The sequence below is a fragment of the Camelus dromedarius genome, chromosome 9, assembly GCF_036321535.1.
Source record: "Camelus dromedarius isolate mCamDro1 chromosome 9, mCamDro1.pat, whole genome shotgun sequence".
NCBI classification, from domain to species: Eukaryota; Metazoa; Chordata; class Mammalia; order Artiodactyla; family Camelidae; genus Camelus; species Camelus dromedarius.
Window position 1 is genome coordinate 48,890,851 of NC_087444.1, and position 61,745 is coordinate 48,952,595.

Genomic DNA, 61,745 nt, shown 5'->3' on the forward strand with positions numbered 1-61,745 from the left:
AGTTGACCTACCTTGACCTACTCCCCAGAGGTGCTCAGTAAGAGGGAGAGCTGCCCTGCACTGCTTCACTCCAGAGTCGCCCTTAAATCCTCTCCCAGGGCATGGTCTTCTTTTAACCACCAGACATCTTCTGGGCAACTACCACGCCAGGTACGGTGCTAAGCACTTGTACCCAAGATCTCTTTTCAGTTAATTCTGACATTCCTGCCCATTTTATAGAATTCACCCAAAGTTGGTACCCAACCCAAAGTCTGTATCAAACTCCAGAGTCTCCTGAATCCAAGACTAGTGCTCATTCCAGGACCCCAAGTTTTTTTGTTTTGTTTTGTTTTTTCTCAACAGGAGGAGCCAGGGAAGAATCCATGGGTTGTTGGCTGGTCTACTGCATTCTGTTGTATAGATGTGCCAATCTTGTTCTCTCAGCCTTGCTGCTGTCATCATCATCATCTTCTTCATCATCATCTCATCAACGGGATGGTCATCTTCATTGCTATCATGTTATGAGCAGCCAGGGACTGTGCTAAGCACGGGATCTATTTCACCCTTTAGTCAGGATTGTGGCTAAAAGCAAGGACCCTGGAATGGGGCTCCTGGGTCCCATGCTGGCTCTGCTTTTCGCCAGCTTGGTGAGGGTGGCATTGGGCTTATTCTCTTGCCTGGTATTGCACAGAAAGTAAATGGCAATCTGGAGGAAACCTAGGTCTGTCAGGCTACAAAACTCATGTTGTCCTGCCTCCCAGAGGCTAGTTATAGCCTTCATACAGAGCCCTTGAGAAAAGAATTCTAACATCCTCGGGGGAACACAGGGTTCTGTTATTCTGCAGACCCACGGATGACATTGAATGCCCTTGAAAAGTGCAAAGTTGTACTGGGAGCACATCTGGCCTCTGTAGGCGATGAGGAAGAAATTAGACATATGGACCCTTTGGGATTGCAGGTGGACCTGGGAAATCAGAGGCCAGGTTTCCTGGCCATGCAGAGCATTCCTGCCTGGAAGTCAGATGACTCTGGGAAGGTTCCCAGAAGCCCAGTTTGAGACAGGGATCTGAATGTATGAGATCTATTGAGGGAGGGCTTAGAGATGGGGAAAGAAGCAGGAGAGAGAAAGGAAAGCCACTCAGCAAGGCTGTGGTCTAGAGGCAGGTCTAAGCGTGGCCAGTGGAGGTAGGGATGCTGCATGGTGAACTGTCCCTTAAGGCTCTCTCCCCTGAGAGGGTCAGCTGTTTACGAGCCATGGGCTGCTCGGGGAAGGGTGGGCATAACTCTCCAGGGAAGGTGGCAGCTCTGAGCCATTGGCAGCCAACACTCTCAGTAGCTGGAGACAGGGTCTCCTGACCTGGAATGGACTCTAGACCAGGCCCTGGCATGAACCCCCCCACACACACAGAGCTGAGACGGGTATGACTGAAGCACTCTCTGTGCCAGCACGCCAGTACTTTCCTCACTGACGATAGCATTGCCCGCTTACGATGATAACAAAATGGAGACCACTCTTAGCTGGCGGTGGTTTTTAAATTCTCTGCAGTCAGTGCACCCCCTGGTTGCACCTACCCCATCCTTGGTACACTGCTGCACACCAGGGCTTCCCGAGCAGAGGGGAAGCCAGGGGGCCCTTTGCAGAAATGACCAGGGAGTGTCCTATGATGCTGCATGTGGTTCAGGACTCTGATTTTACCATCACCCCAAAAGCTGCTCCCCTGGGGACCCACCAGGGTGGTTTGAGGTCTTGTCCTTGAAGGAGGTGTCCACCATCCTCATCTCCAACCTCCCCTTCAGTAAGAGAACAGAATTTCTATCCACAGGAAGAATAATTCAAGTCACAGCCAACCTGACCGTGCTTCACTCTTACTTATGAGAGCCATGAAATCAAACAGCTTCATCTCTGACCTCTAAGGAACGGGACATGAGAGAGCAGCTTTCTGATGTTGGCATTCAGCAAGTTCAAAAGCAATGTCCACGTGGCTCAGGGATGATCTGGAGCAGAAGACACAAACAAACTGGAAAGGTACGTTCTTAATGACATCACCCTGGGATGGACGATCTCTTCCTCTCAGGAAGGAAAATTCTACACTTGATCTTAGCCAAAAGGCCGAGAAGCAATCAGGAAGGAAAATTCTGGCATCCCCGTGGTGTCGCTGCCCCTGCGGACAGATCTCCGAACAACTCAGTGCCAAGTCAGACTGGGGCTGCATTGATTAAAAACAGGGTTCTTAGGAGGAGAGAAGGATGAGGGCTGCCTTCTGTGCCAAGGAGACCCGATTCAACACAGACTAACTCTGAGATGAAAGGATACCAGAAATTTGCTCCTGTGTGGCAGACGGAGTTCAGAGTCTGGACAGAGCAGGAATCAGATGAAGGAAGGAAGAAACAGTATGTTTGAAAGGCCGGTGGAGCTTTACAGAAACATAGTTTATGAAAAGGCGTTAAGAATCTTCCTTTAAACAAAAGCTTTATCTGTAGCAAATGACTGGTCTCCTTTTCACTGTCCAGAAAAAATTGCAATCTGAAAGGAAAAGCATCTAATATTTTACTTTATCTTCCTCCGCCTCCCACCAACATTGACACAAAAGACATCCTCATCACACAAGCTCCGTAATTCTACTTGGATTTGGACCCTCTTATCATGCAAGCTCACCTAGGGTTCCAAAAATGAAGGTCTGGAAGAGAAAACTGCATCGTTTCTTACGAAAATGGCTTTCTAATTTTTTTTAATCAACCAGCACAACTCATGTCCTAATGTTGGTGTGTTATTTCCTGAAATTGTATATAATGGGTTTAGAAAAGTTAAAAAAAAAAAAAAAAGAGTTTTGAAGTCTGCTAAATGCCCACCATCTCCATAACCACTCAAATCAGCCTATTTTTTGTAATTCCTTTAAATTAAATATCTTTGATAATAAATGCAAATTAGGGAACAATAAATTATAACTTCTAGGCTGACCAACAACTAATTATATATATTATAATTAACTCCGGTTTCCAACACAAGGTATTTATCTTAATAATCAGCCCATAGACATTAGCATATCTTAAAGGGATTTGTAAAACAGGCTGTACCATTTGAAGAGCCATCTGAACTTCCTCCCCTGGTCTATGAAAGGGTACAGAATCAAAAGAGATGGAATTACTTTAAAAAGAAGTTTGGGCTAAATATAAGTTGAGAATCTCAGATTAGAGGCATAAAACCCTGACTTACAAATATTTCTCCTAAATACACCCTCTGACCATCACTAAAGAGCCTTCAGGTTCTAAAAATCTACAATTTTCACAAAGCTGTTCAAAAGATCTTCAACCCTGCTAGGCTCCCGTGAGTGCATCCTTCAGAATTTGGGGTTGAGGTTTGAACTTTACTGAGAGAGAAGGTCTGATTTTTCAGGCAGCCTCAAGCCATTTTCTATGAAAGTCAACAAGAAGAAGCCACTTCTGGTGGTGGAAGGACAGATACTGCTGATTTCAGCCCTATTCCCGCTCTTCCATTCATTTTAGAAGCTTAATTACTTCTCTGGCCCACAGCCGGCTGAGCTCTTGGAATTTATCAACAAGGCCAGGAGGGCCTGCACCGGCTTTCTGAGGCCCAGTTATCAGCCGGCTTTTTGTAAGGTTCAAAGTTTTGCATCCTCGATTTGTTATGGAGTTCAGGGGTGTAGTCTAAATGCATAGGAGAACAGCCCCTCGGAGCTCCCCCTCCCTGCCAGTGTGGCATGCGTTCCTTAGAGACGATGCAAACCTCTTCTTAGGGCTTTTTCTCTGGCGCTCAGGAGACTCTGGCGTGAGCAGTTAAGCCTTTTGATACAGCTGGTAATCCCAGCTCTGGTCATTATCACTGCATTTTCCAACTGTCCCTGGGTAATTGTCCAAGGGACTTAGACAAGTCAGACCCGCCAAAGGCACCACGAAGGTCAAACCACAATAGAGCCTGCCCTGATTTTATCCGGGAGATGGATGCGCAAATCACCTTGATTTCGATTTGGCACCGGGGTTATAAAACGCTTGCAATCACCGATAACACATAAGCTCAGGCCCAAGCGTGGGACACTGTATTTTACACCCTCTCTGGAGTTTCCCCTCCTGCAACCATAAATCAGCCCGCAAAGCAAGGCGTCTGGTCCATGCTAATAAAGAGACAACGGCCGGAAACCCAGGCTGTGTGGGCATGGAGACAGTTTGGGGACTTGGGAAGGGCTCGGAATCTTTAGTTTGTGTCAGCTTCAAGGGGGACAGAGCACAGCAGGGTCATTCGGGGAAGCCACACAGGAGACAAGGATCAGCCGGCGAGAAACGCACGCCCGTGTCCCTGTGTGTGCGCAAACCTAGATCACTCAGCACCCGAATAGAGATTCAAAACCTTGACGGTGAGAGGAAGAAATCCAAAGTAGAAAGCAAAGTCCTTCTAATGCACACATTTACTACGTGTGGAAAAGAGAGTGTGATGGGGTGAGAAAGGGAGAAAAAGAAGCAATCTAACCCAAACAGGAAACTGGCTACAGTGTACTCCCTGCCGTGTCTTTCCCGCCTCCCTCCGCAAGGGGCTTACATCAAATTCATTTATAGGTATTTTTTTTTTAAAGACAGCAAGGCCTTTAAATGCTTAAAGACTCACAGCAGCGGTCAGCATCATTTATATACCATTTCATAAAGTATCCCAAGTGAGAGACTTTTTGGGTTTTGGGATGTTGAACTACGTATCAGAAAAAGGAAGAAGCAGCTGGTACCTTTAAGGCTTATTGTCCCCTCAGCATGGTGGCCTCTGGCCCCCAGTTCTGTTTGTGGAAACTGCTCGGCTCCCCCAACCTTCTGTCCCTCCCTAATCTTCCCCCACAAACCACGTGTGGGAGTCCAAGCCAGTGGGCATCTGGCCTTGCTCCACAGGGGCAGCAGGGATTTGGGGGAGCGGGGGGAGTGGGGGGATGTGGGAAGCGGGGAGGGGATGTAGGGGGACAAGGTCTAACGTGCTGGGGTGGGAGCTACCCAGGAAGAAAAGACAAAATCTAGGTGGGAAAAAAATGTAGGGAGAAGTAATGACTTGCATTGTCTTTTCTGAACATTCTCATTCTTCCAGAGCTTCGAGACTTCTCCACGCATCCACAGCAAGTAAGAAAACATCCAATTAAAACGATTCCTCTGCTTGGGGTGACACCCATCGCCTTTTCTCCCCTGAGAAAACAAAAACCAACTGAATTTGCAGAAAATTTTACTCTACTTCATGCAACTAAAATTTTCTGCAGTTTAAAGAATATCTGCTTCAAATCCTTCATATTTTTTTCCTTTTTCAGTTTTATTAGGTAGAATTATTACAGCTTGATGCAAATATACATCATATGGGATGTAAATACATATATATAACATATTGCACTTTTTTTTTTAGTTTGCATATGTATACTGATCATTATTTCTAAGAACAGATTAGAGCTTTAGCTTTTTAAACTTACATAGTTATCAAAGGAATAAAGCCAACCACAAAATTAGAATCCACAGAATGCGGTAATCCAATCATAAAGGACAGTCAAATGTGCTCACACATATTCAAGAAATCAGTTATCTAAGTTATAAATAATTACTTCATTTGTGTCCTTATTTTTTTATTTTTATTTTTTTTTAGATTCCACATATCAAATCCTTCATATATTTTAAGGTTTTGGGTTTTTTTTTTTTTTTTTTTTTTGTAGTTCTGAGTGTCTTTGAAGAGTGAGCATGATTTGGGTTTGAAGGTGAAGAAACAAGAAACTGATCCCTGGTTGTAAGTAACCTTACATTTAAGTAACCCACAGAGCAGTGTTTACCAAGCAGGAACCCTGTTTCTTAACAGATTATCATTCTGTTTCCCTTTTTCTTTTCATCGGAGTGGAAAACACAACACACACACACAAACACACACACACACACACACACACACACACCCCGCTTCTTTTTTTAAACTATCCTTTCTCTGTGATATCTTATCGAGGTAAGAGAATAAGTTACCAAAGGAAAAATTGCATTGGGTTTCGAATGAGGAAGAATCCTACAAATTCTCCAAGTCCAGAGTCTTGAAGATAATTTATGTTTCTGGTATCTGGCTCATTGTATCCAAATTAAACTCTCCAACAGTGGTACATAGTTTAAACGGACACAAAACAAAACAAAAAGATAAGAATAAAAGGAAGCTCCCTGCTGCACTTTGCCCGAGGTCACCGTGTCAATTTGAAACAACAGAAAGAAAAGAAAGAAACAAAGTAGATATCACAGCCTCCCTCCCCAAAGGCAGAGGCTGTGCTCAGTGATTAGAGCAAGAAACCCGCACCCCTTGGCTGTGCAGGTGCCTGTCTCTCTCCTGCACGCGTTAGAGGTTTGGGTACATCTGCCCATCTGTGTGTAAAACGGGCCATGCCAAACCCCAAACGCAGGCTCATCTCTCATTGACCCGGCCAAGTGGGTGCACACAAACCAGACAGACCTTTCTGGATGTTGCCCCCTAGATTGAAAAGACAGAATTCGGAGAAGCCCGGCCTCCTGGGAGCTTGGCCAGCTGCGTGAGTCCCCAGCCAAAGGCCAGGAGGCTGACCTGCTCCTAAAAAGAGCCCCTGAGAGCTGGAGAAGTGGGTGTGTGCATCCTTTGAGGTGGTGGGTGGTGGGAAGGAGGCAGGGGGTGTAGGGGCCTATCTTGGAGACCCCTAATGCAGGGTGGGGGTTACTGTGTGTCCTTTGTTTTCTCTTCATGTCTCTGAGAGCTCAGGGGACTTCATCTCACCTCATCTGGTTACTGCTCTAGGCAGCCATGAGGCCTGTGGCGTTACCCTGTCCGGGCCTCAGTTTCTACACCGGGAAAGGCGATAATGACCCTGGGCTTCACAGTACAATGCTGAGGGCCGGCCTGGGTATCCGATGAGCCCGGCCACCCGTGAGCTCTGAGAGGGAGGTGAGGCCTCCGGCCAGCACCTCTCCCCGCAGATGAGGGAAGAACTAGTTCCTGTTGGTGCCATTGGGATTAGGAGACTGAGATAATATGCATAAAGGACTTAGGCCGGTGCCAGGCACACCATAAGCCCAAAGTAAAACAAGTGTGTTTGCCTGTGTGTTTGTTTGAAAAAATATATATTATCCTTAAAAAAGGAGGAGGAGAGGGACTCAGCCTATTTGAGTATCACAAAAGCATTCCTCCTAAGAGAGTTTCCCTAATACACCCAGGAGACACGTCCACCCCAAAGGACCTCAGCGCTGCCACTTGTGTGCTTGTAAAGGTTACCAGATCAAAGGGGACCTAGGAAACACACAGACTGAGTCATCCTTTGTGGGGGCTGAGGCCTTGAAGTGTTGGGGATCAGAAAAGGCAACCTTTCATGAAGGCTTTAAAAGATATCAGGTAAGTGAGAATATAGCAGAGCCCCCAGCAGCCACCGGGGTACACCAGGCTCAGCATCAACTCCTGCTGCCAGCATCACACATCGATTCCAAAAACGTCGGAACCAAAACTGCACTGAGCGGTGGGCCCAGGAGGCAGCGGTGAATTCGGGGACGATGAAGACCCTGGTGATGTCGAAGTAGTGTTTCTAACCCCGTACAGTGCAATCCACAGTGTCGTCTTATCTCAGCCGAACCAAATGAATAGATTTGATCTTGTAAGTGGACATTGGAAAAGTTCACCTTTGCATCAAAGAGTTAATCCGGTATTCTTTATGGATATTATATTTAGGCTCTTATATTCTTTTGTTGTTGTTGTTATAGTATTTACTTATTATTTATCATTTATTTATTTTTATTGAAGTACAGTCAGTTCACAAAGTGTTGTCAATTCCTGGCGTACAGCATGTTTCAGTCATACATACACGTACATGTATTCCTTTCCATATTCTTTTTCATTAGAGGCTACTATAAGGTACTGCATATAGCTCCCTGTGCTCTACAGTAGAAACTTGTTATAAGAATAAAAATCTATTTTATATGTAGTAGTAAGTATCTGCCAATCTCGAGCTCCCAATTTATTTAGGCTCTTACATTCTTTTTTTCAAACTGATGGGTAGTTGATTTCCCATGTTGTGGTAGTTTCAGATGCACAGCAAAGCTGCACATATATGCGCGTATTCATTTTCAGATTCTTTCCCATTATAGGTTATTACAAGATATTGAACATAGTGCCCTGTGCTACACAGGATTTGTTGTGTGGGCTCTTATGGTCTTACTAGTGATTCCAAGTTCTGAGGGGGAGGGTATAGCTCAAGGGGTAGAGCACCTGCTTAGCATGCGCAAGGTCCTGGGTTCAACCCCCAGTACCTCCATTAAAAAAAAAATAAATAAACCTAATTACCTCTCCCACTGCTGAAAGTAATAAAATAATACAGTAATAAACAAAGTCCTGATGTAGGAGAGGATGTGGAGGATTGCAAGAGCCGAGTACTGTGTAAGACAGGTGGAAGCCCTGGCTCTTGCCCCTGCTGCCAGGTCCGCCGGCAAGGACTGGACCGGGTGGGGGGGGGGCGTGCACACCACACACCCCACGCACACCCCTGGTTCTCTCTCCGAGCGCTTGCCTCCCCCAGGGCACACTTTTTCCACATCTGTCAGGATGTGCATGTGTGTCTTGCTCTCGCCGTCTCCTCTGCCGGCCCCTCCTCCGTCTCTTTCTGATGGCAGGACTCCACACCTCCCACAGACATCGTTCTTGATAATTATAGTTTATCGATTCTCCTGCTGCCCCCGGCGCCGTGTTCGTCATCTCAGGTGAAACACCGTCGCGTCATCCATCACAGCCTGCCTTTCTCCGGAGGCAAAGGGCTGCGGGTTCCAATCCGGAGAGAGAGCTGCTACCTTGGGTGGAGGCCAGGGAACCTCTCAGAGGTAGACCCCTGACCCCTCCCCAGCTCTTAGCCCCCCCACCCCACCCCCACTCAGGCTCTGGGGTCTTAGTCAGGAGGGCAGTTGAAATCATCACAGAGGCAAACCCGCATTGACGGGTACCACATGCCAGGCAAAGTGTAAGTGCTATTCGCAGGGACAACAGTCTGCACATCCTCCCAGATTCCTCCTACTCACCCCTACAAAGGAGGCTCAGAGAGGTGCAGGGCTCGCCTGAAGCCACACAGCTGCGAAGTGTCCCAGCTTAGGGATCTGCACCCGAGCCTGCACACACAGATTCCCAGCTGTCCCCTGAAAGAAAGGCAGACCAGTGATGTCGGGGAGGCAGATGGTGTGAGCTGAAGGAAAAATGCCCCAAGATGCTGGTAAAAAAAAAAAAGTGCCCCCTGAGACTCCCGTGACTGGCAGATGCCCCGCCTATTGCCACCCAGAAAGAGAGGGTTCCCAGCCAGCCCAAGCCGGTGCCCCAGCTGCTGTCGGAGACGACCTGGCTCCCAGGCTGTTTACTTCTCAGCCATAAACAGGAAGGCCATAAAAGGGGCCCCTTTGGGTCAGCCACTCAGGGGTTTCTCTCTCCTCCTCCTCTTCCTTTTCCTCCTCCCGCAGTACGTGTCCCCAGGCAGAGGGGGTGTTTCCTCCAGAGTCCTGCTACCTCCCAAGTGCTTTGTCCCTTTGCCTTAAAGTGTCTGTCTCCCCTGGGCTGGACATTCCAACTGTGAAAGTCACTCCTTGGAGAACAGGGGTAATCCCCGCGCCACCCCAGAGATCCCCAGGACATGTGGCCAACAGTGACAGCAACACTCTGACCTCCCCCCAGTCTCCACTGCCCCACCTACTTGCTGAAACTAATGGATAAGTAGAAATGACCCATTTCCTGAAAAGAGAAAACTGCAATTCTCAAAGAAACCTGGAAAGAAAGAGGCCAGGCTATTGAGAGGTGAGGAGAGAAGCCACGAAATAAAAATTAGCTTGCAAGTTTCAAAGAATGTTCTCTGCCACATTCTTTCCCAAGAGATTCGGGGGTGGGGGAGGATTCCATGGCCAAGCAGGGTCCCATGTTGCCCTCTTTTTTTTTTTTAAGTACAGTCAATTTACAATGTTGTGTTAGTTTCTGATGTACAGCATAGTGATTCAGTTATACATATATGCATTCTTTTTTATATTCTTTTTCATTATAGGCTATTAAAAGATATTAGACATAGTTCCCTGTGCTGTACAGTAGGACCTTGTTGTCTGCCTGTTTTATATATAGTAAGTGTGTATCTACAAATGTCAGACTCCTGGTTTATCCCTCCCTACTCCCTTTACCCCCTGGTAACCATAAACTTGTTCTCTGTGTCTGTGAGTCTGTCTCTGTTTTGTAAATAAGTTCACTTGTGTCCTTTTATTTTGCCTTCCTGGAGATGCTCAGTGCTCATGGCCTATTAAAGTTCTGAGAAGTCCCGCAAAGGGCCTTATTGCATTGTGTAAGTCAGTTTTCCAAATGTTTTTTGTCCACAAGGTTCTATTTCCACAGATGTCCCATTTATTCTTACAGCATCTCACGTTCCCCTCTGTGCTTTGGGAACCTGTGGGTTAATGCACGAGCTCAGATGTTCTGGACCCACACTAGTTTCATCTGACCATGACTTTGCCTGTCAGAGCCTTAGTGTTGAGAGTCACGTGGACCTGACCTTCTTAACTACTCATTGTTTTACTCCCCGAGAACGTGCTGAGTCCACAGACAAACAGCGGAAGAAGAGACGGGCAGATGGAAATACCTTGGCCTCATCAGGGATTTCTGAAGGACCTTTAGGTCCAAGTAGATCTCCGGTTTCCAGGAAGCCCCTTCTCTCTTTGGCTCAATGACACTCAGCCACATCCTGCTCAATCCCACAGGCTCACAGTCACAGTCTATGCATCGCACAGAACCATGAGTGTTTCCTCGAGGGGTATTTGGGTGTGAGGATGGTGGCTTCATAGAAAAATCTGAATAACCGTAACAAACACTTTCTATGTGATTGAGTCCTTGAAAATGTATGCGACTCTCTTTACTTCCAGGAGAAACCCCCAACCCGGGTCATCTTACTGCATGAGACCTCTCCTCTCTGGACACTGGACAGATGCCTGCAACCCCGTGTGCCCAGTCCTACCAGCACCTCGAAGCCTTTTCCTCATCTCTTCCCACCCACCCCGTTGTCTGTCCATCTCTGTCCAGGTTTTAACCCTGACTCTGTCACTTAGGCAAACCTCTTCCTGACCTGAATTTTCTGTTGCTTCTTGTCTTTTGTTTTGTTATTTTAACGAGAAATTGGATGCTATATGGTCCCAACCAGTGAACCAAATCAAGCTCACTGATGTCATGGCCTAGCCACGTTCAAAAAAGGAAAATAACTTCAATCAGTTGCCTAAGTATAATCATTGGGATTTCACATGAAAACTCTAGATTTATGGCCTCTCCTTTAAAAACTCGGAAGACCTGGCAATGATTGGCTCACATTCCTCTTTTACAACCATCAGCTGGATCTGAGTAGCAGCTTCTGGGTTCGTGGGACAAATATCTCCAGTTTAGGAAAGACCCCACCCTTCCCTGGTGTCACTGGGAAACTGAGACACTGACCCCAGCTCCACCACTGATTAGCTGTGTGACCTTGAGCAAGTGACTAAGCCTTTCTATGCTTCGATTTGTCATCTGGAAAATGGGAGCAATAATAGCCTATATACATCAGTTAGGTTAAGCGAGGTTTGCTCTGGTTAAAAAAATATATATATCCAAACAGATATACACTACTATGTATAAAATAAATAAACAAGAACTTATTGTATAGCACAGGGAACTCTATTCAATATCTTGTAATAACCTATGATGGAAAAGAATCTGAATCACTTTGCTGTACATCTGAAACTAACACAACTTTGTAAATCAACTATACTTCAATTAAAAAAAAAACCTCAAAAATCTTCAAGATTTAACATACCAAGAGCTTATTTCCCACTCGCACTCTGTGTTTACTGCGGGTTGACATGGGGCAGGAGGCAGAGAGGGGCTGCTCTGATCACTGTAATGACTCACAGTCCCAGGGCAAAGGAGGATCCGTGTGAGCACACACCCACATCATCCGTCCACGGACGTGAAAGTCAAGATCGCGGAGGAAAGCCAGGACTCACACACCGATTATCAAAACTTCCTCCTGGAAGTGACGTGCATGAAGTTTATCCACATCCCACTGGCCAATACAAGTCACGTGGCCTGGCTAATGTCACAGGGCAGGAACGTGTAACCCTAACCTGTGCCCTGGAGGAAAAGGGAACCCCACGCAGGTTTACCATAAGGCTTCTTCCTTGGGCGCCTTCCAGGACCCTGCCCCTCATTTTATATCAGTAACTCTGTATTCCTTTTCTTTAAAAGGACCCCCAGATCGCACAAGCTTCAGACCCTACAAAACCTGGACCCACCTCTGGCCAGAAACATTTGTTAAGAACTCTGCTGGCTCCTCCCCCACCCCCGCCCCGACCTCATGGCCTTGCTGTTCCAATGAAGTGAGTGAACCAGGGACACTTTCAAGACAGTGTCCAGCCCTGGGTCTGCACTCCATCAGGATCGGACTCTATTATTACTAGAACAAAAGTAAACACTTACACAGTTCTGACTCATGCTGGACACAAAACAAACACACACATACACTAAATTTTCTTGGTAAGGAGCTCTGGTTCATCAGGAAGTGATCATTAAACAACATGGAAAATTGCCACAATAAAATAGCTAAGTATTGTGTTGTGAGTTTGAGTGTGTGTGTGTGTGTGTGTGTGTGTGTGTTTGTGTTGGGGGATTCTTGGATGGAAAGTCAAGGCACCTGTGACCTTGAAGGAGTTTTATCCCTTTCCTGGACCTCGGTCTCCCCTTGTGTCCACAGGACATGGTGCCAGATGACTTGTCTGCTCCGTGATGCTAAGTCACGGGCCCATTTCAGGGGTGTGGGCAGCACAGGTGGGACTACTACTTGTGGCAGAGAAAGCAGATTGCTTCTGCAGGCAATCCCACCTCTGCAAACCATCCATCTGGGAGGTCAGCCTGCAGACACTGCTCCTCTCCATATTATAGGCCTGTGTGTCTTGCCCTTAGTCATCCAAATAAAGCATCCCGCCATCCACTTCCGGTGGCCTCTGGGCACCCTGCCCCCACACGTTGTCACTGGCTCACAGCTGTGAGTCCGTTTTCCAACAAGGTTTTCTGGTCAGCGACAAGGGATGAAAGCAAAGACTTCTCTGATGAAGCAAACTCTTCGCCTGACATGTTCTTGAATTTTCTTTCTTCAGTCCCCCTTTGCAAGTTCCCAGTGGCATTGTCTCCCAATGCTCACGTTTTTTCCTATTTGAAGGAAGGAGGAAGCAAAGGAAACTCCCCTACCCTAAGTCACAAATAACAACCCCCTTCAAGTTGCCTTGCCTGCACTTACTGGCTGAGTGCCCTGGGCAAGTTCTTCAATCTCCCTGAGTCTATTTCCTCACCTGTAAATGTGAACACACCTGCCCTGCCGGCATCTGAGCATCACTGGTAGGACTTAATTAGATGGAAGTGTTTCATTACATGTAAAACATCTTATAAATGTAATGTGGTTGGGAGGAGTGGATCACCATTAATTCTGCTCTGATTTCTCTGAGTTATTTGTTTTTTATTGCTGTATAACGAATGAATTACCACATATTTAGCGGCTTAAAAACAACACTCATTTATTATGTCACAGTTTTGTGGAACAGAAGTTGGGGTGGGCTTACTGGGGTTCTCTACGCAGAATTTCACGAGGCCAAAATTTCGTAAGGTGGACTCTTTCCTGGTAGCTCTGGAAGAATCTGCTGTCAGCGTCACTGAGGTTGTCGGCATAATCTTGTTCCTTGTAGCTGCAGGTCTAATGTCCTCCCATCTCTGCTGGCTCTCAGCAGGCGTTGGGGGTGGTCACCCCGGCTTCTCCAGGCCACTCACGTTCCTTCCTATATGGCCTGTTCACCTTCAAAGACAGTGAGGGGACTTCAGGTCCTTCTCACTGTTTTAATCAAGGGCTCCACTGATAGGGTCAGACTCACCCAGACAATCTCCCCGTCATAAGGTCAATGTACCTGCACTTTCCTTCCATCTACACAATTCCTTCACAACAGTACCTGCATTAGGATTGATCAGATAACCAGAAGAAGAGAATCTTGGAAAGGGATGAACATTGTTAGAATTCCGCCTGCCACACAGGGATTCTTATGAGGAAGGTGAGGAAGTGAAGAAAGGAAAGCCCAGCCAAATGATCTGGGGAAATGCTGGGTTGAGCAGAGTGAAAGTAATTTTGTTGGCTAGGTTTTCACTTCTGGACGTATCAGAGCCATCGACAGACTATGTGACTCTTTGAGTTGTATAATTTCCCAATTATATTGGGCTATGGTGCCCTTTCCTGCTATTGTTATTCCTCTTCACCAAGTTTGGGAAAGAATTATCCAGTTTTTAAAATGAATTTTAGCTCTTTGGATAACAAGGACCCAGGATGCTATATGGGGAATTCCCTGTATCTCTATACCTCAATTTTTGGAGACTTGTGACCTCATACTTCCGAGTTGACTCATTACTGTTAGGTATCCTTCAAGGCACAGTCTGGGATGCCCAGTTATCAAAAGGAGTTAATTCTTTGTGGTCATCCAAGAGGCCTCTGCACTCCTTCCTCCACAGGTGAGGTCCATGGTGTTGTGCCAATGAGGCCACCCCAAGAAGGCTGCAGTTTCCATAACCCAATCCTCTGCCGCAGAACTCAGTTTGCTTTCAGTTAAATCTGAAAGGCCAGAGGACCATACCTACAAAAGCCAGAGGGAAGGGACGGTGAGCATCACTGAAACTGGGCCTCTGTTCATTGCCCTTGTGGTCTGGGCTTCCCTTGACCATGCCCTGAAGCAGAGAGGAATTCCATCTTGGAAGGTACAGACCTCTAGTGAGCACCCCCATCATCCCCTCCCTGGTCCAGGCTAGTACCTCTTTCTGCGGCTGTCTCAGGGCTGCAGCTCAGGCTGGATCTCTGGGCACTCCACAGCTTAACCCTGTCCATTCAGGTTAGGAGCTTTGGTGCAAATTTCACACGATCTCCCCGACATCGATCTCAAAGTATTTATTTTTTTATTTATTTTCAATCCATTTATCTGTGACTCTATGCTTGATGTCAGCTTGTGGTTTGTTTTCCCTGTAAGGGTCCCCCAGCCATCTTTTGGGGAAATAGCAGTAAGTTTCGGGACCTCTAATAAACTGTAACTTCAGATGGAAGGTTGCTCTTGCTGGAGGCGAGCGATTAAACATTTTAATAGCGCAGCAAACTTATCAACAGACTCACAAAAAAGAAAAGGAAGCGATTTTATTCTCTTAGCGTGTTTCAGAGTATTTTACTACTGAGGTCAAATGTCTGTCAAAGATTTCTGAAGCCCAGATTTGACTTTGAACAACCTCAAAAGATTTCTGTAACGCACACTGCATCGTGCCCTATAAACGGCCCAGGATTTTGCCTGAACATGTCTGACTATCCAGTTCAATATCACCATGGCTCCTAAAAGGTTTTTAATATAGATATTAAATATATCCATATCATCACTTCAGTGAGCGCATGAGCTGTGCTTTTTCCTCTGGGGTCTTCCGAGCTATTTGCTGCTGACATACACTATTAAAAATAAACCTACCCCGAGGAACTAGTCATTTTACACAGTATTAGGACTAATGTTATCATTTAAGTAGCTCCAGAGATTTGCCAAGTACAGAGGCCCCAGATAACGATGGAAACATGATCGTGTGAGATAATCTTCTGTGCGGAAATGACTTTCATCATCTGTAGTATGTCGTTTAAAAGATGCTTATTTAAGACTTATACTATTGAACGAATATTGATGCCTTCAACAAGAATAAAAAACATCAATGCCACAGTTAGATAAAGGATCAGAATCACTTCCGGGGCTTGGGACTGGACCGGGTCTGAAATACCCCCAGCATCCGTGTAGTGATTAGGGAAGAAGGGTGGAAAGGGAGGAAAGAGATCCACCTCAGTTTCTCTCCCCAGCCTTGTGGGAACACACAGACACTGGCAAGTACAAGTTTAAGAACTCTGCACCATAACCTTATAAAGAAGGTATGGTTTTTATCCCCCTTTTAGAGATGAGGCAAACTGAGGTTCAGTCAGTTTTCTTAAACTGAAGTTCAAACAAGGTTTGAACCACTTCTAAGATATGGCAAGGCCAAGATTTGAATGGTTCTGACACCAAAGTCCACCTGCCCTATACAAGTATTGTTCTCAACATTTGTAGAGGGACAAGGACTCTGACAGCCATCTCTTCGCTGCCCATAGGGCAGAGACATAAATTTAGAATGTGATTCAACATTGATTCATCCATTGATTCAGACAACCAACGACTATTTCTCGAGCATCTACAATGCACTAGGCACCGTGCTAGGCACAAGGCATCCAGAAATGAAAATGGCCTAGGTCCCAACCCCAAGACAAAAGTCGGAGGTCCACATGCAGAATCTTGTAACTGGGTAGAGGTTGGATGCCCACCGTGAATGTCTGCACAGCTTGGTAAAAGTCAGTGCCCATGTCGTCTGCCTGCACTGCTCTGAGTAATTTCAACAGGCTGGATGGGAGCCAGGTCCTCTTCAACCCATCTTCAACCCATGACTTCAGGCTTGGAGCTCCCAAGAGATGCATTACTCTATATACATAACTAGCTTCTGTTGTTGGCTGTTAGACACCATGACATCTATTCACTGCCTCTTCGATCCTCTAATAGCCCAGGAAAGTAGGCAAATATTAGTCCATTTTAAATATGAGAAAACTGAGGCTCAGAGACGTGAAGTGATTTATCCAAGAGCACACAGATGGATGGATATGGTGGAGTGAGGACCTGGGCCTGACCGTTGACACTCTTCCCCCTCCCACAAACCCATTACAAAGGACATTACCCGAGAGCTTGAAGCTTGCCAGGTCCTTTCAAGTAGTTACTGATATGAAACCCATTTTAGGGTGAGGGGCCTGAGGCACAGAGAGGTACGTCACTTGCCCAGGTTCACCCCACCAGGAAGAAGCAGACACACAACGTAAACCCAGGCCTTCTGACTCCTGACACCAAACTTCCAGGCTCCCCTCACAGGGTGGTTCCCCTTGAAAAAGGCAATCAGGTCTTAGTCATGATTTGCCAGGTCCTCTTTGGTCAGGATGCTCCTACTCTGGGAAACAGAACCCTTACTAAAGGCAAAACATCAGAGAGGAAGTCTCTTCTGGTCCCTCTTTTCCTCACTTGCTCCCAGATGCTAAGAATCCTGCAGCCTCGCCAGGTCTGGGGCTACTGAAAGAACTTTTTTTCAGAAAAGTGTGGGGATCTATTTTGACATGAAGAAGAACAATACTTTCCATGAGCGGTTCAGCGTAGGGGAGAAAAGGCGTTGCAGAGAGGGCACCAGCGCTGGTTCTGGGGAAGGCGTGGACTAGTGATGGGGTCGGTCCCTGGTTAAGCTGCACGGCTGGTCTGATGGGATTTGGCAAATGCCAGCCCCACCCCACCCCCATCTCCCCTGCTAGTCATTTTTACCTGCTGCATTTGCATATACATATGATATCTGTTATCCTAATTATATCTATTTCCCCAGGTACAGACAGACATACCCCGGAGTTGGGGTGCCCATTAGCAGATCATATGGGCCTCTGCAGCTGTGTTTTGATTAGCAGAAAAGGCTCTTTGGCATCGGAGAACTGAAATCACCTCTTAGGGCGTGACAAGCACAGCCGAGCGTCTCACAAGTGAAAATAGGAGGTTTCTCAAAAGCAGGAGCAAGAACAACCACAAAGAATTAAAAGGAGAATAACCTTTAATGGTTTTGACTGTGAAATCTCAGCCGCGCTGAAGGCCCGCCACCCATCAGGCACAGGACCTCTCCGGGCTGAGCCAGATTCACCCCCAGACCTGCTTTTGGGGGGAAAGGGCAGGCAGTGGGGGCCCCCAGAGGGAGCCCAACCCACCATTTTTCCAGGCTGGGCTCCATTGGTGGGGGTGGGGGGAGGCCACGAAAGTGAAGAGGCCAAGGATGGTTGGAGAAGGGATCAGCCACTTACCTCAACTGATAGGCAAAGTATATGCAAATTATTATGCAAATCACCCAAGCCCTCCTGTAGACCTGGAGGCTCCAGGCACTCCTTTTCGGAGCCATGCATGTAGGTATTTTCAAGTTTGCTCGCTGTCCACGCTCTTGCAGTTTCCTTGGGAGAGTCTTGCTTAATATTACAAACGTGGCTTATGGGTCGGTCCCTTAGCTGTTCAGGGTGTGAAGGCTTTGGAATACAAGGTATGTTCACAAGTTCTCTCCTATTTGACCCTTGACGACTCTATAAATGAGCTTGAGCTGGGGTTTCGTGACCCCAGTGGTACTGAGCCTAAAGGCATTAATGGGCTTGCCTAACGTCCAGCAGCCCAGCAGCCAGGCTGTGCAGTGAACCCTGCCTTGAACCCCGGTGCCGTAACTTGATTCTTGGGCTTCTCGCTCGTCATTTCCCTGATTTAAATATTACACAGCAGAACGGTGGAGGAAGGGCAAGGCAAGGAACATCAGGAGAGGGGATTCTCAGTTTCCTTCTCTCCCCTTCCAAGACAGTGGCAAGGTGTCTCACCAGAAAAGGCCAGGTCGGAGAGGGGAGCCAGGCTTTGTGGACTGGAAATGCTTCTCCAGGGATGATGAGGTATTCCCAGGTACGTGTGGTTGACAGTTACTCATTAATTCTTTCTTTCCTTCAACAAATATTTATTGAGGACCTACTATATGCCAGGCATTGTTCTCAGCAGCCTGGGTCAGCTGGAGGCTGATCAGTATCAGCTGTGCTAAGGGTGATGACGAAGGAAAAGAGACGGGCTGAGACCCACCCAGGGAGACAGGCTAGTCTCAGGAAGAGCACCTGAGCCAAGAACCCTCATGGAGCTTGAGCCAGCCCTGCAAGTGTGGAGGGGGGGAGCTATCCTACAGGGGTGTATAACGCAGAGATTCAGAAGGGGAAAGGCTGAGTTTGAGAACCAGAAAGGAGGTGGGCCTGGCTGCAGTTGGCTGGGGCTGCCTGGAGCAAGGTTGGAAAGGGCAGATGCTAGAGATGAGTTTGGGAAGGGAAGAAGGAAGGAGCCCAGGGGAGCCTCTGAGTTTTTCTAAAGGTAGTTTTAAGCTACCCCCAAATTGGTGGCTTACAAACACTTTTTTAAAAAAAATTAAATAGATTAAAATCATATAATATTTTTTATGTAGTCATTCTCAAATTTTAGCGTATACCAGAATCACAACCAGAACTTATGATCCAGCCTCTCTTTGAGGGGGTGTGGGGCTAAGAACCTGCATTTCTAATGACTTCCCAGGTGCCTGCTGCCGCTGGTTCAGGACCGCATGTGGGGAACCATCGTGTTAAGAATGCATCACCTAACACCTGCACCCCAATGTTCATAGCAGCACTATTTACAATAGCCAAGACATGGAGACAGCCTAAATGTCCATTGACAGATGACTGGATAAAGAAGATGTGGTATATTTATACAATGGAATACTACTCAGCCATAAAAACTGACAACATAACGCCATTTGCAGCAACATGGATGCTCCTGGAGAATGTCATTCTAAGTGAAGTAAGCCAGAAAGAGAAAGAAAAATACCATATGAGATCGCTCATATGTGGAATCTAAAACAAACAAACAAACAGAGCATAAATACAAAACAGAAATAGACTCATAGACATAGAATACAAGCTTGTGGTTGCCAAGGGGGCGGAGAGTGGGAAGGGATAGACAGGATTTCAAAATTGTAGAATATTTAAACAAGATTATACTGTATAGCACAGGGAAATATGCACAAGATCTTATGGTAGCTCACAGAGAAAAAAAATTGTGACAATGAATATATATATGTTCATGTATAACTGAAAAATTGTGCTCTACACTGGAATTTGACACAACATTGTAAAATGATTATAAATCAATAAAAAATGTTAAAAAAAAAAAAAAAAAAAAAAAAAGAACGTGTCACCAGAGGAAGGGCAAGCTTTTGTTTTCGGAAACCCTTGTTTCAGTAAGACACATGTTAATGTGTACTAGAATCCTGGTGTAAAATGTATTTTTTAAGAGTGGGTCATGTTCGAAAAAGTTTCAAGCTCCTGAATTAAAGACATCGGACCTCTCTCTAGAAGAGAAATCATCATCCTTTAATGTTCTGCAGGCTCTACGGGAAATCTTGTGAGTTCAATAAAAACGAATACACCTGCAAATATATGAATGAAAAATGAAAGAAAACCCAGCTGGCATAGGAAATAAGATTCTCCTATTCATAACCTTACTTTGGCCTTCATTTCTCCTACTGAACCTTCTAAAATGTTGTGCGGCACTTGGCGTAGAGCCCGGAATCATGCTGGCCCCTGGGCTTCCTGGCTTCTGACTCCCGTACTCAGCTCTCTGGCCACTGTGACCCTGCTTTCCTGCCCTGGTACCACCTCCACGCTGCCGCTGTTCTCCGGAAGGCCCCTCAGCATTCAGTCCTTAAGATGCAAATCCACTCACCTGTGGTGTCCCGTGGCTTGGATGGTTTTCTACACATACCCACGGAATGGTTTCCTCTGTACCATAGCCTTGCTTCTCCTGTGAGTGCACTGGCTCCAGCTTGAAGGTGAGTCCCAATTTCCAACAAACAATGTGTCTGCATCCTGTTTATACTGCAGCTCTGTAGTAAAAAGCATTTATTAGCTAGAGAAAGACATAAACTGGATCACAGGTATCAGTATGATGAATATATTGACTGACCTGTGTCTTTATTATAAGTAAAAGTGAGTTAAACTTATACACATTTATGGCTATTTAAATGTATTGTCATTCCCCTGGTGGACCATGGTCAGCTCCCCAGTAGCCGAACCTCCTCTCTGTCCTCTTGGAGAGGCCATGCACTTTGGGGTTTGACTCCAGCTTCAGGGATAGGTCTGAGGTTAATCACATCCAGCATGTGGTTTACTAGTGGTCACGTGAGCTGACTCTGGTCAATGAGACCAAGGGAGAGATTTGCTGGAGGCTTCTGATAAAGTTCTTTCATGCACTTTACAGAGAGAAGGAATAGGAAAGTCTACTGCCACTTTCCCCAGTGGGACAGGAGCGAGGAAGCCAGGGGTCCAGATGCCTGTGTTTGCCACCCTGCGGCCACGTGCAAGAGGCTGGCCCAGGTCCCTGATGTCATGGCTGAGGTGCGGGATTAACCAGTGCTGGATATGGAGGCTAAGAAATGTCCTTACTGTTAGGTCAGTCTGAGACGAATATCGTGTTACCATCAGCTGAGTTCATCCTAACGGGTGTGGTCCCTAATGAAACGCAGAGCCGCTTAGCGGTGAAGTGCTTAATGTCTGGACTCTGAGAATTCAGAGTGCAAATCCCAGCTCTGCCCCTTGATGCCTGTGTGAAATTGGGCAATCTACCCAGACCTTCTGAGCATCAGTTACATTCATCTGTACAACGAGGCCCCTGATGTTACTGTGGGGGTTATCTGCCAATGTGGGCTGGCTGGAAACCCCGACATTCACCTCCTTTGGGGGAATCCCCCAGTGGTGTGTAGTGTTCGTGAAAGAGAGAGCCTCCCTAGTATTCCTCATGCGTAGCAGGCAAGATCTTCTTTTTCCTGCCCTGGTCCAGCCACATGGCAGGTCTTGATGCAAAAACTCAGCAAATCCAGATTGAATGTCCAGGGCGGGGAGAGGATTGGAAGTTAACGGTGATTGGAGCAGCACAGGTGACACACAGAACAGCTTTCTCCTGCCGCCTGGCCCTCTGGGGTTCACTGGGCCCCTGCCCTTTCCATAGCCTTGAGTTCCAGCCTCTGACAATTACCATGAGGCCAAATACCTCAAGGTGCAATGATTATCACTTATATTGGTAGCCGCCAATATCCTTCCAATAAACCCCCTCCTGGAACAGCGAGTCAGCCTGGGTTGCTTGCAGCCAAGAAGGCTGCCAGATAAAAAGGGCCTCCTTTATAAGGCTGTTGTGAAGCTTAACTGAAATTGCACTTGTAAAGCATCACACTGAATGCCTGGTTCAGGACACGTCAGCTATTGAGATTCTTACAGACCCATGAAGGGATGATCTGAGTTAAATACAGGGTTTCAATTGACCAGAAAGGGTACATAGAATCCCAGTTGCCGAATTGGCAACTTTCCCCTCCATAGCCAGACGCTGGCTGCTTTGGGTCTGCTGTTTGCCATCTTCACCGTGAACTGACAACGTTTGGTGAGCACAACAGAAGGCAGGCACAGATCATCCAAGAGCCACACCAAACAAACAAGAATACTGAGTGATGATTCTGGCAACAGATTCTCCTTCTTCGCCGTGGGATGCTAGCCCTAACGTGAATATCACTTCACAGGCTGGGGGGACACAGCCAAAGGGCAGCGTTCAGAAGACCTAGTGGTGGAGGGACAAGGGCTCAGAGGCAGAGGTCCAAGATCAGCTCCGGAGTCCAGACAGCTGCCCCAGGGACATGTTCCGTAACCACCGGCCTCTTTATCACCACGCACACTTTGAAGTGGTTGAACCTGCTTTTTACTTGACAGGTCAGATGTGACAGGCATGTGGCTGAACCTTGTCATTTGGTGCCTTCCAGACACCAGTGCCATCGACAACATCGTCATCAACAGCATCTTTGCCGTCTTCCTAACATTTATTGAGCTATTATTAAACCCCGGGGACGGCTACACGTTTCCTGAACACTACTTCCTTTAGCCCTTGCAACAACCTTAGGAGCACAGCTACTATTATTGTGAGTAATAAACAGATGCTTAGAGAACTTGGGTGATTTGCCCAAGGTCACAGAGCTAACAAGTGATGGAGACAGAATTCACCGCTGGGTTTGGCCACGCCCTTAACCACTCAGCCCCCTGGACACCCCTCTTCCCACATTCACACTCATACATTTGGACTCAAGTTTCAGCCTGGCTTCTTCTCCACAGACCTTCCTCTGCAGCTGTAGCAGCCACAGAAGAGAACTTCTGCTAAAACCTTTGTGGTTTTTATTTGGAAGATGGGTTATATGCCCTGGTCAGGGCTTGTGCTGGATCCCATCTCCTCTCCATTACAAACTTTTATGTCCGTGCCCTAAAAATGGCCCCTTGGCGCCGACGGCGATACATTGATCATGGCCATTTAATCTCACGTGCAAAGGCAGAGGTTTGGGGACACACTCTTTTCTGCGAGTTTGGGCTGCAGGCTCTGGGCTTGTAAATCTCCCCTGGCACACCGGTGCTGGGGTTGCAAAGGAGAAGCATTATTTATGAATGGGATTCTCTGGCATTCTGCCCCAGATTAATTGCTTTCAATCCTATTTAACAGAGGTCCAATGTGTCAATGGCGGGAAAATGAATCACAGCCACACCACTTCGATGAGGGAAAAAAATCCAAAGAGGCATGCATCTTTCTGAAAGGTCATTGTGCAGGCAGGCCGGGCGGGTCCCTGTTGGGGCACAGAATGGTGATCCGAAGGGAACTATTAGGTACACGGACACCCAAGGCAGGGGGTTGGGTGGGGCTGGGCACTGCAGCTCCTGACTTTTTTCTTCTCTTCCCTTGTTCCAAGGAGGCAACAGCCCAGCCGATCAATAAGATGAGTTGACGGAGGTGCCTGAAGCACAGCCATTTCTCAGGCGGGACATGAATGGCATCTATCACTAGCAGTGAAAAGCCCCTAAGACAGGATGGAGGCTGTTCCCGTCGCCCGCCTATATATTCTTCTCTGATAAACATAACCCCACAAGCTCACCGTGAAGAAACCATTTCCAGGAGGCATTGTGCCACCCGTTCATCTTTCCAATGGACATTTTCTTGTGTTGTTCCTCAGCCTTTTCCAGGCTCGTGGCCACTGGCCGGGCCACCTCTAAGGTCTAAGGACCTCCCCTCCCCCATTTTATTCCTGTGGGTCGTGTTGAGGGAGCAGATCTCCCAGGGAATGCCGGTGGAGGGTTGGTGGTGGCTCCTGGCTCCCGGGGAGGTGTTGCAGAGACCCACGTGCTGTTGAGAGGCATTCCAAATTAAATGACTCCAGGGAGGCCACACCTCATCAGGCCTTCCTCAGTTCTTGGAGAGGAAAAAGCATTATGCTGCCAGAGTCATTGCCTAACATGCTTTTTTTCCCCCCTCTTCTTTCTTTAAAAAAAAAAAGAGTCTGGGTATTGCAGCCAAGGTGAGTCAAGGGTTCTGCCTCCTCAACCTGGGGCAGATATCCCTTGCTGGGCTTGGTCAGAGCGAAGTGGGAAGCAGCCAAGAGTGCCAGGACCTAGTTCTGAAATAGACAACACAGGCACACGCCCACTGGGGCCCTTTTCTCCCTTCCTCCCTATACATATTGAATGGGAAAACAAAATCACTGCATCCACACATCCTCACTGTAAAGGGCAGAAGGTAGGGTGTGTGAATGGCAAGGAAGGTCTCACTGGCCTCAGTTTGAACCCATAGCATGAAGAGGTTATAGGCCTTAAAAGTTAGGAACATAGCATAATGAGATCATCCCACTCCAAAGTCAGCTTAGAGACCTGTAGAACATTCACAGGTCACACTGAAGAAAGTATTTCCTAGAGGAAACTCTATCTAATCCAGAACTTCTCAGCCCGAGCACCATGCCATCGTAAACCCCATATGACTATTAGTTGTGGGGGACTGTCCTATGCATTGTAGGATGTTTAGTGGCATCTGTTGTCTCTACTCACTACATGACAGTAGCACCCTCCCTGCCTCCCACCCCAAGGCATAGCAACCAAAAATGTCTGCCAAATGTCCCCAGGGGCGGAAACTACCCCGAGGGGAAAACACTGCTCCAAGCAAAGGTACAGAGGTGGGAATGAGCCTGGTATGTCCAGCATTTAGAGAGCGACATTCCAGAGCTGCTCAATTAACACCCATGTCATCGAGTTGCCAAGCGAACTAAAAGAAATGGGAAGGAGTTCATGACACAACCTTCATCAGCTCCCTTTTCTGGAGGGCCTCTCACGTGCCAAGCTTGTGCCGAGAGCTCAGCACACACCACGCCTGACAAGTATTAGCGGTTATTAATCCCAGTGCCACGCACGGGTGACTCAGAGCAACGGGCAGCCAGAGGCATCCCTTTTGCCAAATATGGCCAATGTGGGATCCCGTGGCCAGGACGCATTCCCTGCTGCACAAGGAGAAAGAGCGTTGCTTTCGGCCTCTTCATGGATGTGGCATTGAACTGGGGATCTTTCTGGAACCAGGATGAGCTAGAGAACTGAGCCAGCTCCTACTGGAAGATCACTGGCCCAGGGAACCCCTTACCCATCTGACCCCCACCTCACATGACTTGGGCATTTGCTGGCCACTTACTTATGCCGCTCTACCCCAAGAGTTGTCCAGGACCTATGGCATCTGCGTCACCCAGGAGCTCGTTAGAAATTCAGAATCTCAGGCCCCAGCCCTGACCTTCCAATGCAGAATGTGCATTCTAATAAGATCCCCAGGTGACTTCTGAATGCACTAAAGTTGAGACACCGCTTTATCAAAACAGTACAAGGCTGCGAGCATCTGTCAGCATTTCCAAGTGTGAACAGATGCACTGCAACAGCTTTCTCTCGCTAGATTCATGCATTTAACAATATGAATTGAATGCTTGCCAGGTGTCCTGCCCTAGTGTAGCCCATAGTCTGGCGGCCCCTCACCACCCCCCACCCCAGGCAGGTGACTACAGAGGACGTCCTTCAGGTCACACAGCAGGGAAATGAAGCTCCAAGAGACTTGGGGCAAATCCTGCTGATAATAACCAGAGCACGTCTAAGAGCTCAGACATCCTTTTCCCAAATCCTGGTGGCTTCTACTGCACCCATACGACTTTTCAGCTACAATCATGAGGGCAAAAAAGAGGAAACAGAAGTTTCTGCCACTGAGTCATAAGAAGGCAGGACTGGGGGCTGGGAGGTCACAGAGACCGACCCCCAGCTTCAGCTATGAACTCATCTAGAACCAGAGACAGTTTAACTCACTGGGGTGGATTGGCTTTGCTCAAAGCACTTCACCAGTTCATCAGTTCCAAATCAAAGGTGTTTAAAGAACACCCATTAAAAAAATACAAAGCAACCACAGCACCTGAGATTTTAATCAGCCTGAACCCTCAAGCTGTATCTTCCGATCCTTTTAACTCGAGATGGCGGTCCAGATTATGTCCACCCGGTGAACTCCAAAATCCCAGCCCAAGTCCTTTTCTCATTTGGGCTTCCTAAAACTTGAAATCGTTTTTGTTGTCATTTAGCTCCATTTAGTGTAGTTTCGTTTTCTCATAAAGATGTCATGAGACCTGGTTTTAGGCATCCAGCAGCTCCAAAGCTTTTTGGTGCCAGAGAAATTACTCGAGAGCCTCAGTTTTCTCATCTGTAAAATGGGAAAATGAAAAATAACTTCAGAGAGTTCCTGGGGGTGTCCAGCGGGCTAACATGTGCACTGTACTCAGCCCCAGCCTGAGTCCTGGCATGTAAGCAGCAAATAACAGCTCCCTTCTCCCTCCCTGTTTTTCTGAGAACATCCCAGGGGGCTGCTGAGGGCTGACGGCATCTGATGAATCCTCTGAGGGGTTCTCCAACACATCAGGATGAGCTGCTCAGAGCACAAAGGAGGTAGAGCCCGATTCAAACAAAGAGGATGGAGCCCTTGCTGCCTACAGGACTGCAGGTGGGCTCCCTGGCACCTTGGACAGTGTTCTGTGGGCCTTCTGTGATGCTCGGGAAAATAAGACAGCAGTGAAAGTCTCAGCTGGGGCATGAGTCTGTGGGTCTTAGGGACACCTGACATTCTCGTGTCCTCAGGGAATGCCCTACTACAAGAACCTTAGACTGCCCCTGAGATAGAAGCTAAAAATGCCAGACATCCATTCCCTCAGCATTCCTTGCAGCTAAAAGCAGCCACCAATGGCCCTGAGAGGACTTTGACTCGGGAACCAAGGCCCAGTAAAGAATCCAGTCTGCTGAAGACGCCCGGGGAGTGGGGGTGGCACCCAGCTTCTGCAGGCTAAGCAGTGGGACTGTTTCCATTGGTGATGGTGGAGATTTTCTGGAGATGAGATCTAGACAGGCTGAGCCTAACTCTCTTGCCCTCCTAAAGAGTCTGTGAGCTGCCTAATCCCTTAGGAGATTATTTCTATGTCGAAATGAACCGGTGTCTCTTGCTGACACTAAAAACCCTGATGGAAGCATCTCTCGGTTTAATTTTTGGACTTTTTTTTTTAAGGGGGGGTTTCATAGATCATTTTATTCCTTATTAAGTACACCACCCAAACTAGGGCTACCACCAAGCCCATATGGCATTTTATACAAATTTGAAAAGCTCCCCCTTCCTCAAAGCAAAAAAAAAGAAAAAAAGTTAATCAGTTCTCAATACTAACAATACTAGAGGAAAACAATAATTTCATATAACTTACACAGGTAAATGACTCATCATAAAATGATTAAAAAATTCAAATGTTTAATGATAATATAAGAAATTTCAGTCACTTGGATCTAATTGTTACAAAATCAACAGACATCTTGCTTTGGTAGAAATAATTCTTTTTGATGGTTTTAATGCTTAATTTTAAAAATAGCTTATATTTTATAAAAATGATCACCAGATTGGTAGTCTTTCTTGTAACATTGTGGTCTTTATATTGGTTTTAAAGTATTTAATTTTCTTAATTAATTTATTTATCTTTCTTGTATACGGCATCATGTTTTAGTCACACAGATACATACATACATTCATTTTCATATTCTTTTTCATTATTGGTTACTACAGGATATTGAATATAGTTCCCTGTGCCAACATGGATAGACCTGGAGATCATCATTCTAAGTGAAGTAAGCCAGAAAGAGAAAGAAAAATACCATATGATATTGCTTATATGTGGAATCCAAAAAAAAAGACACAAATGAACTTATTTACAAAACAGAAACAGACTCACAGACATAGAAAACAAACTTATGGTTACCAGGGGGAGAAGTGGGTGGGAAGAGATAAATTGGGATTTTGAGGTTTCCAGATACTAACTACTATATATAAAATAGATAAACAACAAGTTTATACTGTATAGCACAGGGAACTATAATTTCTGGTCTTAAACGTAGCTTGTGGAGAGGAGGAAGCACATACTGATGGAGAAATCCCCACCACTGACCCACCTCCGCTATGTCTGAGTGAGTGCTTCTCAAAATGAGCTCCTGGGAACACATGCATGTGAGTCCACTACCCTGTACCCAGGGCACTGATGAAAATGCAGATCCCTGGCCCTCATTCCTCAGATACTGAATTAGAATCTTTGGAGCTGGGGTTCAGAAATATGCATTTTTAGCAAGCCGCCCCCAATTGTTTTGCTCACTGAAGTGTGAGAACCAGTGTTCTAGGGTGCTTCCTGACCGTCTCCACAAAGTCAGTTGGAACATCTCTGTGGCTCAGGATGATAAAGGGAAGAAACTCCTTGCAACCAGAGGCAACTGGCCATGGGGGGGACTCTGGCTGCCACAAGCCCCATCCAGCTTCCCTGTGCACTAAGAGGGACCCATAGCTCACACACCACCACCCTCCTTGTGACCACCCTGGGTGTGAGGTTCCGGACTACTCCAGGGCAACTTACTCAAACTGTGGTCCGCGGACCAGTGTCTGGTCCAGCCTGTTGTCAGTCTGCCACACCATAACCAGAGAAATCGAGAGTAAGCATTTAGAAGCTACTTCGACAGTTTGCCAGAATAATTTTACATTTGCTGAATCCATACCGGGCATATCTTGTTTGATGGCGCTTTGCAGCTACTTCACTTTTCACAAACTGTGGCAACACCGCATCTTGTTTAAGTCCGTTGGCACCAAGTTTCCAACAGCATTTGCTCACGTCGTGTCTCTGTGTCACATTTTGGTAATTTTCGCAATTTTTCAGACTTTTTTCATTTTCATTTGTGATGGTGATCCTTGATCAGTGATCTTTGATGTTATGACTATAACTTACCAAAGGCTTAGATGATGGTTAGCATATTTAGCAATAAAGTCTTTTTAATTAAGGTAGGTACTTTTTTTAGACATAATGCTATTGCACACTTTGTAGATTGCAGCATAGTGTAAACATAACTTTTATATGCACTGGGAAACCAAAACATTTGTGTGACTCACTTTATTGTGATATGTGCTTTATTGCGATATCTGCTTTATTGCAGTGGTCTGGAACCAAACCCACAATTATCTCTGAGGTATGCCTGTAATACAGTTTTGGGCTTATATTTTGTGTAACTCTGTTTTCTATTCCATTTTTCCTAGTAATATATTTTATTGTATTTTAACAAAAACATTGGTCCATGATATATTGGAGGAAAAAAAAAAAGCTGGTCCTTCACCAAAAATCGTCCTTCATGACCAAGCCATGGTCTATGGCATTCCAAAATAATCATCCAATCAATAACCCATAAGTCAGTTTGAATAGGGTTAGTGCAGCCTCAGACTCTGAACTCCACCTGGATGCACCTGCCACTGGGGGCTGTGACTTTCTCTCTCATCACCAATAAGTCCTCTAATTCTAAGACTGTCCCTTCTCCTTCTGACTTCAGAGTTGACTTTTTGTTTGCTTGGAAAACCACAAGGCAATCTTCATGCTTTTTCCAGGGTCAAGGTAAGCGCCAATCCCAGTGCCATCCCCACTCAAGCTAATACTTGTTTCAAGATTAAATGTGACCAAGCTCCCAGGACTTTTAGGGTTCAAGTGTTTAATTATGACAGTGGCAATTGCCATCTTCTCTTTAAATTCCTTATCTAGAACATCCATTTCCAACATTGTTTGAAATGAAAAGCCTAATTTTTCAATTTTATTGACCTATGATTTAAGTATACTGAAGCACACATATGTAAAGTATACAATTTGATCAGTTTCAAAATATGTATATAACTGTGAAACTGTAATCAAGAGGGCAGGCATTTCAGTTAGCCCCAAAAGTTTCCTTGTGCCCCTTAACAATCTCTCCTTCCTCCCCCTCCATCCCCAAGTAACAATGAAATCACTAATTTTTTTTCTGTCACTATAAATTGGTTTGCATTTTCTAAAATGGTCTATGAATGAAGTGATCCAATACATACTTTTTTTGTTCTGGCTTCTTTCACTCAGTGTAATACTTTTGAGATTCATCCACATCAACATAAGTATTAACAGTGTATTCCTTTTTTGTGGCTGAGTAATATTCCATTGCATGGATATACCATAATTTGTTTCATCCACTCAACTGGAAAAACCTTAAAAAAGATTATTAAATTTCCCTAATCTGCCTGAAAGTATAATGAGGCGGAAGAGAGGAAAAGAGAAGAGAAAGGTGCCAACTTTTCCAAGCCCATTGCCTGCCCAGCATCTTTGCACTTGCTCTTTCCTTGGCCCAGAAGGCTCGTATCCCGAAATCGCTGACACCTTCTCATCACTCACATCTCCACACCAATGTCACTTTCTCAGAGGCCTTCCCCGACCCCCCCAATCATTCTCCTTGTGACTCCACGCAAGTCACTCTCCATCACTGTATAGTTTCATGCACTCTAAAGTTCTTACGTTTCTCTGAATCTACAGAAATTTCTTTACATCTATCCCCTTCATTAGAATATTGGCTCTAGAAGACCAGAGACATTATCTGTCTTGTTCATGATTATATCCTCCATGCCTGAAATACTGAGCAGATAGTAGGTGCTCAATTAAAGTTGGTCAAATGGATGAATGAATGAATGAATGAATGGGAGGCTTTGCAGACACTATAGATTGAATGTTATTTTTTTAAAGTTGTAAAACCTTCCATTTTGAAAAAATCTCAGAGCTGCCTGATATAGGAAAGATATTTGGGAGGCCACCCACCAACACCGAGGGTGGTGTGAGTGGAGGGGGTGGCTACTCATCAATCAACTCCGAGGCCAGGAGGAGAAAGGACAGAACAACCAAGCCACGGAGACCTGTTTCATGCAACAGTGAGAGACCCCGCCTGGGCCATCGCTACGGTGCCGGCTGGCTCCGATGCTCCCACAAATCATTTGAAAGCCTAAATCATGTTTAAATCCCTCTGATTGTGACCACCGGGAACTATGAAGGACACTCAGGCATAATTTACATACTGCCAAGCTCCTGAGAGCCTCTAAATAAAGCCCCTGAGGCCCCCCGGGCACTATTTTTGAGGAGAAGGACATCAAGTGACAGATTAAATCGAGTCTGCTCCCTCCATTCCGGGAGCAGGGGAAGAAACCTCACTCCCCACTCACTGACATCTTCTACTGTCTTAAACTCCATTTGCTGTCAGATGCTTCCCAAGGAAGCCGTTACTCCATCGAAACCAGTGCACATGGGCTATTGTCTCTCCTGGTTTACACAACAACGCCACTGCTAACAGGTATTTTTGCTCAGACGCCCTCATTCTCTTTCCAGATTCTAACCATAAAATGTGTTTTAATCTCAAAGCACAAAGTGGGGGGGGGGGTTCACAAGAGGACTTTGCATTCTGCCCATCAATGTGAAGTTACATTTGGTCACAACATGGTTATAATAACTAAGTTGGTCCACGCAGCAGCCATCTGAGGCTCTGTGTCCAGAACAGACACACACCTGGGGAGAAGAGGACAAGATGACAGGACGGTTTTCCATGTCCATCATTCGATCTGACTACAGAATGCTCTATGGTGTTGAGCATGATTAATTTTTATAATCCAACAAAAATGGAAAGCCAAAAAGCCAGAAACGGAAGGCCAGAGTAAACACTGTAAGTGATTTATACCTTTCAAAGGGCCCAAAGGAAAACAGCACCCGTTTTATCGTTTTGTTTTTCTGCACAACTCAGAGGAGGCCGCACAATCAAAAAGACAAATATGTGAGCCAAATAAAACAACCAGGTGCATACTGGCTGGCATCTAAGCAGCAAGCCACTTACATGTGCACCATTCCTCAGGAACCTTCTAGAAGCAAGAAGATGATCTGCCCCTGGCCCAAAGGACCCACATGCACGATAGGGCTTGGGCTCATGCACAACCTGCTCTAGTTTCAATTGTCTTTATTAGTAGGGAGTTCCCGTTCGAATATAGAAATTCCCTGAGATCACACACGGTTCTACCTTTGCTCTTATACTGTTCCCCTCTGCCCCAACACTGAGCCAGGCGATCATAACATGCTCCCAGGAAATCATCGGTTTGATTGTCTGTAAGCAAGAAAAGGAATGAGGGTGTTTGTTTCATAGTTGTACCCCCATACCTTGCATGTTACTCTGTAGAGTGAATGAATAAATGAGTCAATGGATGTATAGATAAAGAGAGAATGATATTTTAACTATATCGTCCATTTGATCCCCACAACAAGCCTGTGAGGTAATAACAATAATAGTTAACGCTTATGTGGTACTAATTTTGTACCAGCCACTATTCTAAAGTCTTCATACATATTAACTCTTTTAACCCTCAAAAGCTCCAGGAAAACGGGACTATTATCTCCATTTAACAGATGAGAAACTGTTGGAGGTATGTGAAGGTCACACTGCTAGGAGGAGGCAAAGCTGAGTCCTTGTAGGATGCTCTTAAGCTCTATGTTTCCTCTCTATTAGCTACATTTTATAGGGCAGGAAACAGGGGAGTGCAATTAATTTGACCAAAGCTGCCCACCACATGGGTGCATACCTAGGACTATGTTCCCAGGACACTGTCAAATGACACGGCCAGGATGGAAACACCAATAGCCTGACTCCAACACCCAAGCAGGATGATGAAAAAAGCTTGTCTATGGCAAATATCTGAGTTCAGGAGAAGAGAGATTGTCAGGGGGCCACAGGGGGCTGAGTTAAGAGGCTGGTTTTCTCAGCACAATTCTCCCAAACGAGAGGTGTTCTGGGGTCCAGGAGGGAAAGAGAAAATAAAAACAAGCCTGGAAAATGTTTCCATCCCCATGCTCCTGAAATCTTTTCGTTTGGGTTGGAGAAGGAGAGATTTGCCAGCATCATCCCGTTTTCAGGGCCAGGGAAATGCCACAGCAAGTCCTGAGCCAAGTTCTAAGCAAAAGTTACATCCATTACAACCTGAGTAAGATTCTGAGCAAGGCTTCCAGGGATTGGGTTTTACTATAAAATATGTCAAAGAGTCTGGAGGCTGAGGGGGGGGGCCAGGATGAAGAAAAGAGGCTGGGACAGAATGAGAGTTATAAACAGGGAGAAGAAGAAAAAGTTGGTGCTAGTTCCTGACATTAATGTGTAGGTGTTGATGGTTTCAGGATTGTAACTTAAGAGATAATTGCTTCTGTTTTGAGAAGGCACAAGTTAGCAGGGAGACGCAGGTTTGGAACTGGGAGATGTTAGTCTCTGAAATGTAAAACTCCATGTTAAACTGGATATTTAAGTTGGAAAGAACGGTGTGGTCACCATGGTTGGCGAGATGAGGGTGAACATTGGGAGAAAGAACTAACAGTGCAACGATTTAGAAAATTTCCTGGAGTTGGAAAAGGTGAAAGAAGAAGGGAGGGGTGGGTTATCCCCTGCCTTTTTTTTTTTTTTAATTCATTACAATATGAATCTAGAAAGGATGCACAGGATGGATGAATTGAAGTTTGCCATGGGGACCAGGTAAAGCTACAACTCTGACTCACTGTAGCCCCAAGAAGAAATACCTCTCTTCCTCAGAGAAAGCACTTTCTCAGTAGAGAGAAATATTCCCTAAGAAAGTCATAGCTCAGCTGAGACTTGTAGGATTGGTAAATTACCCATAATGTGAGTGACATTCAGGCCTTGCTCACAGGTTGCCAGGCAGAGAAGGGCCAGGACCCCAGAATGGTTCTGAAACTCCATGTGGCTATTTGATTGATCAAACAGAAACCAAAGGGTGCCTTCCTCTGTGAGCACTGACCGAAGAGAAGGCACCCCCAGGCAGGGCCTCACTGTATGCAGTTTTTTTTTTTTTATAAAACCAAGATGCACCTCCCTTTGGGAATTGTTGATCTTGTTCTTTAAAAAGGGACCTTTTACTGGAGAAAAAGGCAGAGTATACGTGTATATTTTTTAATTTGTTGCAAGAGATTTGCTAAACTAGTTCATCTAGGAGTCCCATAGGGAAGTCATTTGCCTGGATCTCTTTTATGAATGAAAATGAGTTTCCTGGCAGACCCCCGCCCCAGGCACACCCCCAAATGCACACAGAGTCCAGGGTTCCACAGACCCCACGCCTATTCCCAACAGATAACATATAAGAACTGATTACTAGTCACTGGATCCCAAAGTCCCACTTCTTGAGCTCAGCTCGAAGATGAGAATCTGTGAGCCCTGCTGGGCTTCCTGGACATCCTACTGATAGGTTCCAGGAATTAACTACACTCTTTTGCGTCTTGATGACTTTTTTTTTCAAGCTCAGAAAACCGCAAAGGGATTTTAACCAAAGGGAAGCAAAGGTTTTCTTTTTATAAATTCGATTAGTCTTTTCCACTTTCTCTACTTCGAGACATTTCCTTTGGGAGGAATTTTATACCCTGAGACCCCTTAGCGAGGCACTGTTGCATGCAGGGCGCAGCGAATTAAAGTGCAAGATGCTCAGTGTGGATGGAAAGTACAAATCACATGCACTTGCGGTCGCCAGCAAAGTCAGTTGCTAAATGCCGGCGTGGAGATGGCCCTGAAAGAGAAGAAAGACGAAGTTTGCCGGCAGTATGGGACCCTTGGCTGGGATGCGTGCGGCTGGTGACCAAGCCCGCCCTCCGCTAGCCACCGCTGAATTTCCCGCCGGAGCCGGCGCCTGGGCGCCTGGTCCCCGCGCTGCACCCGGCGCCGGTCTGGAGATAGCACTTGGCTGCGGGCGGCGGGTTCCCCAAGAAAGTGCGCATTTTGGCCACGGAGACTTAGCTGCCGGGGAGCGAGCGTGCGTAGCGGCGCTGACAGCACGGAGTCCGCAGGGCCGGGGGTACCCACCAGAGCCTCTTCCCCAGGCCTCGGGTTCGAAGCTTCTCCAGCGGCCGAGGAGAGGTTAGGATTTGAGCGACAGCAGTTCGGATAAGGAAGCAGTTTCTGAAACTCTCGGGGAAGCGAAGTACCTGGGCTTGGAAAATAACCGAGCCTACGGTGGGCTTTCCAAACTTGGTCTTTGCGTTTTATCATTTTTCCTGCCCGCCTCCTCCCACCACTCTGGCCCTAACCCTGGGAAAGAGCTTAAAGGCTAGGGTGCTGGCCAAGTCAATCCTTCCTCCCTCTCTCCCTCCACCCCAATTTTCAGACAAGAAAAATATAAATAAACCCCAGAAGTGGTTAATGCGGGTGCACTCGGCCGCCCGCATCCCAACTCACATCACCACCGCCTTCACCGCCACCACGGTGGCCACTACCACCACCCACTCTGTCCCTCCCACCTCCGGGTAGGGGAGGGACTGGGAACCTGATCTCCGGGCTCCAGCCCCTAATATTTCCCCATCAATAATGTTGATACCATCAATGTGCCTCCACTCCCGTCCCTGGGACGCCGCTGCCGCCTTTTCGCCGCTTTCTGCTTGGCATGAGAAAACGAAACCTTCTCTCCTACCCTCCTAGCCTTGGCCCGGGGGGCCAGCGGGGCCTGGGGCCGGTGGGCTGAAGAAGCAGGGGCGCTGGCGGGGCGCGTGGGGGCGTCCTTCAGTTCCAGGGTAGAGTGTCAAACCCGCGCTGGTGGAAAAGAGGAGGGTCCAGGCCAGGCCTCATTCCAGGCTCCATCCCAAACCTGGGGTCAGACTGGGCCAGAATAAGATATTTTGCGGGTGGCAGAACCAGGCCTCGGGAAAAGGAGGCTCAACACCCTCTCCCCTTCCCAGCATCAGGGGATGAAGCGGAGAGGCTGGGAACTCCCTTGGCGGGGAACTCAGTTGTGGTCTGTGGCCCTGGGACGCAACCCTTCAGCCCCGCCAAACCCACCAAGGACGCTGTAGGTCTTGGGAAAACTGAGGGGACGTATTGGTAGAAACATAGGCATCAAGCCCCCAAAATGTGAGTTTGTACAACTCTCCAAGCACCTCCTCTGGGTAAGATTCTTGGCGGCCCACGAGGTCACGACCCTTTCGCAGCTGCTGCCACACTTCGGGCCACCCCCATTCCTTAAAGTGGATCAAGACTTCAGTGCCAGGCCCTCGGTGGAAACGGCAAGTCCGAGCCCCGTCTGCCCAAGTTCCCCAGCAGCTGCCCCACCCAAGGCTGGGACTTGCGAACCCCATAGAGCGCACAGGTCTCTTGGGTGAGCAGGACGTGGGGATGGGCTCCAGCTGTGGCACCTCACTCGGTGCCTTCTATCGACCCGCTCAAAAGTAGAAATCAACCCCCACTCTGTCTCCGTTTCTATTAATTTAATTATTTCTTGCCTCGCGGCACACGAAGCCTCACCCGCGCGCCCTGACAGTGCGGCGCCCGCGTCTGCGAATCACGGAACTTGGGCCCGAGACAATGGCCAGTAATTGATGTATTGCCGTCAACAATAAAGACCAATTCTCCTCTCCCCGCCATTCCAACCATCCCCTCCTCCCATCCCCCGCCTCCACCTCCCCTCTCATCTCTCCGGGCCACAGAAGGAAAGAAAATAAACAAGAAATTAGCGGGGGACACTGCGCACGGAGCAAGACGCCCGCCTGTACGCTTTCGAGGACGTAAAAGAACGAAAAAAGTTATTAAAGTTTGGATTCCCCCCAATTAATTCGTCTCTGCTCGCCCATTTTTAATTAAACATCGCGAAGCTGCTTTTGCTGTGCATTTCGTTTGGTTGTTTGCTTTGGTGTTTTGGGGGAGGGAGAGGTTTCCACCCCCCCCACCTTAATCACACATAGAACAAGTAAAGAACACGTGCGAAGCTATTCCCGGGAGCTTCCCATGGCGCACGCGGCGCGTACCGGGAAGAAGGGTTTGCGGGATCGCCAGCTCGGCTCCGTTCCCGGCAGCACGCGGTGCCCTGGAGGCCCAGACTTTGAAGAAGCCAAGATTGTTAGAGACGGGTGCGGGCGGCTCCAAACGCGGACATAAGCGAAGAAACGAGTGTGCAAGCGCATACGGACGCGTTCGTCTACCTGGCAGAGTGCGGGTTGGGGTGTTTGCGAGGACCACAGTCTGCGGAGTGGGGGGGGGGGGTTTGGTTTTACATGTGCTCCTGCACACTTTCCCGGGGGGTCTGGGGGAAGCGAGCAGCTCGCACCCCAGGAGCACGCAGATCCATCTTTGCCGAGGGATCTCTTTAAATATTCAGTGAGAAATAATGGCATCTGAAGCACCACCTATGGAAACATTATTATCTTCATTCTTCAACATCAACCCCACTGATAGCTTCGTTTATCTTTTTATCAAAATCTACTGTAACCAACAGGACCTGGGGAGGAAAAGGAGAGCGAGACGAAGAGGGTGTGTGTTCGTGTGTGTGTCAGGGACCAAGCAAGGGCAGAAGAGAGGAAAAATAGAAGAGAAAAGGTGAAGAAAGGGCGAACAAGGAGAAAGAAAGCAGGGAGAAGTTATACCAAGGGAAAAACAAAAAGGTCGGCAGGAGGGAAACAAACATTCACCCGCACACAAAAGATTTAGATTAAAAAAAAAAAAAAGACCAAAGACGCTAAGAGAAAGAGTCACTGGGGGAGTGCAGTCGGGTCTGGAGTACCCGAAACTCTGTTCAGAAGATTGGTGCCCACTTCGAGCGAACAGATATGGTGCTCTCCAGATTCCAGGGCGCTCCCTAATTGGGGCGTCCTTATGAGCCCTCTCCTTTCCCGATCGCAAGATAGGGCAGGGATTGTGTATCTGCACCCTCCCCCCCACCCCATTACTCAGCCTAAGTTTAGTTTGTCCCTCGGGCGCAGGACTTCGGGAACCTTGGAGCGAGGAGACCCCGAGGCGCGAGGGGAAGAGCTAGGCTGAGCCGAGGACTGAGCCTCAGGTTCGCAGGAGCCAGAGCCCAGCGGAGGGAGTGCGGATCCCTTGCTCCCGTTCTGGGCTCTGGGGCGCGGGTGCGGAGGCTGCATTCCAGCCAGGGGAGATGGAGCTGGTGAGAAAAGTTTGGGCGCCGTGCTCGGCAAGTGCCTGAGAGGTGGAGGCGAGCTTCTGCGGAGCCACACAGCTGCGAACGAGGACCCCCACCCCCACCCCCGCCTCCAACTCCCGGCTCAGCGCTGCCACCTCCTCTCCAGGAGCCAGGGGTGCGACCCCCTCCCCCAGGGCAGGGAGCCCAGGGGTCCTGGGGACTGGCCTTGCCGGGAGCCCCGCGGGGCAGGGCCGCGCCTCCCGAGGCCAGGGGAGGGTTGCAGCATGCCGGGTAAGCGGCGGCCCCTCCCCTCCCCCCGGCTGGAGCTGAACTCGGATCCCAGGCCGGTCCCCGCTCTCCGCCCGCCCCGGCCTCGGCGGCGCCACTGCCGCCACCGCCTCCCCACAGAGTGACGCGCCCTGCAGCCAACCGGGGCAGTCGGGGGGGAGGTCCGAGAGGGGTCCTGGGCGGAGCCGGGCCGCCCCCTTATCCCACGGGCTCGGGGCCGCTTCTCCCGAAAACTTCAGCCCTAATTGTCCTGGGAATGTCCGAGGTAGAGAAAAGGAGCGAGGGAGCAAGCAAGAGGCTGAAGGATCAGGGCCCTCTGAGGAGGATCGGGGTGGTGGGAGAACTGACCCTCCCCCCTCAAAGCCCCAAACCCATCACGTTCCCAAACCTTTCCTTGGTCCTCTTCTCCGCGCCCCCGCGAGCCCGGGATCCAGGGGATGGAGAACTCGGGGCGAAGGAGCACCGAGCCAGGAGGCGAGCGGGAGGGAGGCCGGGCCGCGGGCAGGAGGCGGACCGGCGTGGGGCTGGCTCTTCCCCACTCGCTTATTTTTTTTTATGGGGGTGGGGGTGGGCTGCTTTCTGGTAGCTCTTAAAGAAACGAAGAAACACTCACGAACTGGGACTTCCTCCCCCAAATCCCGCCACGGGACTCCCTCCCACCGCGGGCCAGCGCGCCTAGCGCCGGAGTTGGGAAGTTCGCTGCGCGCCCGCAGCCCGGGTCCCCAGCCCCCGCCGCCCGGCCCCACCCCCCACCCAGGAGGCTTAATTCCGGGGAGGGCATGCTAATTTGGGTCGGCCCAGCCCGGGATGGGGGGGCCGGGGGGAGTGAGGGGGGCGCAGGCCGGGGCGCCGGGTGCGCAGAGGCGAGGAGGCAGGCCCCCGGCGGCCGGGCCGCGGAGTCCCGGGCGGTCGCGAAGAGGGTTAACCTAGTGTCGGGCGGCGCGGCACGCAGAGCCAGCCCCGCGGCCGGCTTATTGGGCCAGCGCGCGGAGAGACAGGGGTCTGCAGCAAATCACGAACTAATTGATTAAGGCGAGCGGGTTTGAATAGCGCTGGCCTGGTGCCAATCGCCTTTCAAAGAGCCCCTCTATGATTAATCGCAATGCATTATTGATAATCATAATTATAGCAGGACACATGCGCGCTGCGCCCGGGGCCGGGGAGCCGGGGAGGGGGCGGGCGGGCCGGCGGGCGGGGGGAGCCGCCGCCGCCGCAGCCGCTCGATTTCCGTAATTTTGAGAAGATTTTTTTTTAGTAATTTTTTATTCTGCCCCAGCTGATGTTTGAGCCAGCATGTCGCGGAGGAAGCAAGCGAAGCCTCAACATTTCCAATCCGACCCCGAAGTGGCCTCGCTCCCCCGGCGAGATGGTGAGTGCTCCGGCCCGCGCCGCGGACACACGCGCACACACGCACTCACACTCACGCACACTTGGATCCACGCACACGCGGCTGGCCCCCGCGCCCACCGCCGCCGCCGCCGCCGCCGCCACCACCGCCGCCGCTGCGTCCCCGGTTGCCTTTTCGACTCGGCGATTTTTTTTTTTCTTTTTAATTTTCAATGTGCCTTTACTGGGCTTCCCCCCCCCTGCCCCGGGGAAAGCAAACACTTCTCCCGGCAGGACCTTTCCGGAGTTGTTGAGTCCTCCTAGGGGGAGGAGAGAGGGCACGTCGGCCTTGCTCCTCTATCCCGGCTTTCCGGGGAGCAGAGCCCGGGACCCGCCGAGCCGTGGCCGTGGCCCGGGTGCCTGGCGAGGCGCGGGTGCGGGCAGAGGCCGTCGGCGCTTGCCTGCGCGGGGCTCCACGCGCTCCCTGGCCCGCGCCCGGGACCCGGCCTGGCTTCTGCCGCCCTGGCCTAGTTGCCTTTGGGAGGGAAGTTTACTTTGTGCTCCAGGCTGAAGTCGGAGCTTGGGGGCAGTTCCCTGCGCCGAGCTCCCTCCCCTCCACCACGCTCCCACTCACCCCGGGCCTGCGCGGCGGAATGGGATGCCTTTGGGAGTTCAGAGCTGCAAGAAGATGGGGAGCTATGTCGGGGCGCCCGCGCTTGACACGCTGAGGTGGAGGCCGGGGTGGCGACTGCGCTTTGCTGCCGATTGCTCCGCAGAGTGCAGGCGGACGGGGGAAAGTGTCCGGGTCCGGTCGCCCAAGTTTATCCCCGCATCTCCTCTCCCAACACATGCAACCTCCGCCCCCAAGATATCTTAAGACTCGGCAAGCGCCGGCTGAGGATCTTGGTACCTCGTACTTCCAGAAGTCGTAAGGGTTGTTTTTCAGGGCTGGGGGGCTATCTAGCCAGGAGAGAATCACCCTGGAAGAGAAGCACTCGCGTTCTCCGATGGAGGCGACAACTGCGGGGTCCCGAAGGGAATGAACGGGTCCAGAACAAAGTTTGTGTGAGGGAGCTAAGGCCGAGAATGGGAGAGATCCGAGCAGGGAATTGGGGGTACAGAGGGAGGGCACCTCGTGTCCCTCCTTATCCCTAAAGGTGTTTCACTTTAGGGGCCTCTGAGCTCCCAGGCCCAGGGCCGGAGGCGATGGAGCGGCGCCCGGGCTCGGTTTCCCGGCACAATGCTCGCCTCTCGGCTGCGGAAGGACAAGCAGCAACCCCCAGAGCCGCCTCCGCGACGCGGGTGCCTCTCGGGATGCTCCAGTCCCGGGCGTCACTGTGGGGTGTGGAGGAGGGAGCTGGACCCCGATAGGGCTCAGAAGGGTGCCCTTGGGTCGGCACCTCTGTCCACTTAAACTCTGAGGCCGCCCGGGCCCCGTGGTCCCCGGGTCCTTGCTTAGAGGCCTGCTTCTCAGCACAGCTGAGGCGCAGGCACCCGCGCAGAGCCCAGGCAGAGAAGCGAAGGGACTCCCACTCGCTTCACCCTGACTGTCCGGGAAGGGGATTCCTGGTGTGGGAGTCCCTGTAAGAAACTGGGGACAACAGAGACCATTAAGAAATTTGTTTACAGTGTTTGTCCCCTTCACCCCAGTACTTTCTCAAGCTTCAAGCCTTACCCAGAATCTGTAGTTTCTCAGTCCGCTGAGAAGAACCCCTGATCCCCGCTTTCTACCGAAGGCGAGACCGAGTACTCGAGGTATATCGAGGTGAAATTACTCAAGGCCGCTGGAACAGTTATTTTTCCAGGTTTTCCAAGCTGGTTTCTTCTGCATCTTGCCCCCACACCCATCTTTCCTAAAGTGAGACCTTCCGCAGGGCAATACTGTTAAAGTTAAAATTTGTAGAGGAAAATCCTAACGGGAGGAGAAGAAAGAGTTTTTTAGTCTTTTTTTTTTTTTTTTTGTAAATGTGTACTGATTTTATACATTTTTCAAAAAAGAAAAAAAAAGACTAGATCTTGGCGATGTTGCCTGCTAGATCTTTGCCTTTTTCCTCTTGCCTTCTGAATCCGGAATTTTTAATAGTTAAGGCTTCTCATAAAGCAATAGCATAAAAGGAGTTCACTACCTCTTACCATCATTATTTATGAGGACTTTTTTTTTTTAGTTTATTTGAGCTTTGAGGTAAGTTAATTAAGTAACTGAATCAAGTTCCCTTTCTTTCTTTTCTTTTTTCTCTTTCTTTTACTTTTTTTCCTCCCTTCCTTCCTTCCTTTCGTTTTTCTTTCTTTTTTATTCCCCAAAGCTGGTTCATTGTCCTAAGAAGCAGTAAACTGTTAGGGGCACCATAGGAAACATTCCCCTCCCAGCCCCCTTTCTCACCTCTCCCCCCCCCCCCTTTTTCTCCAGTTGTAATGGTTTTAGGTTATGACTGTTTTTACATGGTTGAACAATAAGTTTGGGAGAAGCTGCCTAGAGGGTAGATTTTGTAATAGGGTTACAGGATTTAGTATGTTGTAATAATATTAGTACACAACTAATCCTCCTCCATGTCTGATTTACAGGAGGGCCTTACACACTCCAGTTCTTTTTATTTGGGAGCAGTTGTAAGATACATGGAATTGAGAGATCACCACAGGTCTCAAAGTTACCTTTAAAAAGTCACCACATTTTCTGCGGTGTATTCAGCCATCTCCTTTCGTCTCTCCACATAGCACACACACTTCAAGGAGGCGTTGGAGTTTGTTTTTGGGTTTAGGGGTTGGTTGGTTGGTTTTTTACCTACATAAAGCTTGTTAAATTTTTAGACGTTAGACCTTTACTCAAACAGTGTGGATACTTTTTCTGCTGTCCTCAGATGGGCTTAAAATGTGCCACATGAAATGTGGAACATACCATGTTAAATCTAGTTGGGACTCTTAGCAGATGCCTCCAGTTTCACAACCTCTGCCCAGAGTGGGACCTAGAAAAGTTTGGAGACCCCCATTTCAGTAGCCCTTAATGAGCGACTCCCAAGGCTGGGCACAGCCAGAGTCGCTCGCTGCACGTCACGCCTGTGTGTGTCTGAGTGTGTGCGCGCGTACAAAGAAAACCCGAGCCAGGCTCAATAGCCCCAACGATAACTTCATCAGAACAAGTTCAAGAAAACAAGATTATTTGGTCAGCCTTCCGATGTTCATATTCTGATTCTATTTCAGTGCAGCTGTAATACCAGAAACACCCTAAAATAAACTTGGGAATTTTCCTGTTTCTTATGAAACCAAGATGATGTATGAAACCAAGAGACACATAGTACTTGTCTCTTAAATGATATTCAACAAGTCTCAGATGACCTGTGGAGGGATGACTGCCACTGTGAAAATTATTTACTGAGATAATTCTGAGGAAGGGGAACATTAGAATCTGAGGATTTCATATGTGGGTTCTTTACTAGAGATTTGGATTTCAGGAGTGTATATGGGTATGTGTGTGTGTATATGTTGGGTTTTTCTTCCTTGGGTGGTGTTTTTAAAATTCCTGGAGCTAAATGGATGGCCCATTCAGACTCCATTCATTTCAGTGCATACATAGCTTTTTCAAGGAAAAGATAATATTGGAAGAAAGATAAAAACATCACGAACTGCAGATAAAACATTGCCTCTCATATAAAGTATCATAAAAATCCCTCTTATTTATATTAATAATGGAATTCTATTATTTACCAAACCAATTTACTCATTGTGAGCAGCTTAATGGCAACACATTGATTTCTGGGCCCAAAAGGTTAGAGAGAACCATAATTAATTGCTTTTTTTGAAAAACCGACACCTGCAAGATAAGGCAGTTGGAAAGAATTCATGTTTAATCAGGCCCATTTTAAGTTTGTGGCCTAAAGGAAGATTTTGGATGAGAAAATGCAAACTGTTTGGGGGGGATTTGCTTCAGGCTGCACATTCTTCCTCAAATGTGAAAAAACAAGCATACAAACGAGTGAAGTGTAGCTGGACAGGAGAGTGTTGCCTGAAAGTGAATTTGTGACAGTGAATGTTTTGTGGTTTATTTCACATCCAGTGTCACCTATGGTTTATAGGCACAAGTGCCAATTTATAGGTCCTTCTTTGGGGACTTTATTTCATGTTTTTCTTCTTTTGCGGGTAGCAAGTTATCTCAGCCAGCAGTCTTTTAGAAAGCAGGAAACCCGAATTTCTAACACAGAGATCTTACTGAAAACCTGGGGAAGAAATAGGTAGACCAGTTGCTCAGTTTTTTGAAATTGTGAAAAGCCAGGCATACGGTAGGAACTAGGATTCATTTCTTCCACAGACTGAATTCGGTTTTTCTAAGGTACCTCCTGATGCAGTTAGCCCCATCTTCTAAAATATTTTTCGATTACCAAAACTGCAGTCCTCCAGCATTTGAGTGAAGGAGATGGGAAATTCTTATCCCAAGAACCAGCACCCCTCCCCCTCCAAAAGAAAAAAAGTTTGTGTGCCAGGCTTTGGAAAAACTCGATGTGTCGAGCTGTTTTAACCTCTGCTAGCCTCCTCCCATGCAGAGGTGACAAGGTCCAGATCATAATATGTCCTTCAGTATCTTCTCAGTGACCCCCAAATTGAGTCTTGCTAGTCACTTAGCAGGAAGTTAGTAGTTTATTTTAGTTTCACCTTATCAGCTTGGCTTCTTTCCCTAACCTTATTCCCCTGTCACCCTCAGATGCCAGACCCCCAAAGGGGAAGATTGACAGGTAGTTCCCATAGCTCAGTTTTACCCTCAAACAACAGGGATTTAGTTTCTTGTGCCTTTGCCAATGTTTATGTAGTCAAAGTTTAGATCTCGCCTTAAGCAGTCTCTTTTACGCGTCACTGGAATAGGAAAGCCACAAAGAAGTTTTTGAACAAACCCTTGCAACTGGAACCCCATCTAGTGTTCAGTTTGATTCATCCAAGGGGAAGACATTTTCCCCTTTCATTTATTGTGGACATTAGGTGGGCTGGTATCATGCATTTCAAAGGACTGTCTTGTCCGTGTTGTTATTTTTGTAGAGACTTCACTTGCCCTCGTCCACTCAGGAATACACTAATCCCGGTCAGAACACCGAGGGAACTTGGAGGGGGCCAGGAAAACGTGTCCTTTGGTTACAGATCGCATAGAAGAAACTTAAGACAGTGCCGAAAATATGCAGCGCATATGTGGGAGTGTTTAAAATTGCTTTGGAATCTTAAGCTGGACATTCAGACACAGGCTTTTCCCAGGTCTGTGAAAGAAGAAGAAAGGGGGGAGAAAAAAAAAGATAAAAGACCAATCGATCAAAAATGTGTGTGATAGCCCTTCTAAATTGGTCTACGAAAAGGAATAGCCTATTAAAATGACAGGCTCCAAAATCACAATCTGGAGAGGTTTTCTTAAAAATGTGAGTGTGACCTGAAGGTAATGAGAAGTAAAAGTGCCGGATCTTTCCAAGAAGCGCCAAAAAAGAAAACTAAACATGGGACAGGAGGGCTGTTGTTCTGTGTTGTTTTGTTTTGTGTTGTTTCCTGGCTGGCAAAACCCTTCAGTGTGGGGCATAGTTTTATTTTGGTTGCCTCAGCAGACAGTTACACGGGAACCCTTCAGCGCTCTGCCTCCTGTCCTGCAGGGTTTCAGTTCAGATGATGAAAAACTGACACATTTAAACTGAGCATCAAGTACCTAAATAGTACAATAAGAACTAAAACATCTGGGATTTTCATATAAATTGGAAGGAGCTATAAGATCACCTCTTCCCCTGACCCAGAGGAAAACAACAACAACAAAATTCTAAATATCTTTTTTGTGCGTACCTACTTAGAAAACCACCACTTCTTAAATTTTCCTATAAGGCCAGGATTACAAATGACTTTAATTTGTGTGCAGAATCCATGGAAGAGGAACTGGAATGTTATTTTCACCATAATACAGGGATCGAGGCAACTGTATTTACTATAATGGGGTCACCAGTTGCAATCCTGTGTAACAGATTATTGCAAGAGATACAAGATAGCAGACGATTCAGAAAATGAATTAGAACATGTGAGTTTGTGTGTGTAAGTGTGTGTGTGTATGTGTGTATCTGATTACAACTTAAAATACTCCCTTTGGTAGTTAAAGATTCAGACTAGTCCTCATGTTTTGTCGTTTTTTTAAAAAGCTGGTTCATTGGAATCCTGTTCAGAATGCAGATAGATTTATTAAAGTTAGAACTGTTACAGTGTAGCGACACCTGCTCTTGAAATAAATCAAAATAGATAGAAGGATTATTTTTATTTATTTATTTTTTTGGTGTTCATAAACATCAGGAAATTAAATTAGTTGACTCTACAGTGAGATCAAATGTCAGCTTATTAAAATGTTGTGAAAATCCAAGCTAAAATATGGGCAGCTCTTTTTTTTTAACACAGTCTCTTTCTTAGAAGCAAGCAGGCATTTATTTTTAAGTGTCTATATTTTCCATCCAGTTAGCACAATCCTAAATATAAAAACGTTCAGGTTGAAAAACTTGAAAATTCTCAAGTGAGTCTTGAAGTAGCACAAATGCAGACCTTGAGCACAGGAAAGTAATAATCAGCTAAATCCTGTAAAGTAACCTTCTTTTTATTTTCTCTCTATATTATGAGAATATCAGATGTTTGCAAGTTATAAAGAATTAAAATGCCCTTTAATCGTGAGCACAGATGTGCTAAATATTTGAAGCAACTACATTGTAATGTGTACAATTGATGAAGTCAGTTTTCTGATTTCCCTTGCTAGTTATTTAGTTCTGAATCTGTCATTATTTGTCTAAGCCCAGCTGACCAAGCAAAACTGTGTTTTAAAGTGGCTTTATGTTTTGATAAATGTGAGCTGGTTGAAAAGTATTTTCCACTGAATGCAGAGCTTAATAGAACATGCTGACATAATAGTTTTAATGCATTTTGTTGAAAATGTGTGAACAAACAGAATAGCTTTTGTTCCTTCATAATTGGCTGTAAAAGTAGATGGAAACATAACCATTACATATGGAAATGTGCAAAGAGAAAGAAATAACATTTCTGTTGAATATATTAGGAATTGCATTTCCTAGTTTAAAATAAGCATCTGAAATGGATGCATCATTTAAAATTGGTTGTCAAAATAAGAAGCTTTAAACAGAATTTTTGTCACATTATTTTTGTCCCAAGTTAAGCAACATAACTTTAGCGAATTTCGTTTAATATTTTGTTGATATTATTTTAAGGCAGGGAGAGAGACAGAAAGTGCTTAAAACAGCACCTTGAATGTGCATAGGAATCCTGTGCCGAGTTAGGGTGATTAAACATTAAATTAAAACTGAATCATTATTGGTATTTTCTGCTACAACTCAGATTTGTTTGGTATTGTTAACACATTTTGCACTATACCCTTGTGGAGATTAAAAGATGGGTATTAGGAAAGCTGGCTTGTTAAGTATAACTTAGCTACTCAAATAACACTCCCAGTGAATAGAGTGGCATACATTGGCATACTTTACCAGCGCTCTAACTGGCATCACTCAAGGCAGAGTTAAGGAATTTTCAGAAGTTAGTATTTGGGTATTAATTATATTTTCTGGAATGCAAAACTACTCAAGCTTTCTTTCTTTCTTTCCTCTCTCTCTCTCTCTTTTTTTTTTTTTTTTTTCCTTTTTGATGTTTACTACAAAGAGGGCAAACGGCTGGCTCTTTTGAGTTGACTCTTAAGTTTACCCAAAAAAAGCAGCATTTTGATTTTGCATTTATTCATATTTGCAATTAGTTTTTTTTTTTTTTTTTTTTTTTTTCCCTGCAAGTTTTCCGGTAGATTCAATTTGGAAGTCATGGAAACTAACTATTATCTGATTCAGTTCTGCAGAAAAGCATGCAGGGAGGTAATCCTTGAATTAAACAGTTTTTTTTTTTTTTCCACAGCCTTCGGAGATGACCACACACCATTTGTACAACAGAAGTTGGTGTTCCCCATGCTGGGCAAACAATGGGACGCCATCCTGTCTTTGAATAGGATGTTAGCTTGGAGTTGGAGATTTTTATGTTTAATTTACAAATGGATCTTAGTGAGAAGAAATCTGAGCAACCAGTGGAAACAAACATGAAATAAAGGGATTTTATAATGAAAGGTTCAGGACAATCTGTTAAACAATTGATAACAGTTAAGAGCAAACTGTTTTTAAAGGCATTCAGACGGGGAGAATGGCGAAGCATTTCCAAACTGGAAACCAAGAATTATTTCTTCGCCTTCCCTTAACTGCACATCTTTCTTTAAGCTAATGTTTAATCAGAAATGTAAATCTTGTGCCAGTTTTTATAGATGCAAAGAGCAATTTTGATGGAATATTTAGAGGCATGATATTGCCATTTGAAGCATGGCGGCATATATTCCTTGATTAGTGGAGTGGTAGCCACGGTTGCATTCTTTCCTTTTAAAAATAAACGTGCCATGGGGTGATATATAGGTGCCAGGCAGGCCTTGTAACAGATTATGACCATTGTGTTTCTCTGGGGTGCGCGCGCGCGCGTGCACGTGGGCGTGCACGCATTGCTTTCTCTTTTGTATTCAACTGAGTCCCGAGCTGTCTGGAGGATTTGTTACTGATGTGGCTACAGTGTGTTTGTCACGAATCAGACTTAGCTCAGGTTCTAGGTAGGGGCTGGAGGTGATTTTCAAGTTGTCAGTCTACAGCTTGGTGATATGCATTTTTTTTTTCCCCTTGTCAACCACTGATTGGAACCTGAATGACTACAAATTAGTTTAGTGACAGAACAAACTGTCACAGATATCTTTGAATCAGTTGAAAATGAATAAGGTTGACAGAAACTCAGGAGCCTAATAAGTCCTCAGGATGGTGGCTGGACCCTCTCTGGATGAGCAGACAATAAGGTGTATAAAATATTGGAAATCAATATTTTGCTATGGAATTTCATTATGCACCGATGTCCGCAGTTCATAGTATTTTATATTTTGATGGATGACCTGAAGGCCATGGCTCTCTGAGATACCAGCTTGATAGGAAGGCCTTCAACATCCTTAAAATTTAATTATGAGCGTTCTTAGGGAATATTGATTGTGTTTCAGGGGCCCTAGTTTTGAGTTTCCAGAGTAGAAAAGAGTTGCCTGACCTCTTCCTCTCGTGTCGAAGTCATAGATGGCTCTGGGTGTCCCAGTTCCCTCGCTAACCCGTCTCCTTCTGACATTTGCAGGAGACACAGAGAAGGGTCAACCCAATCGCACCCCCAAGAGCAAGGACGCCCACGTCTGCGGCCGGTGCTGCGCCGAGTTCTTTGAATTATCAGATCTTCTGCTCCACAAGAAGAACTGTACTAAAAACCAATTAGTTTTAATTGTCAATGAGAGTCCCGCCTCCCCACCCGAAACCTTCTCCCCCAGCCCCACTCCCGAGAACCCTGAGGAACAAATGAGCGATCCGGTGAACAAAGCAGAGCAGGTCGACGGCAGTGACCTTCCGGAGCACCACGGACCGGACAGGGACGAGTCCATGGAGGTGGAGGCCCCGGTGGCTAACGCGGGCGGCAGTGGCACCCTGAGTGGCAGTGCCAGCAGCGCCACCCCGAGCTGCGGCAGCAGCTCCTCCACAGGTACCTCAGCGATCACAACCTCTCTACCTCAACTCGGGGACCTGACGACGCTGGGCAACTTCTCCGTGATCAACAGCAACGTCATCATTGAGAACCTCCAGAGCACCAAGGTGGCGGTGGCCCAGTTCTCCCAGGAAGCAAGGTGCACGGGGGCCTCCGGAGGCAAGCTGGCCGTCCCCGCCCTGATGGAGCAGCTCTTAGCGCTGCAGCAGCAGCAAATCCACCAGCTGCAACTGATCGAACAGATTCGTCACCAAATATTGCTGTTGGCATCTCAGAATGCAGACCTGCCAACATCTTCTAGTCCTTCTCAAGGTACTTTACGAACAGCTGCCAACCCCTTGTCCACACTAAGTTCCCATTTATCTCAGCAGCTGGCGGCAGCAGCTGGGTTAGCACAGAGCCTTGCTAGCCAATCTGCCAGCATCAGCGGTGTGAAACAGCTCCCCCCCATCCAGCTACCTCAGAGCGGTTCTGGCAACACCATCATTCCACCCCAGTCCCACAGCGGCTCTTCCCCCAACGTGAACGTGCTGGCGGCAGCAGGTCCCACCCCATCCTCGGAAAAAGGGGCTCCGAGTACTGGTGCCTCCCACGCCAGCAGCCCGGCAGTCTCAGCATCGTCCTCACCAGCTTTTGCAATAAGCAGTTTATTGAGTCCTGCGTCTAATCCACTTCTACCTCAGCCGGCCCCTGCTAACTCGGTTTTCCCCGGCCCATTGCCCAACATCGGCACGACGGCAGAGGATTTAAACTCCTTGTCTGCCTTGGCCCAGCAGAGGAAAAGCAAGCCACCAAATGTCACCGCCTTCGAAGCGAAAAGCGCTTCCGACGAGGCGTTCTTCAAACACAAGTGCAGGTTCTGCGCGAAGGTCTTCGGCAGCGACAGTGCCTTGCAGATCCACCTCCGCTCCCACACCGGGGAGAGGCCCTTCAAGTGCAACATCTGCGGGAACAGGTTCTCCACCAAGGGGAACCTCAAAGTCCACTTTCAGCGCCACAAAGAGAAATACCCTCACATCCAGATGAACCCCTACCCCGTGCCTGAGCATCTGGACAACATCCCCACCAGTACCGGCATCCCCTACGGCATGTCCATTCCTCCTGAAAAGCCAGTCACCAGCTGGCTAGACACCAAACCGGTCCTGCCCACTCTGACCACGTCTGTCGGTCTGCCGTTGCCCCCAACCCTCCCGAGCCTCACCCCCTTCATCAAGACCGAAGAGCCAGCCCCGATCCCCATCAGCCAGTCTGCCGCCAGCCCCCCGGGCTCTGACAAAAGTGACTCGGGGGCCCCCGAGCTGGCCCTGAGAAACCCGGGTGGGATCCTGGAGGAAGCTGAGGGCCCCACTGGGCCACCCTCTAGTGGCAAAACTGAAGAGAGTGGCGGGGTCACCAGCTCAGCCCCAGCCCTGAGCACAGGTGCACTGAGCTCCCTCGTGCCCGACAGTGGCCCGGGCGGCACCTCCACCTTCACCAACCCTTTGTTGCCGCTCATGTCCGAGCAGTTCAAGGCTAAGTTTCCTTTTGGGGGACTCTTGGACTCCACCCAGGCCTCAGAGACATCCAAGCTTCAGCAACTGGTGGAAAACATTGACAAGAAGGCCACTGACCCCAATGAGTGTGTCATCTGCCACCGGGTCCTCAGCTGTCAGAGCGCCTTGAAGATGCACTACAGGACCCACACGGGGGAGAGGCCCTTTAAGTGCAAGATCTGTGGCCGGGCTTTCACCACGAAAGGGAACCTGAAAACTCACTACAGCGTGCATCGCGCTATGCCCCCGCTCCGAGTCCAGCACTCCTGCCCCATCTGCCAGAAGAAGTTCACGAACGCTGTTGTGCTACAGCAGCACATTCGAATGCACATGGGAGGCCAGATCCCCAACACCCCAGTCCCTGACAGCTACCCCGAGTCCATGGAGTCTGACACCGGCTCCTTCGATGAGAAGAATTTCGATGACCTGGACAACTTCTCCGATGAAAACATGGAAGACTGTCCCGAGGGCAGCATCCCGGACACGCCCAAGTCCGCGGATGCATCCCAGGACAGCCTGTCTTCCTCGCCTCTGCCTCTGGAGATGTCGAGCATCGCCGCTTTGGAAAATCAGATGAAGATGATCAATGCTGGCCTGGCTGAGCAGCTGCAGGCCAGCCTGAAGTCAGTGGAGAATGGGTCCGTCGAGGGGGACATCCTGACCAACGATTCATCCTCGGTGGGCGGTGACGTGGAGAGCCAAAGCGCTGGCAGCCCGGCCATCTCAGAGTCTACCTCTTCCATGCAGGCTCTGTCCCCATCCAACAGCACCCAGGAGTTCCACAAGTCACCCGGCGCTGAGGAGAAGCCACAGAGAGCAGCAGCAAGTGAGTTCGCCAACGGTTTGTCTCCCACCCCAGTGAATGGTGGGGCTTTGGATCTGACATCGAGTCACACCGAGAAAATCATCAAAGAAGATTCTTTGGGGATCCTCTTCCCTTTCAGAGACCGGGGGAAATTTAAAAACACTGCTTGTGACATTTGTGGCAAGACATTTGCTTGTCAGAGTGCCTTGGACATTCACTACAGAAGTCATACCAAAGAGAGACCGTTTATTTGCACAGTTTGTAATCGTGGCTTTTCCACCAAGGGTAATTTGAAGCAACACATGTTGACACATCAGATGCGAGATCTACCATCACAGCTTTTCGAGCCCAATTCCAACCTTGGCCCCAATCAGAACTCGGCGGTGATTCCCGCCAACTCGTTGGCGTCTCTTATCAAAACAGAGGTCAACGGCTTTGTGCATGTTACTCCTCAGGACAGTAAGGACACCCCCGCCAGCCACGTTCCTGCTGGGCCTCTGTCATCCTCCGCCACGTCCCCAGTGCTGCTCCCAGCTCTGCCCAGGAGAACCCCCAAACAGCACTACTGCAACACATGTGGCAAGACCTTCTCCTCGTCGAGCGCCCTGCAGATTCACGAGAGAACTCACACTGGAGAGAAACCCTTCGCTTGCACGATTTGTGGGAGAGCCTTCACCACAAAAGGCAATCTGAAGGTATCTGCGCTCCATCTGTACCTCACCCAGACCCACCCCCACTACCCGCTTTCCCTTGTGGCCACTGAATATTTGTAATGCACGCTCCCAGAGTTGTCGGCCCAGAGAATCAGGGAGACAGCTCTGGCGAGGGAACCGGCTGCATGTGGCCGATCTGGAAAAATGCGGGTGCCTGGGCAGGTCAGGATCACAGCGGGGACCAGGGCAGGCTGCAGCTGGCTGGATGTCAGAGTGCATTGAATAATCTGGTACCTAAGCGGTGCAGCAGCCTAGCTCTGTTGTCTTGCTAAGTGCACCAAATGAATCGCTTTACCCACCAAGTGAGACAGCCCAGCGTTGCCATGGGGTATTGATTAAAGACCTCCATGTGGCCTGCGTGCAGCCCGTATCACTTAATAATTACAGTTCTCCTCGGCGTGTGCATCTATTTTTTTCATAACTACGCGGCCCAGCACGGTTTGTCTTTCTAAAAACAGTAACGTCACCACTCTGCTAATGGGTATTATGATAATTGATTATACAGCATTTCCTACTGATACGTGCTGGAAAGAAAGCAAATATGCTTAAGTTCTAGAGCAACAGTTGAGCACTCTGACTGTGTACATTTTTCTGTTGACAGAGTATTTCTCTAGAGATCGCTGCCAGTAACGCGAGATGAATAATTACTTTCTGGCTTTTTCTCTCCACGCACGGGCCCTCCAATGGGCAATCAGTGAGGGGCACTTTCTTCCCATCTGAAAAGGACATTTATAGGGTAAAGGGTGTCAGATACAATACTTACCATTGCAATGAGAATGGACATAACAATTCTAACCCTGAAAGGAGCTATCTGCGACTGACTGGCTTGCTTGAGGCCATTATAAGCTAAATGCAGGTAATAAAAAGTAACTAAGGCATCCTGGCCCAGGCAGAGGAGAGGTGGCCCAGGGCTGCTGTAGAGAGCGAGCACCTTATTACTAGTGGACTGGAGGGGACGGTTCCCCTTACCCTCCCCACTGTCTGGCACATAATAAGAATAGACATTGCGGCCACTTGCTTTGTTGAGTGTTGGATTGTGAGTTGAGACAGATTCAACTATTAAGCCTCTCCTTTCCTCTCTCCCCCTGCCCCTTTTCCCCTCCTCCTCTCTCTCCCCTCATCCCAGGTACACATGGGCACTCACATGTGGAATAGCACCCCTGCCCGCCGGGGTCGGCGGCTCTCCGTGGATGGCCCCATGACATTTCTAGGAGGCAATCCTGTAAAGTTCCCAGAAATGTTCCAGAAGGATTTGGCGGCCAGGTCAGGCAGCGGGGATCCTTCCGGGTTCTGGAATCAGTATGCAGCAGCGCTCTCCAACGGGCTGGCGATGAAGGCCAATGAGATCTCTGTCATCCAGAACGGGGGCATCCCTCCCATTCCGGGCAGCCTGGGCAGCGGGAGCAGCTCGCCGGTCAGTGGGCTGACCGGGAACCTGGAGAAGCTCCAGAACTCAGAGCCCAACGCACCCCTGGCCGGCCTGGAGAAGATGGCAAGCAGCGAGAACGGGACCAGCTTCCGATTCACCCGCTTCGTGGAAGACAGCAAAGAGATCGTCACGAGTTAAAGGCACCCTGGCAGGAGGAAGAAAGAGCCTTCCTGTTCAGAAGGAGACCCACGGCGGCCTCCAGCTCCTCACCCCGTGCCCCCCACTTTCTGGTCCCCCCACCCCCCGCCCAATCTCTGAACTACAACATTCTGCAGACATTCTTTTGTACTTTGTTCAACTTCTAGAGTTCTAAGAAAGCTTATTTATTAGTGATATAACCTTGCTTTGCAAACAGAATGCAAGCGTTAACTTTGGTCTTCTGTATTTTGGGACTAAATACTAATTGACTAGCGTCCTGTAAACTTGCTGTAACATTTATGGCAACTGCAAGTTGCCCTGCTAGGCGGTCTTAATCTGGCATTAACTTATTTTCCATATCCAGTTTAATATGAATCTGGTGTTGATGCAATGCCTCAGTGATGCATTAGATCTCTAATAAAGTCTGTATATAAATGTACACTTTGATCCTGCTGGAGAATTTTATCAGCAAACACATTGTCTAATCTTTTGAAACAAATTTAAGGAAAGGACTGAAAGTACAGACTGAACTGTGTGGTTCTTTGAAAGGTTTGGGTTTTTTTTGTTTTTTGTTTGGTTTTTTTTTTTTTTAATTTTGATTCTAAAATTCAATCTGCCTGTTTTTTTTTTTTTTTGTAGATTTAACCATTTCCGTTTTGAACTGCTATTTGTATTGTGCTTTTTACTTGAGTCGTCCTCAATGTTAATAAGTTTCTGTACAGTGATAAGCACGCAGAATTCTTTAGAGAAAATACCAGTGTTGTTTTGGTAGTTGAAACTGAGACGTAACATTTTGCCTTGTAGGTATATTCACAATAGAAAATGTGTGCTGGAATTTCACAATGCTGCTAAGTATAGCATCTTGAACAACCTTCAGTGGAGAAAATGTAGATGCTCTTGTATATACGATAAGAAGTATCACTTTCATTAAAATGTACATATGTTCCTTACAAGAGCAAATGCTTCTTCTTGATCAAGAGAGCAGGTATAGTGTTCGTTTATTTTGTATTAGGTATGGAAGAAAAAAATTGGACTGTTACATGCACTTTCTTGGAAAGTTGAAAGGAAAGGGGGGTCCAATTTCTTTAACATTTAATACTTACTAACAACAGAGATACTGTAATTTTACTCAAGTAATCAAATACATTTTTTTTTGCAACAGATAAAACAAAATACTGTGTCTGTGTTTTTAGAGTGCATTTCTATTTAGCCAGGCCCTGAAATGTATTTTAACATATCCCCAGGCACCAGTAAATTGTTTATGTGTGTATCTCACTCTCTAAATAAGGAATTGTAAAAGGCGTAACAGAAACAGGTTTGCATGGGCATGTGTTTCCTTTTTCTTTCTTTCTTCCTTTTTTTAAATTTGGAGAATCTATATATTCTCCCAATATCAATTACTTGCTTGGCCACTCTTCTTACAACCCCCCGTCCCCCCAAAATAAGGACAAAAAAATGATATGAAAGAAAAAGTTGGTATTGGAGGTTCCATCCCACCAGGTAAGTTTCCTTAAGCGAGGCATTTGTGCCCACTGAGACTTAGGTTTTTGTTTTTGTTTTTTGTTTTTTTTTTTTCAACTGTTCCAGTTTCACTTCCCTTGATTCAGTCGTTTTCCAGGCGGCTGAGAGCAGCGTTGCTGGAGAATTCCCGGTGCAGCGGGGGTTATATAATCTGACTCTGAAACTGGGCCTCAACCCAGAGAGGTCAACTTGGTCTTTATTTAATTAGTCTTTCGGGCATTTACACACACGCATATTTGAAAGAAAAGGTCCATTACAAAGGATGGGTAGAGTCAACTTGAACCTTGCATCATCAAAATTCAATCTGATTCTTCCTCTCCCTTTTGTTCTAGGGGAAACACGTTTTTCTCCTAAGCACTATTTTGGGGTAAGCAAACGGACAGGGTGGAACTTGGTGTCTAGAGGGGTCTGCCAATTTTTCCTTCCAGAGAGGCGGTGAATCGTCAGCAGCCGGTGGCCCTGTGCCCAGGTAAGGGAGAAGTGTCGTCGGGGCCACCTTCCAGTAGAAGTTTCCACCGGGGTGCAGGCCACTCAGTGGCCACTCGGGGCGCGCCTCTCCAGGCTGGGTGGTCTGAGGGCCCAAGCGGGGCGTGCCGGAAGGCGGGCGCTGATCCCAGCCAGGACAGTGCGGGGACTGGCGCCCCCCAACCACCAGAGGGCAGGGGCGGGGGTGTGCGCGGCGGCGTGCTGCGGGGCATCCTCCGTCGTTTCAGCACGCAGTTGGTGTTTCTCGACGGCGCCTCTCCAGTCCCCGCCACGCCGCTCCCAGGGAGACCCCTCTGCTCGAGAGTGGGGACGAGGCGAGAAGGCAGAATTCCGGCAGTTCTACTTCTGTACCGGCCAGAGGGGGACGTTTTCACTGCGAAAGAGGCGTCCATCCTCTTCCCACGGCTGGGCGCGAAGACGACGGGGTGTCCGGGCCTGTGTGGTGTTAGGATCCGGGCGCTTCTCCCTGGACCGAGCCTGGGGACCTGTGGGGGCATCCGAGGGCTGCTGGCCACCGAGAGGGGCAAGCGCGCTCACGCACCCCCGCCGCCACCCCAACCCCGGCTTCACCGTCCCCGCGCCGCGCTCGCCTCTCCAAAAGGGTCCCCTGGGACGAGCCCCGAAGCCGTTCCCAAGCACACGCCCAGCGGCGGGACCCGCTCGCCCGGTCCCCTTCCTCCGGTGGCCGCGGCGCGGTCGCCACCCTCGCCCCCAACCTGGGGCTCCCACCCACGGCGGGCGCGGGGGGTCATGGCCCTGGGCCACCTCGGCTGCGCGTCCGTTTCCTCCAGGCGGGTGGGCAGCGGGCAATTTTGTCTTTACCCTCTCACCACCCACCTCCTCCCTTCTAGCGTTTTCTGATGAGTTAAGGGGAGCAAAGCAGTTTTTCGTTTGGACAGACTTTCCGAGGCAACCGAAGCCCTTAGGAGAGGGTCTGAGCCTCGGGGTTTCTGTCTGCGTCTCTCTCCCACCCGCCTCCCTCTCTGCTTGGGTCCCTGCCTATCCATTCATCAATCGACTATATTTCTAATCCATTGATGATTACCTGCCCATTCCCCTTTCCATTCATTTCCAAAACCAGAAATCGCCCTCAGCTCTGCTTCTTCTCTCAGTGTGGGAAATACACTCAGATTTTCGGCTCAGCCCAGCAGAAGAGAAATGGATTTATATTTATAAAGCAACAGGGTCTATTTTAAGGCAGATGTGAACGCACCGCCCCCACCCGCTCCCGCCAAGCCTCCCCTCACGTTTTCGCCTATTTTTCTCCTTTCTGAAGCTGGAGGTGCGTGGAGATAGGTTTGGAATCGCCAAGAACCAAAATGTCCTGGGTTGTTGCTGCCTGGAATGACGGCAGCCAAGTTCACAAAAATGTTTAACTGAAAATATTCATTTTGGTGACATTTCCCCAGGTTTTTTTTTTTTTTTGAGGTGGGGGGCGCCAGGGGAATGTGATTTGTTGTAAAAAGAAAACAGGAAAGTACAGCGAATAATGTTAAAAAAAAAAACCTTATGCCCATCACTCAAAATTTATATAAACGTTAGCAACGTGAGTTTGTTTTTCGCGTTTCTGAGTAACTGTACTTTTTCTTTTTCTCTCTGTCTCCCTGCGTGGCTGTCATTCTTTCACCCTTTTCTCCTTCCTTCCTTTCCGGTCTTGCCTTACCTATATATTCCTCTGTGTGTTTCCCCTCCCTCTTCATCTCTACAGCTCTCCACCCCCACTTCGCATATACACACTGCGATGCTTCCCTCTTTCTGGAAAACAGACTTGCAGGAGCAGTTTGGTGATTGACAGGGACCTAAGGAGGGAAAAAGGAGACCAATGACAGACCCAAGCTACCCACGGCCCCTCAGGCCAGTGGCTGTGAGGCGGGGAGCACAGAGTAAGGAAGGGGACAAGTTCCCGCAGACCAACTGAAGATCTCTGAAGCTCTCTGAGTGTTGAGGTTTTGCATCACAGTCCCCTGGGGCCAGGTTTATTCAGTTGAGGTTTAGAGGGCTGAGGAACAGTTGTTGTTTTTTTTTTTTTTTTTAACTGTAAAAATACATGTCCATCCAGAAAATCCTAAATGATTTGCTTTTGACATCCATTTCTAGGAGATTATTTGCTTATTGTTCTTGGCGTGTTGTGAACGTCAAGAATGAGAGAGCTTAAAAAAAAAAGAAAGAAAAACTCCCACTCTGTTAAAACTTAGCAGTCCTGTTAGAAAAATAAAGCATTGGAACCTTTTACTAGGAGTTACACATCCCTACCCCCAATGAAACAAATGTCAAAGGAAGTAACAAAAATGGGGGGAAAAAATGTAAAGTGAATTGCAAAGGGCTCCACCGTCGGGGGGGGGGGCAATCTGAGATTCACAGAAAGTGGAGACGGATAAGACAGGAATTAGGTCATCTCGTCCAGACCCCAGGAAATATGTTTAGATCAAAGCCTGCTCCGTTAGAATAAACAAAACAGGGCCCAATGGGCCTTACCAATATTTTCATCTCCGTGCTAAGAGCTGCTAATCTAACCGGCTCTATTTGATGAAAGGGGGAAAAAATTACAACTGTAAAAATGGCTCAGTAAAAAAAAAAAAAGTCCTCTCAACTCTACTAGGAAGATAAAGATTTAGATTTGAGCTAAAAAGTAACAAGATCCAGGCCCAGATCCACACAAACTTCCTGGAATTTTAGCACTAAGTACATTATCTAATCCCAGGCATTGTTCCGTCCTTGCCATCACCCCCTGCCCACCCCCACCCTCATGCAACTGAGCATACCGAATGATTTACATAAAAAAAATTGTTAAAATTTAACTGCAGTCTAAGAACCTTGCAGGAGGCAGACTTTTGGGTTCATTTACTCCACATTCCTTAAGGACCTACCCCCACCAGCCTCACTGTCCGCCCCCCCCCCCCCCCCCCCGGCAGTTGGAGCTGCGTGTTGGCTTTACTGTTAGGGATGGTTCTTTAAGCCCCATCTTCAAGTTTGGTCTCTCTTTCTACTAAGCAGATAGATGGAGACAGGGAGCTAGGGTCTTAGAAGCCTGGCTTTGGGTCCACTCAGCAGCCGTAGGTATTTTAGCATCTAAGCCTGAGTACTGGGTAAGGCTTTCTTTTACCGCAGAGCGGATGGCCTTAAAGCAACTGCCAGCGAACATTTGATAGATAGAAACATTCAAAAAAGAGACAGGAAATCCCAGAGAAGGAAAATTCACCCAGGCTAAATCCAGGGTTGCCGTTCCTTGCTGAGCCTGGTTTCCTCTTAACTGTTTAAACATATGATTTGGCTCCTCTTGTGTTTCTACGTCCATCTGAGCTCAACTTTAACAAAGACTGAGGGACCGCCTGTCAGCTTGGCTCCGGTCCTCTCTAAAGCCAGGACGACAGGGGTGGGGGATGTGACAGGACTTTATAAACACCACCAGGAACAGGCCATCTTCTGTGTGGGCCCCTTGGCTGCTCACCTTTCTGAGGACAGTTCCAGGATCAGCTTTTTCCTGCCGTTCCATGGACGGCCTTGAAGACACATGGCACCGCGCTGGAAGCTGCACAGGCCGGTCCTCCCTTGTGAGACCCGGGATGAGACCCAGTCCAGCTGAATCATGTGATGATATGATGCAGAATGGCCATGGGTCACATCATCTTGTAATCACAGCCACATTCCCTGGAGGCCCGGACAGTTGCCTGTAAACATGGGTAAAGATACAAATGTAGCAGGCTCCTCTCCTGATGGAAGGGACACGAAGGGGAGTACGAACCAGCCTGCAGGGCTGCTTCAGTATTTAGAATTTGGGATGCTCCACCAGCCTCATCTCACATCCGTCCTGTGAAACAGGCAAGGCCACTGTCACTTAAAAGGTGACAAAACTGACACCCAGAGAACAGAGAAGGAACAGTTGGATGCCAGGAAACCTGGAGCCATTATTTGCTCAATAGTCAACCCTGGGGCACCATCCTAAATTCTGGTATCCATGGACTGGTATCCCCATCTGTACCATGAAAGGTTCAGTCTCCATCAATGCTTCCCTGAAGCTGCTATCAGAGACTTAGCACATTCACAATTTCACATCGTCAGAGTCACTTATGCCATTATCCATTCGGTAATTTCTTTTAAGTTTCTCCCTTTTTAAAACTTAAGTGTATTTATGTTCAAAGGACTAGGAAATGTGGGATTCCGTTCTCTCCAGAAGTCCTTCTAGTCCTGTGCAGGAGAAAGCCTTACAATCCACATGCATTTGGTGATGTGCCCCGAATCCAAGTAATACAGACACATCCTGCTCTCCCATTGGCTACATCCTTTCTTCATTTCCTTCTAACCAGCTGCCTCTTGCTTTAGATGAGAGTGAGGTCTGTGGGTCTTAAAGAGTTCTATTTCTCCACCCCTCTACCTGTCGACACTGGAACTGGAAATGGCCCGGAATTTTCCAGCTGTGTATTGGGATGCATTCGTGCATGAGGAAATCAGTCTAGCAGGTGACCTCCAGCATTATCTTTTAAGTGTAATAGAATAGGAAATAGCAGCGGACATCACACTCCCCACTTAGGGTCAGTGGTGTCCTATGAAGCTCTGTTTCAACCATGTACATGTGTGCCCCTCCCTGCACATGGGTACCGGGCCACAATGATAAAGATCCTTCTTAACATGAGCTGCCATCCAAAACCTTGAAAGCCCCTGACAAAGGCCCTGAAAAATGTAGTTCTCTCCTCTTTTTCTCAGTTGCAATCACAGAACCAGGGGCTTTTGAGAGAGAGGGGGGCTGGGGGTCAGGCTTAGGGGTAGGGAGAGTCCTGTGGAACCCTGCTCCCCAGATCTCTTTGCACACACGCATCCATTAGGCAGAGTTTCTAGCTGCTGCCTCTGCAGGTAAGGAGAGGCCAGCGCCTGGGCTCGTGGTGCTAGAAAGCCTGTATTCTCCTCTCCTGGGCTGCTTCCATGTGGATAAGTTTAATAACCTTTTGCCAAAAAAAAAAAAAAAAAAAAAAAGAGAATTCTTCAACACACCCATGAGTGCAAAAGAGAAAACAAAAACTGAGTAGGAAAACATAATTTCTGCCACAAGCTGCATTGTCCCTTTAAGAACCCTCCCCCGTTTGTCATTGGGCCCCACCTCTGGGGTAACTAAGACAACATCTCTCCCCAGTCCTGCCATTTCTAAGCATCCTTAGTCACTGTGCTAACGACGGGGCTTACCATAGCCTAACAGCACGTCATCCTGAGTAATCATTTCTAGAAGAGCTCTTTTAAAAGCGCTGCTTAGATAGGGAGGTTGTCTGCAGACCTTAACAAAGGTCAGATTCTGTCTAACATGTGCGCACACGGACACACATCTGCCTAAATCTTCAGAGCTAGGAGTGGCCAGGAAGGAACTTCTTGGGCTGCATAGAAGTTAGTGTGAGAGCTGGAGCCTGAGTTTTGATAACTAAATAAACTGCACCTTCTCCATCTGGGTGCAGGCGTGACTGACTTATCCAAGGTCGGCTGATCAGCTGAAGATCAGGATAGAGTTTCTTGACCTGGATTCTCAGTCTAAGACTTCTTACGTAAATTATAATAAAAAAAGTTACTATGGTAGTTCCCATTCTGGGCATCAGTTCATCAGCCCTCTCTTATCCATGGCCTGTGCAGTGCTGGCCCCCCGGGGCGGGATGTATTTCCCTGCCCCTTCTGGTCTGGCCACATGACTTGATGTGCCAAGCCTGGGCCCCAAGATACCTGCGTGTTTCTACTTGTACCCTTGTGCCTCTGCCATCACCGTGAAAAGAACATGCCCACCAGTCTTGGGAAGAGAGTAAAAGCCACCCCCTGCCAAGCCCAGCCAAGATCAGCTGAGCCCCACCCAGCACCTGCGTGAGTCCCACTGAACAGAGCCTACCCACAGATCTGGGGGAATAGATGGATGTGGTTTTAATCCACTGAGCTGGTATGTGGTTCTTTACTTAGCATCATGGGGCCCACAGTCAACCATTTCAATAAGAAGTACCTGGATATATGCCTAGGAGTGAGACTGCTGGGTCATATGGTGAGTCTATTTTTAGTTTTTTGAGGAATCTCCATACTGTTTTCCATAATGGCTGCACCAAACTATGTTCCCACCAACAGTGTAGGAGGCTTTCCTTTTCTCCACACCCTCTTCAGTA

At 47.8% G+C, this 61,745-nt stretch overlaps 1 protein-coding gene, 2 long non-coding RNA genes and 1 other non-coding gene across 12 annotated transcripts; 1 reads left to right on the forward strand and 3 right to left on the reverse strand.

Moving 5' to 3' along the window:
* Positions 1-1,906: 1,906 nt before the first annotated feature.
* On the reverse strand, positions 1,907-2,101 carry LOC116155033 (U2 spliceosomal RNA). The gene has a single exon (XR_004139065.1). It is a non-coding gene; the product is annotated as a U2 spliceosomal RNA (small nuclear RNA).
* Positions 2,102-13,519: 11,418 nt separating this feature from the next.
* On the reverse strand, positions 13,520-41,358 carry LOC105097519 (uncharacterized). 9 transcript variants are annotated; one of them, XR_010382309.1, is made up of 6 exons: positions 35,272-36,311; positions 34,761-34,887; positions 28,602-34,467; positions 25,951-26,232; positions 20,389-20,548; positions 13,520-20,092 (listed from the first exon to the last, which is right to left on the reverse strand). It is a non-coding gene; the product is annotated as an uncharacterized LOC105097519 (long non-coding RNA). The 9 variants fall into 9 exon arrangements; XR_010382308.1 differs by having other exon boundaries at positions 34,761-34,882; positions 35,133-36,311; XR_010382307.1 differs by having other exon boundaries at positions 35,133-36,311.
* On the forward strand, positions 38,335-54,789 carry SALL1 (spalt like transcription factor 1). Its single transcript, XM_031458460.2, has 4 exons — positions 38,335-38,356; positions 39,368-39,460; positions 48,601-52,031; positions 53,176-54,789. Exons 2-4 carry the CDS (start codon positions 39,385-39,387, stop codon positions 53,614-53,616), a joined length of 3,948 nt encoding a protein of 1,315 aa, XP_031314320.1. The 5' UTR covers positions 38,335-38,356; positions 39,368-39,384; the 3' UTR covers positions 53,617-54,789.
* Positions 54,790-55,307: 518 nt separating this feature from the next.
* On the reverse strand, positions 55,308-56,865 carry LOC135322040 (uncharacterized). Its single transcript, XR_010382314.1, has 2 exons — positions 56,669-56,865; positions 55,308-56,108 (listed from the first exon to the last, which is right to left on the reverse strand). It is a non-coding gene; the product is annotated as an uncharacterized LOC135322040 (long non-coding RNA).
* Between the last annotated feature and the right edge of the window lie 4,880 nt (positions 56,866-61,745).

Bases quoted from the DNA above. Each gene is read 5' to 3' on its own strand.
- SALL1 (XM_031458460.2), top strand. From the start codon at position 39,385: ATGTCGCGGAGGAAGCAAGCGAAGCCTCAACATTTCCAATCCGACCCC. The intron at 39,461-48,600 runs GTGAGTGCTCCG...TGACATTTGCAG, and splicing joins CTCGCTCCCCCGGCGAGATG to GAGACACAGAGAAGGGTCAA. The intron at 52,032-53,175 runs GTATCTGCGCTC...CCCTCATCCCAG, and splicing joins CCACAAAAGGCAATCTGAAG to GTACACATGGGCACTCACAT.